This window comes from Lactuca sativa, chromosome 8, assembly GCF_002870075.4.
Source record: "Lactuca sativa cultivar Salinas chromosome 8, Lsat_Salinas_v11, whole genome shotgun sequence".
Lineage (NCBI taxonomy): Eukaryota > Viridiplantae > Streptophyta > Magnoliopsida > Asterales > Asteraceae > Lactuca > Lactuca sativa.
Genome location: NC_056630.2, coordinates 1,544,138 through 1,616,226, shown reverse-complemented (window position 1 = coordinate 1,616,226; position 72,089 = coordinate 1,544,138). Strand labels below are relative to the sequence as shown.

At 35.0% G+C, this 72,089-nt stretch overlaps 6 protein-coding genes and 2 long non-coding RNA genes across 19 annotated transcripts; 4 read left to right on the top strand and 4 right to left on the bottom strand.

The window, feature by feature from the left end:
- The first annotated feature begins 4,945 nt into the window (after positions 1–4,945).
- LOC111915131 (uncharacterized) lies at positions 4,946–6,658 on the top strand. The gene is made up of 2 exons (XR_002858060.3): positions 4,946–5,713; positions 6,313–6,658. It is a non-coding gene; the product is annotated as an uncharacterized LOC111915131 (long non-coding RNA).
- Positions 6,659–12,429: 5,771 nt separating this feature from the next.
- Positions 12,430–14,408, bottom strand: LOC111915149 (UPF0426 protein At1g28150, chloroplastic). The gene is made up of 3 exons (XM_023910829.3): positions 14,228–14,408; positions 13,906–14,034; positions 12,430–12,718 (listed from the first exon to the last, which is right to left on the bottom strand). Exons 1-3 carry the CDS (start codon positions 14,267–14,269, stop codon positions 12,530–12,532), a joined length of 360 nt encoding a protein of 119 aa, XP_023766597.1. The 5' UTR covers positions 14,270–14,408; the 3' UTR covers positions 12,430–12,529.
- A 10,744-nt stretch (positions 14,409–25,152) lies between these two features.
- Positions 25,153–25,965, bottom strand: LOC128128146 (NAD(P)H-quinone oxidoreductase subunit I, chloroplastic-like). The gene has a single exon (XM_052767001.1). The coding sequence runs from the start codon at positions 25,723–25,725 to the stop codon at positions 25,225–25,227; it is 501 nt and encodes a 166-aa protein (XP_052622961.1). The 5' UTR covers positions 25,726–25,965; the 3' UTR covers positions 25,153–25,224.
- Positions 25,966–26,826: 861 nt separating this feature from the next.
- Positions 26,827–28,077, bottom strand: LOC128128145 (NAD(P)H-quinone oxidoreductase subunit 1, chloroplastic-like). The gene has a single exon (XM_052767000.1). It carries the CDS (start codon positions 27,952–27,954, stop codon positions 27,388–27,390), a length of 567 nt encoding a protein of 188 aa, XP_052622960.1. The 5' UTR covers positions 27,955–28,077; the 3' UTR covers positions 26,827–27,387.
- A 10,009-nt stretch (positions 28,078–38,086) lies between these two features.
- On the bottom strand, positions 38,087–38,644 carry LOC128127529 (NAD(P)H-quinone oxidoreductase subunit H, chloroplastic-like). The gene is made up of 2 exons (XM_052766022.1): positions 38,539–38,644; positions 38,087–38,427 (listed from the first exon to the last, which is right to left on the bottom strand). The coding sequence occupies exons 1-2, from the start codon at positions 38,642–38,644 to the stop codon at positions 38,087–38,089; spliced, it is 447 nt and encodes a 148-aa protein (XP_052621982.1).
- Positions 38,645–44,466: 5,822 nt separating this feature from the next.
- LOC111915124 (uncharacterized) lies at positions 44,467–45,921 on the top strand. Its single transcript, XM_052766021.1, has 4 exons — positions 44,467–44,621; positions 44,732–45,061; positions 45,140–45,402; positions 45,491–45,921. Exons 1-4 carry the CDS (start codon positions 44,467–44,469, stop codon positions 45,919–45,921), a joined length of 1,179 nt encoding a protein of 392 aa, XP_052621981.1.
- A 740-nt stretch (positions 45,922–46,661) lies between these two features.
- LOC111915147 (uncharacterized) lies at positions 46,662–49,229 on the top strand. Its single transcript, XR_002858078.3, has 2 exons — positions 46,662–47,091; positions 47,201–49,229. It is a non-coding gene; the product is annotated as an uncharacterized LOC111915147 (long non-coding RNA).
- A 4,073-nt stretch (positions 49,230–53,302) lies between these two features.
- LOC111915146 (60S ribosomal protein L6, mitochondrial) lies at positions 53,303–59,149 on the top strand. Of its 12 annotated transcripts, none has more exons than XR_008225312.1 (7): positions 53,316–53,458; positions 53,658–53,840; positions 54,287–55,914; positions 56,236–56,395; positions 56,728–57,544; positions 57,632–58,534; positions 58,642–59,149. XR_008225312.1 is itself a non-coding variant. In XM_023910828.3 (3 exons), exon 3 carries the CDS (start codon positions 54,298–54,300, stop codon positions 54,604–54,606), a length of 309 nt encoding a protein of 102 aa, XP_023766596.1. In that variant the 5' UTR covers positions 53,303–53,458; positions 53,702–53,840; positions 54,287–54,297; the 3' UTR covers positions 54,607–54,850. The 12 variants fall into 12 exon arrangements, 4 of the variants coding, with proteins under 4 accessions (XP_023766596.1, XP_042752851.1, XP_023766593.1 ...); XR_008225314.1 differs by having other exon boundaries at positions 56,236–56,873; positions 57,141–57,544; XR_008225311.1 differs by having other exon boundaries at positions 56,236–56,873; positions 56,955–57,544.
- The last annotated feature ends 12,940 nt before the right edge of the window (positions 59,150–72,089 follow it).

Sequence of the window (72,089 nt, the reverse complement as noted above, 5' to 3'; positions counted from 1 at the left end):
TACTTAATGTTTACACTTTGATATTTAATTTTTGGAATGTGTCAAGGAATTGGAATCTTTCAGAAATTGTAATCCAATTCCATAGTCTGTTTGGTTGGCAGGAAACGGAACTGGAATTAAATTCCATATTTTGTTTGGTTAGTTGGAAGGAAATAAAATTGTAATGATGTAAAATGATATAATTGTTTTTTTTTTTTTAACTTTACTTTGTTTTCATCATTTTGTTTGTATTCATAGTTGTTAACTCGTGACTCGACTCGTAAGAGTCATGATATATATATATATATATATATATATATATATATATATATATATATATATATATATATATATATATATATATATATATATATATATATATATATATATATATATCACATTTTCACCTTATTATATAAAAACTCAATATTTATTTAAAATACTTAAATTTTTGTATTATGTAAGCAATTCCAAGAAACTCCAACTGTCCTGCATCCACTTTAATTACCAATTATGCCTTTTGGTTTCTCCATAAACCTATTGGTTTTCCCAAAAAACATTTTCTACCAACATTTACTCTATTTTATTCTAAGAGATATACACTGCCTCAACTCTCAATCCTTGAAAATCTTCTCATTTGCTTTTCTAGCTTTACTCCTATCTCTATTCTCACCTGTAGAAGAAATCGAGCCCTCCTCCTAACTTTGGAAGGCCATGCAGAAGAAAAAAACATAGCAAGTTAAAGAACAAAACTATATTAAAGGAGAAGTAGGAGTCAAATTCCACACTGAAACAGAAAACGTGGAACTTAAGAGAGTTTTGTTTGGTATTGATTTGATTTCCTCCAACCCAACATTCGTGCTTTCTAGAATAGCAATGGATTACATGCTCGATTATGCAATTACCAGTTGGTCATATGACTCGTCCGAGTCACGAGATGACTCGACTCGGTACGAATCAAGCCACAACTCGTTAATTTTGACCGAGTCGCACAAGAAACGAGTCAGCATACGAGTCGCCTCGTTTTGGGTGTTAAATGACTCGACTCGTACGAGTTTAACAACTAAATTGTATTTATTTCAAAATTTACTTTAAAAAATACTTAATGTTTACACTTTGATATTTAATTTTTTTAATCAACTCGTATAATACACATGTATCGCACCTACTTATTAATAAAAAGAAATAAATAAACTCAATCATTTGTTAGGCAGGCATGACTATCATTGAGATTGCCTATAATGGGTAGCGATATTATTTCCTATTTCAGTTTTGACTTAATTATATTTCTTGTATAGTATTTTATCATCTATAGCACATGATAATCTGTCTTTAGATAATTTATTACATAATTTCTCTTTTCTTTTTAAAAGCAAACATATACACTCCCTATCTTACTCTAAAATATATATATTTTTCTCCCATCCTTCTCTTAAACATTTTCTTTTCCTTTTAGAACATCAAGAATATGTAGTCCCCATCCTACTTATTAGAACAACAAACATAACCCTCGAACCTATAGCTGGCTAAGGACACCTTTGATACGAACCCTTTGATATTTATTACATAAATGTAATTTGCTCCTCAAGCTCAAGGAATGGCGTTTTGTTTTTCCCATGCGACCTGCCGAGTAAAAGAGTCGACAACGTCACAAAAAATATAATTTGAGAACATACACATACCATAGTAATTTGAGAACATACACATACCATAGTTGTCAAACTCATACGAGTCACAACTTGATTCATACTAGTTGAGTCATTTCAAACGTAAAACGAGACGACTCGGAAGTATGACTTGAAATTGACTATGACCATGTACAAAAATCATGAGTCGACGAGTCAATCCAACTCGTGACTTGAATAAGTCGGAAGAGAACAAGAGAACAGAAGCAGATGATGATGGCCACTAGAAGTAGAAGCACATGAGCGGTCTCGGAGGTGTTCTGCCTTTTCTGGTTGCTTCGTCTTCTATCTTGGATTATGTATTAAAGTTTAGTTATACAAAAATATATCTCCTTCTAACTTGTAATATATTAATAAATGTGAATTAACATCACATAAATATTATGTCTTTATATATATGTGAGATAATAACATAAAAAAACTCTTTAAGTTTTTCAGGAATTTGCAGTTTTACCCTCCGACAGAATTTATGTTCGTTTATGCCGCAAACTTGTTAAAAAACTGGGTTTCTCCTTTTTACAGGTTCAAATGGTTATCTGTATATAGGTGGCAAGCCACGTGGGCCTTTAATAGGGTAGATTTGCAGACGTGTGAGCCACATGTACGCTAACATATCATTTCCTTTTTTTTATTATAATAACCTAGCATTTATATGAAAATACAATATGCAAGAGTCCCACCTGCAACCTCCACCTCCTAAAACAACAACGATACCACTAAGCTGCAACGCTTCTTTGTATATAATATGTAATGCTGAACCATTATTATTATTATTATTATTATTATTATTATTATTATTATTATTATTATTATTATTATTATTATTTTGTGAGTGTATACATACATTTTAAATTACGTTTTTAAATGTATAAATATATTTATACATGTAAAAAACATGTGTTTAAAGTTTAAAATACATTTTTTTAAAGGTATTTATATACTTACAAGCGTATCTACGCCCTTACGGTGAAAATTGTATTTAAATTTAAAACGTTTTTTTAATATATAGATACATTTCAAAACGTATTTCTTCTTTAAAAATACAAAAAAGAAAAAGAAAAAGAAAAAATGTATTTGTATTAATAATACAAAAAAAACATATTTATATTGAAATTACAAAAAAAATAATAATAATAATAACGTTTTTAAGTCTATAAATATGATTTTGATGTGACTAAACTGTACAAATGGTCCCTGTGGTTAGCTGAAAATTGTCATTTTGGTCCAAAAAAGTTTGGACTAGCAACAGAGGCCCAAACTTTTCATTTTATTGCGAGTTTGGTCCAATTTGCTTTGAATTTTTTATAATAACTATTTTACCCTTATCTTTTGCTTTTTTAATTTTTTTATTTATTTAAACACTTCTATAATTAAAAAAGAAAAATAAAAAAGAAAATCTCTCTCTCTCCACTAACCCTATCTTCTTCCCCTAACACATAACCCATCATCTTCCTAAAAAACACACACATATACACACTGTAAAAAAGGTAGCCCCTCCCTTTTGCTTCCTCTCCATTCTCATACCTCAAAACAAAGATCAAAATCGATTTGTGTTGATCGAAAACAAAATCAGAGGATTTAAGGAGGATGATCTTGGCTCTCGGATGAACCAACCCTAAACCCATAACGAAATCCTTTTGTGTGTTCTCCAAGATTATAGTTTATGAAAAATTAACGAATCAAACATGAGATGTTGGAAAAACGAGTGGGAAAATCTGATAGTGAAGATTTTGAGGTGAGTTATTGACTTTCAGGTGGGTGTCTTGGTTCCTTCATCTTCTCGTCTTGACTGCCCTTTTCTCCTCTTTCCGTGGATCTAGTTGTTGTTATTATTCATGGAGGGTATCCCCCATATCTGAATCTCTATGTTCTTACATCGGAAGGGGAAATAAGTGCAAAATTGATTGTTGACTCAAAATTAGTTCCTGTTGACGCCTGTAATCATCCTTTTGACCCTTTGCAACCTAAATCGGTTTCATTACTTGTCAAAAAGTTTCATACAGAAGTGAAATTCCTAGAAAATTGATTTTTGAGTTTGAAGGGTAGTGCAAATTTGATAAATCTGGTTCAAGTTCTTCGATTCCTATCCCTTTAGTTGTTGATGTTCTTATAGATGAGCTTCCTGATCCTTCTCGTAACATTATTAAGCTAGAGGACTGTTCGAATATGGAATCAGGTACCCCTATGCTCGAAAAACCAGGTAGAAGATATGAACTGTGAGAGAGATATTTTCATTTTTATTTTTCTTTTAATTATAAAAGTATTTAAATAAATACAAAAAAACTGAAAAAGCAAAAGTTAAGGGTAAATTCATCATTATAAAAAAGTAAAAAGCAAATTTAGGGATGAGCAAAAGGACCGAACCGGCCGGAACCGGCCCGAACCGGACCGGACCAGGGAACCGGCTTCGGCCAAAATCAAGAACCGAACCGGCCCGGCGGTTCTACCGGTTCCCGGTTCCTACCGGTTCTTGTCGTGTCTTCAAATGTTGGAACCGCTCCTTGAAATATAGCATCATACGGTTCCGGTTTTTGCCGGTTCTACCGGTTCAGGTTAAATCGGTTCCGGTTCCTACCGGTTCTCGGTTCCAAAAATCCACAAAAATAACGTCCCGGTCCCGGCCCGATCGGTTCCATCGGGTTTCGGTTCCGGTACCGGTTCCGGCCGGTTCCCCGGTCCATATGCTCATCCCTAAGCAAATTAAACCAAACTTGCAACAAAATGAAAAGTATGGACCTCTAGTGCTAGTTCAAATCTTTTTGGAGCAAAGTGATAATTTTCAGATAACCACATAGGGATCATTTGTGCAGTTTAGTCTTTTGATGTAAAAATATGTTTTTAAAGGTCTAGATACACTTACAAAAATATAAAGACCTTTAAAATGGTTTTTAATCTTTAAAAACGTATTATATATATATATATATATATATATATATATATATATATATATATATATATATATATATATATACTAGGTGTAAGACTCATGTATTACATCGATTAATTTAAAGAAAAAAATATATAATTCTATACATATGAGAAGTTTAAAATTATAAAAAAAAATTGAAAAATATTAATTATTAAAATTAAATTGCATGTTATTCTTTTAAGTTAAACAAATAATTTAGATAAATAAACAAAGGAAAACGTTAATATATATATATATATATATATATATATATATATATATATATATATATATATATATATATATATATATATATATATATATATATATATATATATATATATATATATGGGAAAAGTGAATATGTGACTGTTATGTATCTAATATTAGGTATAGAACAATTTAAAACGATGTAGTTTTAACTAAAAATCTATTATTTTTAATTTATACTCTTTTATTTAAAAAACCACACGGTCTCAATTTAATTAAAAAACCAAATTAATTAATTACATAATCTTTTATTGATGTAAAAATCCGTAGTTTGAGAAATCCTATCATAAAACTCCTCACTTTGAAAAACTGTCAAGATCGTCTCTACTTAAATGGAGTAAGAAATATAGTTTATTATCCTTTTTATTGTATCTATTAATGAATGGGATTATCTTTTTTTATTAGTTTTATTCATCATGTTTTCCAAAAGAAAAAGTTAAAAATAAAACTAGCATTATGGAAACTGATTTTATGAATTGGGTGTTCGTTCTTTCGTTTTAGGTTTCCAAACTACAACAAAAAGATATCATGTTCGAGAGTATATGGGGAAATTATTTTATAAGATTTGATTTCGTTTTAGATATTGAATTTTAATATTATTTGATTTGATATTCTATAAAACTACATAGTTTAGGTGTAGTTTAGGTGGTTAGGTACATAACAACCACAACCTAAATCATGTTCCGAGCTTATACGGGTTTTTTCCATGCATATCCTTTGTTTCCTTCTCTAACTTTGCTAACAATCTTCTCTATTGATTGCTCATCATAAACCCTAAACCAATTGTAATCGTAACTCCCATCGTCTGCAATACAAATTCTCCAAGTCAAATCGGCAAATAGTTCTTTGTGTACAATCAAATTGATTTAAGGTAAAAATTGTTGTTTCCCAATTGTTCGTTAGTATGATATTTAGAAATACATATATTTACTTTTTGTTTTGCTTTCGTTCATTCGGCCTCAAATGCGATCATCATATAATAATAATAATAATTAGTTTTTTATCATTATCATCACGTTCTATGAATTTTGCAACATATACACAGCACATGTAGAGCCAATAATTCCAAAAGCTTCTTGAAAGTGCTTTATGAGGCAAAGCTTCATAAAACCATTAAGTTTTAAATCTTTAGCGGCTCAATGAAAAAGATTTAATTCAAATACAAAAATTAGAGCTTTGTGAGTCAAAGATGGAAGAAAGTATCGATTATAATAATATGGGCCATACGTGTTCAAGAGAAATAATTTCAAACACCAAAATTAGAGAAAAACTAAAATACCAATCCCGTGTTATGTTATTTTGTTGTTAATTTTGAATAAATTAATGAAATCTTGAATATGATGAATCTGTAACACTTTTTTCAATGAAAGAAAGACAGAAACAGAATTAACCCTTTATAATTTTCAATTTATCAATGTTTATACAGTATGAGTTTTTACTGATAGGTGATGCCTTGTGTATCTGGTACAGGACATGCAAAACACCATGATATTAGAAGCTCAAGTTGTTGATGATCCATTACAAACAGATACAACCGAAGATGTTGATGAGGATATGAACCTTGGTAGTGATGTATATGAACCTATAATTCCGGCCACTAGCCCTTTGACCTTAGGATGGACTAAATGCCAAAAAAACTGAACACATATGAACTAATAGCTTATAAAACATAAAATGGATGGACTAAGTTCCAAAATTACCAACATCGAGGGTTAGAAGCAAATAACTTTCAGTGAATTAATGTTGAATACTTATGTACTTCTACAATTATAAAAAAAATATCGAGATAACAATGTACTTTCAAGACGTCAAATATCCTCATAGTATTGTCAATGAGAGATCAGAAGTCGATTTCGTTTTTGAAAATGATGTCACTTGTTTGCTATTCCAGACTTACAAACAGCCAGAGACAAAAAAAAAGTGGAAATAATTAACCAAGTTTTATTGAAGTATTAAAACAAATTACAATAATGAATGTACCAATTCGCTAAACACTATAAACATTTCTAGGAATGCAATAGATGTCCTGCTAAAATCACAACTTAGATGGAACTTTTGATCTTATGTTTTCTCTTTCGAAGAATCTTGATGTGTATGTGGGTTTTTTCATTATAGAGACGGTGTTATACCTGCAAGAAATTTTTTATCATAAGCCCATCTACTAATTGGTTTTATAATCTCCAATTCATCAGTGCTTATTCACTCTTTATGTAGAGGATGCCAAGGACTTCAGGTTGATACATTCAATCACTAACTAGTACCAAAAAGGAAGAGGAAGAAAAAGAATAAATAGTATGTCTCATTTTAGATATACATGAGGTTATGTAAAGATACACATGAATGATAAATCTCTAACCAGGACTTGTTGAAGCGGACCCACGAAAGGTTGAACATTATAACTCATATAACGACTTGTCTCTTTGACATATCATCGAGCACCTCTAGTGCACTCGGTAGATCATCATGTTTACTAAAGATACTGAAAGCAAATAATGGAAATTCCCTGTGAAAATGTTTGCTAATATATTAGACTTAAATTTCCCAACTTTCCTGCTCAATATCTTCGAATCCAAAAAAGAACCAAGAGGCTTCAAATATTCTCTAATTTTCGTTATCAGTCAATGCCCAAACCGACCCCAATGCACGTGAATTTGGAAATAGATGCAGGTCAAAGAGAAAGGTAGAAGAAAAAAGATGATGTCAAATTCGAATTAGGTGGTTACTTTGTTGAAATCAAAAAGTAAGGGCACCGAATAGCAGGTCATATAAAACACAATAATCAACAAGTCTTGACCGAAGGTATAAGAAAAGAGGGAAAATTAGCAGGTAGGGAAGAACGAAAGAAAAAAACAACGTAATCAAATTCTCAGCAGGTAGTTTTTTATGGAAATTGAATAACATGGAATCAAATAAGGTATCTATAATTACAAAACATGTGGTTTTAAAGAAACCGTATAACAGGGGAACGAGATTCGACAGCGTCATCACAAAACGGTGTGGTTTTGAAGGGTTCTATACCCAAGCATAAATACGTTACAACCTTATATTCCCTTTTTCCCATATATATATATATATATATATATATATATATATATATATATATATATATATATATATATATATATATATATATATATATATATATATATATATATATATAGAGAGAGAGAGAGAGAGAGAGAGAGCAAAGTTCATTTGTTTAAACTAATTATTGTGTTATTGTATGCATAAATGTGGACCAATCAAAATCAAATAAAAAATTAAATAATTAAATAAATGAATAAGGTAATTTAGTAATTTGTTTAGTAACTTCCAATAATAATCCATATAATCATGGTATTTACTTTTAACCTAAATAAATAAGCTAGTCGTCGTTACTTCCGAATTCATCTCACTCAATAAATTGGGAAGCCCTAGATTCTATGGTCATCGAATTCGCCAATTCGGAGAACTTAATCGAAGATTCATCTCCTCCTGCTTCTCCTTCTTCATCATCTCCATCTTCATGTTCCTCTTCTTCTTATCAGTATCGTGTGCTGATTCTCCCAAATCAGACGTTTATTGCAATTCGATGATATCGATTCCACCATTGATCTCTTGCATCTCCATACTCCTTCCGTTATCAGTGCTTCGGTGTCATTTCCGGCGCAAGAGGTATCGTCGTCGTCATCGCAGCGCCGGCCCGATGAACTTGCAGCCTCCATTTTTCGAAGTTTTTATTTCACTCTCTCGTGTAATCAATCGTAATTAGGGTTTTGCTTCAGCTTATCAACACGTAATCAACATATGAAACAATAAAGTAAATAACTTTCTGACACCATTTTCAATGAAGCTTTAGGTTGTGATGCTTTATCTTCTAGCTAATCCTCTCTAAATTATGATTGAACAAGGATTGATAATAATTTGTAGTGTTCAGTTGTGACATCCCCATTTTCACGGCTAGAAAAGACCGATTTATTTTGTTTATGCTTTGTTTAAAAATCAGAGTAACATTTTAAATAAAAGTGTTGCGGAATTTGTCCCAAAACAAAATATGATAAAGATTTATCAAAAGCATTTCCAAAGAAATGTATTTCATTAAAAAAACTTGGGATGTCATGTTCGATACAGATCAAAAGCATAAACAATACAATATAAGCCTTACTACATTATTTCATATCTACAGGCCTATATCTGTAATCCCTCATCCAAACATCACATCTATGCTCATGCGCCACTACCTGTAATACAAGAAACTGAGTGGGTCAGGCTGGGGAGCCTGGTGAGCACATAGGGTTTTCAACCCATAATAAATAAGTTTATTAATTTCATCAATCAACAATAACCCGATTACACGTTCCCGTTATCCTCACTTTACGTCCCTAAACACCTATCATAAGGGACCTAACATAAGGATCATCATCGGGATGGACACTACTGCTAAGGGGATTCCTCAGCAATAAATGTCCTAAAGGCAACCATGTGGGGGATGGAGTACACCGGTGAACACATCGTTCACAAACACCTATAGGTTGCGAGCCTGCTAGCGTTCCACTGGATTATCTAGAAGAGTCTGTGGTCGTCATCCATACTCTGCTAGATGACAGAATCAACAACATCAACATCGAGGCCTCTCATCATTTTATCACACATCACCTATTACATCTACCCATGTTTTACCCCAACATTTTCGTAGATATAAAATACATATACAATTTAAATCATTGAAAACATGTATAAAAACGTTCATCCAACATAGATAGCAAGTATTCAAATAATATGCACACATATCACGTAATTTATATAAAATACTTCATATCTATGTGTATGCTGAAAGTAACTATGCACTCACCTGAAAGGTGGTGACTCAGCACTCGGACAACGCTTCGATACTCTCAAAACAATTTTCCTTCGATAAAACCTAGTACCAATACTACTAGGGTTTAGTCTAACGATAACCGCGACAAATTAATAGTCTGACTATTATTATTATTATATAAGCGTTAAATAACACTCAATATAACTCATAATAATAGCCCAAATAATTATTTTAAGGACCTAATAATATTACTATAATTATTTGAAAGTTATATTAAAAGTTGTGTAAGCGTAGCTCACTTATAGCGGATTTTAAAGAAAACTGGGCTTTATTTGGAGCAACGTTTCGAAACCGGAAGACTCTTTTTTCTCGGGACTCCGGGAGCCTCGGGGCTTCCTTAAGGTGCTAGGGAGGTTCCCTAGGGTTTAAGAGTGTTTAGGACACTTAGAGAGAGAAAGATTGTAGAGAGAGAATTGAAAAATGTGTGAAAAATGAGGAATTCTCGGCCCCCTTTTATAGCCTGCGAGGCCTCAGATTACGCTGGGCGTAGTCCTTGGCTACCCTGGGCGTAAGGCTCGGATAAGGTTGCCACTTGGATCCAGCTGTCTCGCAACATCGAAAGAGATAAGGGCGAGGGTACACGGGGCGTACTGACTTCGGACGCGGGGCGTATGCGAGGGGCTATGTGGCATGATCCGAAGCGAGGTCTGATCAGCGATGGACGGTCCGGATGTTGCCACGTCACCTCAGTCTCGCAATTTTCCTTCTCGACTTCTAAAAATCATAACTTTCGCATACGAGCTTCGTTTTCGACGTTCTTTATATCCACGCGAAGGTGGGAACGTACTCTACAACTTTTATTTAGACTCCGTTGGCTAATTTTGACTTTATTTTAAAAGTTATATTATTAACAGGCCGGGACATGATTGGTCCGTTAAATTCTCATAACTTCTTCCTCCGACGTCCGTTTTCGCCCATCTTTTTCTCGTTACGCTACTCTTAACGAGATCTTCGATTCTCGTTCAGGTCGTGCCAGCTAAAAACCGCTCGATCTATTATTCGAATTTCGGGTTGTACACTGCTAATTGGAAACTTCAAAAAATCATAACTTCTTCATACGAAGTCAGATTTGAGAGTTCTTTTTTATCGACGCTCTTAGTTTAACATATTCTACGACTTTCGTTTAGATCGCTAAGGCTAAATCTCGCTCTATCATAAATTCGATATTTACGTTTCCCGGTATCGTGCTGGTTCTGTCGCGAAACTTCGATGGGTCATAACTTCTTCGTTATACCTTGGATTTCGGCGTTCTTTATATCCCCGGAATCCTTGTTTCGACCACTACAACTTTATAAAAAAATATCGGGCTTATCTAACACTTTAATTTTGGCGCTTATTTTTATTCTTTATTGATTATACATTTATAATTAAATAATAAGAACATAAATACACATAATTCACATAATACTCAAATATTTCATCTTTATTACTTCAAAAAGAGTTACAAGAGTTGACCTAGAATATTACATTGTCAAAAATGCTTAGCCCTGAAACCCGGGCGTTACAATTCTCTACCCCTTAGGATGATTCTGTCCCGGAATCATGCATCATCTTTATTACTTCAATTGTTGGTTCGAGAATTTGTTATTCTACTAGAAAAATATTTTTATTATTTTATGGTCAAGAATTTTTTTATTTTTGAATATATTCAAACATATTCTGTCAGAATATCCGAATTAAAAACCTAATAATTCGTAAAATCAAATTTTTAAAATTAATAGAATCTATGATCCCTTAAAATATGCAAACTTCCTTTATTAAATTTATGTTAATTGATTAAAATACCCTTCTAGTTAAATTAGATGGTATTTTTCGATTATTTTTAATTCAATAATATGTATTAATCATTTTTTTAAAATAAGTAAACTCATTGGCCCATATTTATGAATACAATAACACAATAATTAGTTTGAATAGAATAACCTATGGTTAGGTTATTTTGTTTTCACTATCTATTGTGTGCATGTATGATTGATTTTGTACCAATCATTTTAGTTATTTTAAGAAAATAATTAATGCATATTACATGTTGAAAATATAATGGATATTAATTACATTTTTAGCATTTAATATGCATTAATTACTTTTTTTTTATAGTACATGTGTTTGATTTTCATAAGATAAAATCTGTTTTCGCAAGATAATTATATTTTCGCATGAGCCTATATATATATATATATATATATATATATATATATATATATATATATATATATATATATATATATATATATATATATATATATAGGTTCATGCGAAAATATAAATATCTTGCGAAAACACGAAAACAAATTTTATCTTATGAAAATCAAACACATGTACTATAAAAAAATAAATTTATTAGCAATAAATTAAAGATATAAAGTTTACATTAGATGGTGTTATGTTAATATAAATTTAAAGACAGTTTTAATAATTTTTTTCACGTCGTTAATCATTTTTAAATTTATGTTTTTATAATAAAAATGTTAAAAATCATACTTTGCTAATATGAAACAATTTCTCATCTATCATCGATTATCATCATGTATTTCAAAGTTTAGATGAATTATTTTCCAAAATATAATGTTGAGGTGACACAATATCATAGGTTTTTCTTGTTTTCGCATGAACCTTCCCCTATATATATATATATATATATATATATATATATATATATATATATATATATATATATATATATATATATATATATATATATATATATATATATATATATTCGAGTCACGTTTGACAAGAAAGACACATACACATACACCATTGATTTATAGTAGTTGAGATTTAAGAAGTGATTTATAATGTTTGATTTACACACCGGAATATCAATATCTATTCAATCTGTATCTGCTGGGGGGATTCTTGTGATTTTTTGATAGGATCAGATTCGTCTTCTCCTTCTTCGTCTGTAGACATCCCAGAGGCTTCCACAGTCCTGCCAATCCATTCCTTGAGCGGATCTTCATTCAAATCCAGCCTCAGAAGCCCTGCAAACATCCCACCCATGAAAGCAACAGGCTCCTGCATGTATTTGTATTTCTTCTACTTTTTTAAATCAAACAAAACCAAAACCCAACAACGATTGTGGGATTTTTTTGTTAACTTCTAGGGTTGAAAAACCACACAAACTATTTTGTAGTCTCGGTTTCTATCATTAACAATAACATCCTTGTCAATGAAGACACCATTTGCATAATATCCTTGTCAATCACCACTTAAACACAATTCAAACAACCCAAATTATGTTGTTATTTATATTATATACCACATATTCTAAATTTAAAATCTATATCTATCTAACCACCATTAATTAATTCATTGCCACCACATCCACATCATGTATAGTGTATACAGTTAACTTCTTCTGTATCTATTCAACAAACTAGAAAGTACATAGTAAAATCAGCCATCTAAAAGTTTAAAATATGGATCTTTTCCATGTTTTCTAAAGTTCAAACTGTTTTTTTTTTCAAATTTGTTTAAGGTAAAACTGCAAATAGTCAGCCTGGTCATAGTTTTTACTTTTTAGGGAGTGGCTAAGGTAATATATCCATTTTAAGAAAATATAAGGTTGTATTTGAGTAAGGATGTGTAAGGTGAATAATATTATAACTATGATCACAACTAAAGGGTTTTAGATGGACGCTTAATACTTATCACTAATAAACTATACATTTTATTTACATATTATATGAAAAATTCATTCCATTAAAAAAATTTGAAACTATGTTATACTTAACATCAACTAGTTTTTTTCCTGGATTCCTTAATCGAGTACATCCCTCACTAATTAACTAATTCTAAAATAAATAAATATATATATATATATATATATATATATATATATATATATATATATATGTGTGTGTGTGTGTGTGTGTGTGTGTGTGGTTCGGATTAGATGATTTCATGATGAATTGGTATCAAAGTTTATGAGGAATTCAAGAATAATTGTAGTAAATTGGTAGAAACATGTCATGAATACCTTCAGGAATGGAAGTAATAAATTGGTTATAAAATATAAAACGCAGTTTCCACAATGTCATAGAACGGATCAATGGGATCATTATCATTAATACACAAAAAAAAAGCAATTGCACATAACAACCAAAATCAATTATAACAGATATTAAATAATAATAGTAGTAGAAAGAAACAAGTGTTCAATCAAACAAATGTATTATGAAAATCAAAATAACAAAGATTACCTTTAAAGCTTTTTTAAGAATACGCTCATCGGAAGGATTGAGGAAAAATGCTTTGGCCCCAAAATCATTAGTACAGTTGATAGACACTCTTCTTACTTGCTTTCGACGAACAGTTCTCACCGATTTCGACTGTTAGATTTTGACACAACCACAATTTCATCAACTAGTCTAAAAGCATTATTCCGGAATACGGAATTCCAGATCAATTCTCAATTGAAACGAGTCTTTCATCCTTACAATTGCAATTTATAACCGACCAGGCTTGAAAACAAACTTACGGGAGATTTAAGGAAGATAGCAAGATATGGATAGAGAAGGTTACCGATGCGCATGATGGAAGAGGATTCAGAGATAACGACGACATCTTTCACCCTGCTGATGCTTTGATTTTCCTTTATTTAAACCTGATACCAACCGACTCTTTCTTCCTCAGCCCTAATTTTGTTTTAATCTTTAACTTTTCCCTCTTATCGTCCCCAGCAGCTTCCACGACAATGCTTTATTACTTTGCTTATCCTTACCCAATATATATGTAGGGGGTATTTGGGATTTGTTTATTAAATTCTAAAACTAAAAATAATTTTGACAAGATAATATTGCAAAAATGGTCCATGGTTTTCAAAATTCTATAGTTTTGGTCCAAAATGAAATCTTGATGGGTCCAATTTTAGAGTGGTTTTGGTCCTTATGGTTGTATTTTCTTGTGTTTTTGGTCCAAATCCCATCTAAAATGATTAATATGCCTCTTAAATAATTATATTTTAATTTCATTTATTTATTTTCTTATTTTTATAATAAAATGAAGTCATAACTTTTTTTTCCTCTTTGAAAAAAAAATCTGAAAAAAAAATTATTAAAATTTATTTCTCTAGAAAATGAGCATAATCATGAAAATTAGAATTTTTGTTTTATATTTTAAAAAATAAACTCAAGAAAAAAATCTTAAAAAATTATAAAAAATTAAAAGAATGCTTATACTCACAGCTCTAATGACTTTGTAAAAGTTTTTTTTATTAAATAAGGTGTTTTAGATACCAAACATGATTTTAAAATATTAAAAGTTTTTAAAAAAAATATTAAACGTAATATGATACAGATAGAGATGATTTCAAATATTTATGATTTAAAAAATATTATGATTCGATATGTTTCCGATCTTTAACTTGTTATGATCTAAAAATGTTATGATTCAAGTATTTTATGATCGTTAATTATTGTATCTTTTATGATTAAAAATTGAATGATTCAAAAACTATAATAAACCAAATGTTGTATTGAAAAAAAAAACTTTTTTTAATTCAATATATTATGATCCAAAATCATATGATTCAAAATAATATGATCCAAAATTTTATGTTTTTTTAAATCAATATATTATGATCCAAAATCATATGATTAATAAATTATATGATCTAAATTACTATGATTCAAAATTTTATGATTCAAAATAATATGATTCAAAATTTTATGATTCAAAAGGATATGATCCAAAAATATATGATGCATAATATCGTTATAATTCAAAAAAAAATTATAATGGTTAAACAACACAAACTTGAACCAATATTTAATTGAAAAGGTTATAAAAAATTTAAAAAGAAAAAAAATGAAAAAAATAGAAAAACTGAAAAACCAAGTATATTGATAAAAAAAAAAGTTTTTTTTTTTAAATAAACAAAATAAAAAGCAAAAAAAATATGAAAAAAAACTTAAAAACTAAATATACTATTACCTAAACAAAAAAATGTAAATATTTAAAAAAACAAAAAAAATAAAAAATGATAAAAAAAAGAGAAAAAACGAGAAGGAAAAGAAAAACTCATTTAAATGACGTTCCATGGACGTTCGTCACACAAGATTATTCTCTTGTGTACGTATTACGTTCCATGCACGTGCGTCGCGTGCGAACTCATCACGACCAAGTAAATAAGTTTGACGTTTGTGTAACACCGTAAATTTCCAAAAAAAAAAAACCATTTTAAAATCATATAAATTTCATAACGCATTTCACAAAATCTCATTTGCTTAATTTACAAAACACATCTTCATAATTGATTGATTAATAATCCATGATCCTCAAAACATAACTCCTTCTCTGGTGTGTAAAATCGAGTCAATGCCTTCCTGTGATCTTGAGAAAAACCTGAAACACATAACACATAACACGATAAGCACGAAGCTTAGTGAGTTCCCCAAAATACCACACACACAACGTACTCATTAGCCACTCGAGGCTATATCACTGTAAGACCCTCCAGGCAATGTGTCTCAGTGGGACCCTCCAGTCCCACGGTTCGTTGGACCCTCTGGTCCGGTCTATAAAACTTCGTATAGCATAAATCACAAAGACATAATGCACAACACACAACATAAGGCAGGATAACAAAATACTCAATGTAAGCACATAAGACCCTCCGATCAAACATAAGTACTACTCTAGGTAAAGTATAGTGAGAAGACTCACCTCGGATGAAGAACAGCTCCTAAAAACGCTGTTGCTACGCACCGGCCTCTAACTCTAAGTCAAAACCTACAATTAACCAAATTAGGAACTAAGTCCAGACTCTCACTCATTAGGTCTAAATGAAGACCACTAACCAGCCCATTAATAGCCTAAAACCCATTGGGCCCATCAAGGGCCAATAACAAAATGGGCTCACTCGGGGCCCACTCTCAAAACTAAATGGCAAGCACAACTCAAGGGCCCATGCAAGAATATATATATATATATATATATATATATATATATATATATATATATATATATATATATATATATATATATATATATTCCTCTGGTCCATTACCCTATTGCAACAAGTCCAAACTCCAGGCCCAAAACTCAAGGCCCAAAATGAGACTTAGCCCAAAAGTCCACAGTAAGGTTACGCGGGGCATACCTCCCTTGGTACGCTCAACGTACCCACGAATCCAGGTTGGCCAACGGGGACACTGGGGCAGTACGCGGGGCGCACAGGAATTACGCTCAGCGTACTCCCCAGATTCACTCTTCCTACTCATTTGGTCTTAATCAGTTAAGACACTAACTCAAATCCCAGATTTGTACTCCCTAATAGCTCTTACTCCATAAAGTCGGTGTCTTTAAGCCTTTGCATGGCTGGAAAGGTCACAAACACCCAAAACACTCACTCCCTTATCTCAAAAATCTCATAACACATGCATGGCTTGATTCCAACGACCAAGATTGGATTTTTATGACATTACACCACTAATATACTCAAAAGGGGTTGGTCCTAGTCTCTGGAACTCCATATCTCATAAAGTCTCCACCTTTTGGGGACAAAACCCCAAAAGTCGCGTCTATGATGCACATAACAAAAGAGTGGTAAAGTTTGAAGCTTTATACCTTTGGAAGATGCACCACCAAGAGAAGAACATAGATCCAAAAGCTAGATGCTCAAGCTATTCTCTTTCAAAGCTCCTTCTTCTTCAAAATCCAAACAGAACAAGTCATCACCCCACTAGATCCACATGAGAAAGCCACCAAGATTCAAACTTTATGCTTTCTGGAGCTAGATCTACTTGATTAGGGCTTGGATCCACAAGCTCCAAGCCAAGCAATGCTTCCTCAAGGAACTCCTTCTTCCACAATGTACACCAAAAACTCACTAAATCACCAAAATGCTCAAGAATCACTCAAATGGAGGCTTATGGTCGATTTCTAGGGTTAGAGGGATGGAGGCTGAAGATATTAGGGTTAGGTTATGAGATAAGGAGCTTAAATAAGGTCCAAGACCCTAAAATAGGGTTCAAGTCTGATCAGCGTACGCCCAACGTACATACGGTACGCCCAGCGTAGTCCGAAGAACATTCGCAACCACCCCTGGTCAGTACGCCCAGCGTACTTCCTTATTCACTAGTACGCCCAGCGTACGCTTTGTGTACACCCAGCGTACCTGACTAAGCCTAACACTACAAAACTTTTGAAGGCCATAACTTCTTCGTTATAAGTCCTTTTCCGACGATCCTTATATCCACGAAAAGGTAACGAGAAGCCCTACATTTCTATCAACTTTATTCCTCCTGAAGCCCACTCGAACTCAGATTCAAAATTCATGAAAAGTCTGAACCAACGCTTTTAACAATACATTTGGGCTCTAAAGCACAAACCGAACTCTTTTATCACACTACCTACCTTACCCGCATCCCAAAAGGGCCTAAACCTTTCTCTTTCAAATCCTCAAAACCTTCTCATACCCGGATTAAGGCCAATGGGCCTCAAATCATAAAACTATCCAGAACAGGATATTACAATTCTCCCCCACTTGAATTAGATTTCCCCCTCGAAATCGCCCTTTATCAACACATAGGTCGAGCCCAATAATCCGAGAAGCACCACCGAAAGGACCTCAAATCATACAACAATTTGTTTCAAACACTCCTAAACTCAATAGGAACTCCCGACCCCGAAGAAGGACAGACCCAATTGCCGTTGCGATACTCGATCTGACTCTCCAGAACTTGAAACTCTAGTGGTCTATCTCCCTGCCAGACCACCCTCGCAAACATCATCCTGCTAATCGCCCATCGGCTAACAGACCCTAAGAACACTCTTCCAACTCTGATTCTCTAATGGACCCCAATCGCAACTCAAAAGGAATGGAAAGGTCAAAATCCCCTAAGGACCCACTGCCTGAACAGCTATCAGGACTCATCGGAAGGAAAGATTCCCAAAACTCAAACACAAGAAAAGATCATGCTCGCTTGGAGGCATCCTCTGACATATATAGACATAAGCCCCAACTTCCTCTCAATTATCCCCTTCAACAATGAGCATCAGGTCAGCTCCCGAACCAAAAGATGAACCTCCAAAAGTTACTCATTGCAAACCAAAAACGGCTCGCCGACTTCATCTCACGATAACTATATCGGCTCATCGCGACACATAAGTCACAAAGTTCGCTTTACCCCCAGCGAATGCTACAACTCATCTGAAATCATATCACTTCCAACCTTTTCCTTCTACCACCCACTGGTTCAATGCGTCTTGCGGTTCTTCCCATACCAACAAAACTGATCCACTCCGGCCTAAGATATCAGATGAAGGACTATACCCACCTCAAATGAAACCCATACACGAATCCACAAACTCATCTCGCCTATTCAATACACGAATGGATCCAGACTCGAGCTCGAGAGTCTGATTCAACAGGAGAATTAGAACCACTCATTTCCAATCCGGTACTCAACTCATGACCCAAAATTCGCAGATTTATGCACACACCATCTCTCCAATTCCTTCTGATTACGATAATCCCTACTCAACCTGGGATATAGCAATTTCTCGACAGACAAGGAGACCCCCATCTCTCCCCTGGTTCGGCAACCAGGGCCCCAAAGACTCAAGTGGTAAGACTACCCAAGCCTAAGAACTCATATGCACCATACTCTGACCAGTGAATACTACAGATCCCGACAGGACAATATTCACCCTTATCGATTACTGAGTGCTACGGCCTCCTCCATAGTCTTGCGATACTCTCTCACTGACTTGTGAATGCTACGGCTCCCCGCAGTATCACAACACACACACACACACTCTCTCTCTCTCTAACTGGTGAATACTACGACTCCCCGCAATATCATGACACTCTCTCGCTGACTAGTGAATACCACGGCTCCCCACAGTATCACAACCCTCTCCTACTATCCAGTGAATACTACTACTCCCCGTAGTATCACAACACACACACACACACACACACTCTCTTTCTCTCTTTCTAACCAGTGAATACTACAGCTCCCCACAGCATCACGCCACTCTCTTGCTCCCCGACTCACCATGGGCTCACTCCACGGTTTCTCCTGATAATCCCAAGCGAATACTTCCACCCGGATCCACTTGCTTTCTTATCACCCATAACCTCATCATCACGCATCACCACACTGAGTTCACCAACTCATGCTCTGCAGCTCAACATAGATAAGTGCTTACACGCGCCCATCTTATGCACCACTACTCCTGATGTAAGTTCTTGCAGGAAAGGCACTAGTCTCATCACGGATACACCCTTAGACAGTCTCATCCCGATGACAATTAACTGATGGATTCCCACGGGAACAAAATCACTCGGTACTCTACCTGCCATCTCACAACTTGAGTCCTATAATGACCAAAATTAGGACATCATACTCGGGTACCTCGGTACACCATCACAACATCTCACGCAGACTAGCCTTTACCACTGATCTTTCACCTTCACAACTCGAAACCTTGAAATACTCCCATCTCCTAAGTTGAAACACCGAGGGATCGTCAACGACTAAATACACGTTGACGAAAATCCGAAGCTCCATCCTCACCCGATCACCGACCAAAGGAACTACTCCTACCGACTCTAAAATTGGTAGACAAACGAAATGCTACCCTCTTATGGGGTATAGATTACAATCTATACCTATACCTACAAATCTCAGCTATTGCACCCTAAACTCAGCGACCCATCCGCCTCAAACTCAACACTTGCAAATCCAAAAATTTCTAGCCATAATAAATCTTCTGATCAACGACCACCTGTCGTGGATTCACTCATCCTCCCTTAAGCACGTACTCATACATCGTCCTGCCTCACAGCTTGCTGCATCCACCAATATCCCAGGTTTCATGTGTTCGCACCGCGGTCCTCCATGACCATCTCTCTAACCGCACTTGAACGAATTGTTGATCTTCTCAATTGAATACCCAGTTCTCCCCCACTCAGGGTTCGAACCATCACCAATCGGCATACCAACAATTTACTCCATGGACTGTTTCACCAGGTACATCACACTTGACTCTTGGAACGTACCACGAAAATACTCAATGATCTTCCCGAAGGAAACCAGGCAACTTCAAATATCCCATAACCCACACAAAATCTCAAAATCCTACCAATGCGACTGCCTCTAGTCATCTCGAAATCTCAGACCGATATTCAGCCGGACACCTCAACTGTTCCGAAAATCCTGACCCTCAGTCCGAAAATAATGCCCTATCACACACCACGTCTCTAACTCCTCGACCAACCTCCCAACACGGGAATCATCATCAAAGCACGAAACATCATTCTCACAACCGATACTCAACATAACAACGAGGGTCACTACCCCGATATATTCCTCTTAACCACCTGAAACTGTTGCTAAAAGCATGCCACACTCATAAAGGCACCTTCCTGGGTTACTTCCATCTCAGCCTCCACTAATGACTCCTTGGTACTAGAGATAACTCACAGCAGACAACTGCCCACATACTCTGATGAAAAGGTCACCACCAATGCTACCCCACAGGGTTTTCCTCCAAACTCTGAAACTGGATACTCAATATCTCCTTCGCTTCTCCCGGAAAACATGAACAACACAACTCTTGCCACAGAAGGTGACGTCTCATCCATTAGCCGATGGCTTGACTCAGACCTCGATCCTCCAATAAGCATCATCTTTACTCATCTTTGAGCCTTACGACTCCAGCTAACATTTCACCAATAAAATTCCTGGGAAACGAACTCGACTTCCCTTTTCAGGTATACTCCATCAAAACTTGCTCGACATGGCCATGTGGCCCCGCACTCTATCACCTGATCTCAGACTAGTCAATGAACAAGGGACAACTGGTAAAACCAGAAGCACTAACCACCATGAATCATGGTACTCGAACCATGTGATCACCTCTTAATCTTCTACTTAGAACCTATGGTATTCTCATTGTTTCGAGTACGGGTCCTCTGCTTTCATTAGTACGGGCCCATACTACCTGCCACATCTACCCATACTTTCTACCTGGATCATTCCAGAATTCCTAAGTAGCTTCTCAACCCTCTCGATCACCAATCCCGATAAACCTGGTCGCTTCCCGGTGAATACTTTCCTCTATCAGCGTACTCATCTGACTAAGGCCGCTCCCTAGGCTCTTCCTAAGTCCCCTCACTTCTCTGCCATCAGCTGCTGAAGAAATCATTATGATGTTAGTCATCTACCTCCTGGATATCGTCCTATTCACTTAGTAGCTGACTCCCATCATCAAGAGTTCCACAAACCACGAAGCAAGCAACATTCAGGCATCGAATAATCTCTATAACACATAGAACCACTCTAGGTGACCACTCCACATACACTCAAAGGTATCACCAAACTCAAGCAACTCTACCATCTCGCGGATATTTAACTACTCTCTCGGTAGGTCCCTCCAATACTCATCTAGGTATCTCACCTAGATTACTCTTCTACTCAAAGTTCTCTCTAAAAGATTCTTGCTGGATACTCTTACTCAACACATACTCAAAGTTCTCTCTAAAAGATTCCTGCCGGATACTCAGTTTGAGTCGAGATATACCTGATGGTGCATCCGAATCCCTTAAACCAATACTCTGATACCAACTTGTAACATCGTAAATTTCCAAACAAATTTTACATTTTTAAATCATATAAATTTCATAACGCATTTCACAAAATCTCATTTGTTTTATTTACAAAACACATCTTCATAATTGATTGATTAATAATCCAGGATCCTCAAAACATAACTCCTTCTCTGGTGTGTACAATCGAGCCGGCGCCTTCCCATGATCCTGAGAAAAACCTGAAACACATAACCAATAACACGGTAAGCACGAAGCTTAGTGGGTTCCCCAAAATACCACACACACAACTCATTAGCCACTCGAGGCTATATCACTGTAAGACCCCTCCGGTCAATGTATCAATGTATCTCAAACCGAAATACTCGATTTGAGATCGAGCGGTTTTTAGCCGAAGCAATCTAAACGAGGATCGAAGGTCTCGTTGTTGGTATCGAAGCGATAAAAAGTTAGGCGAGAACGAACGTCAAACGAAGAAGTTATGAATTTATAATGAAGTTTTTCTGTCGCGGCCTATTAAAAATAAATAATAAAAATAAAGTCAAAATTAGCCGACGGAGTCTAAACGAAAGTTGTAGAGCGTAGTCTCACCTTCGCGTGGATATAGAGAACGTCGAAAACGGAGTTCGACCGGAAATTCCCTCTGCCCCTACCGTACTCCAGCTTGGTAGTTTCCACCGCCTGTCTAGAGTTGAGCCCTGGGATTTGACGGCGGACTTAAAAAGCCACCTACAGACGCTTTACGCCCAATCATTCCGGATAACGCTTGCATCCTTTGTATCACCGCGGCTGCTGGCACAGAGTTAGTCGATGCTTATTCCCCAGATACTGTCATTGCTTCTTCTCCGGGAAAAGAAGTTCATGACCCGTGGGCCTTCTACCTCCACGCGGCATTGCTCCGTCAGGCTTTCGCCCACTCTGGGAAAAGAAGTTCATGACCCGTGGGCCTTCTACAATTATTGTTAACCAAGAAAATTTGTTCGTGGTAAAGACAAGATACACTTGGACCAGAAAAACCTATGCCCAAAAATAAGATATTTTTGAGCACAGGTTTTGGCGGTAAAAAAAATGGGCTCAAGTAGGGTTTTATGTAACGTATTAATAAGCTATACCCATGCTGCGGGTTGTTTCATGCCATAAATAAACTCGAATACTCAAGAAATCTGTTGGGCAGGCGGATTCACACATCTTACAACCGAAACAATCCTCTGTTCTTGGAGCGGAAGCTATTTGTTTGGCTTTACATCCATCCCAAGGTATCATTTCTAATACATCCGTGGGACAGGCTCAGACACATTGCGTACACCCGATACATGTATCATAAATCTTTACTGAATGTGACATTGGATCTATCCATTTTTGAACGTGAGAAGGTTTCAATCTAGTAAATTGATAAATGAATTATATATTTAAATACTAGATGAATCGATGAGTTCCCTGAGTTTTTTTATTAATCTACTTCTGGATTGACAGCGCCAAAATACTTTGATTTCGTATATTTGTGATAACATGAGGATACCTTACGTGGCAGACATGCTAATTTGAATTAATTATTAATTTATGAAAATTCTAATTTATATGATAATATTACTTATTCAACAAATTCGATTGATTTATACGAGTTGATTTTCTGTTACGATAAATTGATGAAACAATAGTGAGTCCAATAGCAGTTTCAGCAGCTGCAATAGCTATAACAAAAATGGAGAAAATGGCTCCTTTTAATTGACGGCTATCAAAAAAAATCCGAAAATGTTACAAAATTGAGATTAACCGCATTTAATATAAGTTCAAGACACATAAGAGCCCTAACCATATTTCGACTTGTAATCAATCCATATAGACCGACAGAAAATAAATAGGCACTCAAAACAAGTACATGTTCGAGCATCATTAACCAACTCCTTATCAGTCTCAATTCATTTCAATATGAACAACAATTTAACCAATTGGATTGACTAGAATATAACGAGTAATGGAATAAAGGAATATATTATATTGGGAATAGATCAAACTACTACTAAGAACCAATTTGTATTTTATATACAAAAATAGAAAAAAGGAAATGCATGTGATAGCTCATAACAAGGTTTTTCCCAGTTCTAAAGAGTTATTATTGACGAGCTACAACAATTGCGCCGATTAACGCAACTAAAAGAATTATTGAAATGAATTCAAACGGAAGAAAAAAATCTGTTGATAAATGAATCCCAATTTGTTGACTATTACTTATCAAATCTTGTTATATAATCTGGTTTGCTTTTGTAGTCCAAATAATTCCGTACCATGACGTATTTGGAATAGTAGTAATTAGTGAAACAAAAAGACTTGTACATACCACCGAAGTTATTCCATCTCCAACGGTCCAAAGATGGAAATCTTTGGAATATTCTGAACCATTTATAAACATGAAGCAAAAATTATTAAAACATTTATGGCTCCTACGTAAATAAGGAGCCGCGCAGCAGCTACAAAATGGGAGTTTGATAGAATATAGTATAAAGATATACAAACAAAAACCAATCCCAACGAAAAGGCAGAATAAATAGGATTGGGAAGTAATACTACTCCCAGACCCCCTAATATAAGACCCAATCCCAGAAAGACTAAAAGAAAATCGTGTATTAGTCCAGGTAAATCCATTATATATAAAATCAGAGATAAATAAATCAAAATCTTTCATAACTTTATTGACCCGATCAGGAAAAAAGAAGTAACTCTACTTTTTTATAATAGTTCTTATAAAAAAATTCCATTTTCATGGATATGGATTGATGGAGATATAGTTATTGGCTTAATATCTCGAAAGAGAAATTTGAATCTATATATTTGCAAATCCTCAATATAGACTATAGAAATAGATTTTTAATATAAATTAAAACATGATTCTCGCCCCCTAATCAATATAATTGTAATTATTCACCAAATAAAAACCTTCATTCTTTTAGATCAAAATGAGTTCTTAAGTTTTTATTTCAGGCAAATTGAAAATTGTTCGAATTGTGTAATCATCAATTACTGACATTGGTAAACGACCCAAAGCAATTTGATTATAATTCAATTCGTGACGATCATAAGTAGAAAGTTCATATTCTTCAGTCATTGATAAACAATTTGTTGGACAATACTCAACGCAATTACCACAAAATATACATATTCCGAAATCAATACTGTAATTAAGCAATCGTTTCTTTCTAATATCAGTTTCCAATTTCCAATCAACAACGGGCAAATCTATAGGACATACACGAACACATACTTCACAAGCAATGCATTTATCAAATTCAAAGTGGATTCGTCCGCGGAAACGCTCTGATGTGATCAATTTTTCGTAGGGGTATTGAATAGTTACAGGTAAACGATTCGCGTGTGATAAGGTAATCATGAAACCTTGACCAATATACCTTGCGGCTCGTACTATTTGTTGGCCATAATTCATGAACTCAGTTACCATAGGGAACATATCGTGAATATCTATAAAAAATAGGATACTTGTTTCTTTCTCTTGTTTGAGACAAGTCGTGAATATGAATATAGAAGTATTTTTTTACAGTGAAATAAGTTGGGAACAAGTTGTTAATAATAGATTACCTAGAGAAATAGGTAAAAGAAATTTCCATCCAAGATTTAATAATTGGTCCATTCTCAGTCTCGGTAAAGTCCATCTTGTTGCGATAGGAATGAATAAGAACAAATAAGGTTTAGCTAATGTAATAAAGATACCAATTATTGTTCCAAATACTCTACCCCTTTTAGTAATTTCAAAAACCTCGGGAACAAATATGTACGGAATAGAAAGATTCCAACCCCCCAAGTAAAGAACTGTTACAAATAATGAAGAAACTAGTAGATTTAAATATGAAGCAAAGTAAAATAAACCAAATTTTATACCGGAATATTCGGTTTGATAACCTGCTACTAATTCTTCTTCTTCTTCTGGTAAATTAAAGGGTAATCGTTCACACTCGGCTAGGGAAGAAATTAGAAAAACTAGAAAGCCTATAGGTTGACGCCACAACTTCCATCCCCAAAAACCATATTTTGACTACGCTTCAACTATATCAACTGTACTTGAACTGTTAGATAATCATAGTGGATGATAACATCACTGTTCCCATCCCTATTCCAGAACCGTACATGAGATTTTCATCTCATACGGCTCCTCAAAAGTCACAAATAAATCTAAGGACCCGTCCATTATTATTTTTCTTGATATGTTTGTAGGATATATAGAGAGAAAATCAAATCCATTGTAAGGTCCCCATTAGACACTGGAATTCTGTTTGCTATATTTATAATAAAGTGTTTCTGAATTCATCTTATCTTTTAATAATTTAAATTCTTCTTTGTTGAGTAATAACTTAATCCTTGAATAAAATGTTTCTTGTAGCAATATCCATAAATGTTTTAACCTAACGTTTTTAATTACGAAATCAAATTAGACGTTGCATTAGTTCACGAATTATGACAAGCATTCTATCTCTATATAGAGAAAGAAAAAAGATATTTTTTTCTAGTGTAATTCCATTAAGTTTTTCGATTTTTTTCGTTCCTATTCTCGTTTCTCAAAAAGGGGGACGTTAAACAAAGTTAAAGGATTACTTCGTTCTTGATAGTTATTTACTTAATCGGAGAATAGAAGTATACTCTGGATCGGAATCGTGGGAAGTACTCCTTGATCATTTCTACCAATTTAAAGCCCCAATTAGAATTCTTTTTATCCAGAGAAAAATAGACTTACATAATCTCTATTACGAATCCTTTGTGTACCTTAGTGTTCCTAGCTATCCACTCATTTTTATCAATCTACTTTAGGGTAATACATATGGTAATAGATAGTAAAAACCCCATAAAGTTGATCTTTTGAACCCACGTCAAGTTATGATCACTAATCAATTAATCTTGGGGTAAACAGTCTCTAATACTTATGTTTACTTTTCTTAACTCTTGTACATAGGAAATGAGATTCAATCTTTTACTGCAAATTGATAAGCCATTTCTTTCACTCATATAACTATCTGGTTTTCTTCATCAACCCCCGAATAATGAATAAAAAACGAAAATAGATATTCAAATCATAAAACTTCTTTCCTAGAAAGAAAAGAAGTAGGGGGCAATTTATGTCTTAACGAATCACACGTAGAGATATTGATAACACACATAGAGTTAATGGTATTTCGTAACTAATTGATTGAGCAGCAGCTCGTAGACCACCTAAAAAAGAATATTTATTATTTGAGCCATATCCTGACATAAGAAGGCCAACAGGAGCAATGCTTGAAATAGCAATCCATAAAAAAACACCGATACTGAGATCGGATAGAACAAGGTGATAACTAAAAGGAATTACTAAATAACTTAATAAAATGGATATAACTGCTATAGATGGTCCAATACTGAATAAACGAGTATCTCCTCTAGATGGAAGAAGATTCTCTTTGAAAAGTAATTTGGTACCATCTGCTAGAGCTTGGAGAATTCCCAAAGGTCCTGCGTATTCAGGACCAATACGTTGTTGTATACCCGCAGATATTTCTCTTTCTAACCAAACAATTACTAGTACACCTATTGTGATTCCTAATACAAGAGTAAAAATAGGAATAAGCATCCATATGATCCCATAGACCTCTTTTAAGGATTCCAATATAGAAAAAGAATTGATAGCTTGTACTTCTGTTGTATCAATTATCATTTTAACGATCAACTTCTCCCATAATGATATCTATACTACCTAGTATCGTCATAATATCAGCCAATTTCATTCTTTTAACTAACTGAGGAAGAATTTGCAAATTAATAAACCCCGGTGGGTGAATTTTATAGCGCCAAGGAAAAACACCCTTATCTCCTATCAGAAAAATTCCCAATTCTCCCTTTGGTGCTTCGACTCTCGCATAAAGTGATGGGTTTTAGCCATAAGAACTTTCCTATGTGCGCATGCAAAACCCTAATGCTCGGATCTAGGCTTTCTAATTAAACATACTTTGAATCCAAGACTTCTAATGACTAATTAGGTATAAGATCAATACTAAATCATATCTAGAATCATACCTTTGAATCTCTTGTTTGATCTTGTTGTCTTGGAGCTCTAGAGTCACAATTGTAACTCCTCTAATGGCTTACAAACACCAAATAGCAAGGAGGATGATTTGAGAGAGAGGAGAGGGGAGGAATTCGGCCAGGGGTTCTCTACTTTTGATCAAGTTCCGATTTCCCTTTGCCATAGGGTCTATTTATACTTGTAGACTCCTTAAGGGTTACAACTTAAACCCTAATTGGATAATTGTAACGCCGAAAATTTCAAAACAATTTTTCATTTAAAAATAATCGTTTAATTCTTAAAATACTTTGCTTAAAATCTCATTCATAATCGAATTACAAAACATAACTCCATTTTCACTTGCATAATAAACCAGGATCCTCAAAACATGACTCTTTCTCTGGTGTGTACAATCGAGCCGGTGCCGTCCCGTGATCCTGAGAGAAACCTGAAACACATAACACAAAACACTGTAAGCACGAATCTTAGTGAGTTCCCCAAAATACCACGCATACACATATTAGTCACTCGAGGCTATAACTCTGTGGGTCCGTGGACCCTACTCTACGAACCCTCTGGTTCTAACTCTGTGAACCTTCCGGTTCTAACTCTGTAAACATGCACAACATAAATCACATAGAAATAATGCAGTACAACACATAGCATACAAATACTCTGTCAAATAACTCTGGTTACCTACTCAAGGTAAAGTATAGTGAGAAGACTCACCTCGCGTATCTCGATAACTCGCAAATCTCGGAAATCACTCGCGCTCGATCCTCCGAGCTATAATCCTCCTATAACACAATATATCTCTAATTAACACTTTCAAAACTAAGGTTGACTACCCCTATCAAGTCAACACTGGTCAACGGTCAACGGTCAACTTTGACCGGACTCGGCAGTGCACTAGAGCGACTCGGCGAGTCTATACGTGTTCACTGACTCCCTAGGATCCTCTCTTGACACGTCGAGTACTTCCCTGACTCGACGAGTTCCACCTGGCATGAATCGTGGGGCCACCACGACTCAACTCGCCGAGTCTCAAGAACAACTCGGCGAGTTCCAGCTTGACTCAGTCCACCTGTCAACCCTCTCTGACTCTCCCTGACTCACTGAGTCAACCCTTAACTCGGTAAGACCACTCACTGAGTGGTTATGGACAATCTTCATGCTACTCGCCGAGTCTGTTCTTCGGACTCGACGAGTCTAAGCCATGCATGAACTCAAACTCACTCCTGAGGTCAGATCCGTTCTAGTAACTCATAGATCCAGTCCTTCCAAGCACATTTATCACGTAAAGTTACAATCTTGGTGCTCATGCAAAGGTCCAAAGGCCTTATTTGATGATATGGTCTCTAGAATGCTATTCTAAGCTCATGGCCTCCATTAACACTCATAAAGCTTGAGGGAAAAGAGTCTCTGGACCTCTTTGGGTCCAGATCTAAAGCATCAACACAAAAAGAGGTCAATTACTCCATGAATCATTCCACAAAGAAGCCCTAACTCTAAGATTTACACCAAGGGCTGAGAAAGGAACGAATGGTTACCTCAAATTAAGTCTCTGGACTCAGGAATCATTGGATTAGCACCTCCTTTGGTCTCCTCTTTCTTTGATCCTCTTCTATATGCAAAATCACCCATAAGTAATCAAGGATCTTCCTCTTTTCTCTCACAAAACGCTCAAGGACTCTTTTAGGGTTCTCTCTGGGGTTGGTGGCCGCAAATGACGGCCATAAGCCCCTTTAAATAGGTCTCATACCCTAAAATTTATGGTTTCATTAAACAGCATGGACTCGCCGAGTCCGGACGCGAACCCTTTCCCAAGCCGCGATCATACTCGGCGAGTTTGAGCTCCAACTCGCCGAGTCTCCTCACAAAACACCAAAATTAAGAAGAATAAATAATACCTGGGAATCCGGGCTGTTATAATAATCTTCTCTTAAAGCAATCCAAATCCATTCCTTAGATAGACTTGGATGATTTTAAGCTATCTCTAGCTTCTAGAATCCGTCCACCTCTATCCAATATGGATTTACAGTCTAAAGTTTAACTATCAAACAATTAACAGTTTATACCCTCTTATTTAATTAATCTCTTTAAGTCACCAAATTAATTCTAATTAATTCTGTGACTTATATTAATCAAATAACAATATTATTATTCTTTATATTATCCCCATAATATATTAATAATATTTATTCTCTCTTAATAAATCATCCTATCAAGTTGCTATGGTGAAGGCAACCCAAAAGGACCATGCACAACCGGGTCAAATACTTGCCTAATATAGTTGCAGCCTTAGACACTATTCCAACAGTCTCCCACTTGGATAAGTCTAGTAACTATATGCACAAGTACAATTCGGTTTGCAATCGTAGCTCTCAAAGATGCTGTCAAACTCTGATCTAATCAATCTTGTCCTTTAGATAAGGGGTCGTAGAGTCCTCTGTTAGATATCACGCTGACAATTCTATGGAATGATTAGTCAAGCATTTAGGTTTCTCGATCTCTGATTTATTTGACATAGAACTTAATCAAACACATCAATTCAGTTCTGACGGGGCCTGACACATAAGTCAAATCAAATCATCGAGCGGCCGAGATATCGCTTTTACCTTCTTAGATAAAAGTTACAGATAAACTTCGACTTATATGCATTTGCTTATTCATTAACCAACTATACACAACAATGCGTTTTAAAACACCGAGTTACTGATGCGTTTTCGCATTATCAATGTACAATCAATTAACAAATAACAAACCATATATCTAGGTTTTAAGACTATATGATATTATCGTCTTGCGATCACCCTTTTATATCATATTCCATAAGATGATTCCAGCAAGCGTGGGTTTGTTCCAATGCTCAAAACTAGTTCATAAGCACTCATGAACGTTGCAGCAACCCTTTTCTATGTCTAATACCATTTAGACAATCTACACACCAATTCACGACAATCTTCATTCATATCTACTTCCAACACATGAACGATTGTGGACAATTTGAATAATTCGATTATTCCTAATAAACCTAATTATTCTGGAAGTCAAAACATACAAAGTGAAACAATAGTTAAACAATTAACATAAGACAGTAACATTACTCATAAATAAAACTCCTTTATTTAATCATCAAATGTTAATTACATTTATCTATTACACGTTTCTAATACTATCTAATCTATGCTAATATCATCCTTCAGCCCAATACTCCTAGCATGCTGCAAGTGCTTAACCCTACTTAGTCCCTTCGTAAGCGGATCTGCTGGGTTATCTTCTGATGATATCCTCTTCACTACGAGTTGTCCTTCTTCTACACGATGTCTAATGAAATGATATTTTCTGTCGATATGTCGTGATCTACCATGATCCCTTGGTTCCTTGGTCAAGGCAACCGCTCCTTCATTATCACAGAAAATCTCCATGGGCTCTTTTATGGCAGGTACAACTCCAAGATCACCGATGAAGTTCTTCAGCCATATTGCCTCCTTCGACGCTTCGCTCGCTGCAATGTACTCTGATTTGCACGTTGAACCAGCTACGGTTTCTTGCTTGGAACTTTTCCAAGTCACTGCTCCTCCATTCAGGGTAAAGACCCAGCCCGACTGCGAACGGTAGTTGTCTCTGTCGGTCTGAAAGCTGGCGTCACTATACCCTCGCACCTTCAAGTCATCACTCCCTCCGAGGACTAAGAACCATTCCTTCATCCTCCGAAGGTACTTAAGGATATTCTTCACCACAATCTAATGGGATCTGCCAGGGTTCCCTTGATATCTACTAACCATGCTCAAAGTGAAGGCTACATCAGGGCGAGTACAAGTCATAGCGTACATGATTGAGCCAACTACGGAAGCGTATGGTACTCGGCTCATTTATGCTATTTCAGCTTCGGTACTCGGACTTTGAGTCTTACTCAACTTGGCATTACTTTGTATCGGTAATTCTCCCTTCTTTGAGTTTTCCATACTAAAACGTTTTAGTACCTTCTCTAAGTAAGTGTTCTGACTAAGTCCTATTAGTCTCTTACTTCTTTCTCTTACTATCCTTATTCCCAAAATGTAAGAAGCCTCTCCGAGGTCCTTCATAGCGAAGCACTTCCCGAGCCAGGACTTAACTTCCTGCAGAGTTGGGATGTCGTTTCCTATGAGTAATATGTCATCGACATATAGAACGAGGAAGCTAACTATACTCCCACTGGCTTTGACATATACACATGATTCATCTTCGCTTCGTACAAATCCAAACTCTTTGACTTTCTCATCGAAGCAAAGATTCCATCTGCGAGACGCTTGCTTAAGTCCATAAATGGACTTCTAAAGCTTACACACTCTATTCGGATGCTTCAGATCTACAAACCCCTCTGGCTGAGCCATGTAAACATCCTCAGCCAACTTTCCGTTAAGGAAAACGGTCTTGACATCCATTTGCCAAATCTCATAATCAGGAAATGCGGCAACTGCTAGCATCACTCTAATAGATTTTATCTTCGCAACTGGTGAGAAGGTCTCATCATAGTCAACTCCGGGAGTTTGAGTAAAGCCCTTCGCGACCAATTGCGCTTTATATGTGTGTATGTTTCCATCCACGTCGGTCTTCTTCTTGAAGATCCATTTACACCCAACGGTCTTACGTCCGGGCACATTATCAACCAAATTCCAAACTTGGTTATCATAAATGGATTGGATCTCGCTATCCATTGCCTCTTTCCATTTTGCAGACTCCGGGCCTGCCATGGCTTCCTTATAGCTATTAGGTTCATCAAGATTTATTATTGTACCATCACTAATATACATGTCCCCTTCGGTAGTAATATGAAAACCATAAAACTGGGGATGAACTCTAACTCTATCGGAACGTCTAAGAGGTAAGGACTCGTCAATCGGTTCAACCGGAGTTTCCTCCTCGGGTTGAGTGCCAGCGGTAGAGGTTCCTTCATCTATTGACTCTTGAATCTCTTCAAGCTCGATTTTCCTCCCACTATCTCCTTGGACTATGAGTTCTCGCTCTCGGAAAACTCCTCTTCTCGCAACAAAGACAACATTGTCCTTCGGTCTATAGAAGAGATATCCAAAGGATTTATGCGGGTAGCCGATGAAAATACATCGCTCACTTCGAGGTTTGAGCTTGTCGTGAGTATCTCGTCCTACGAAAGCCTCGCAACCCCAAACCTTGATATGTGCTAACGAGGGAGCTTTCCCTGTCCACATCTCGTGAGGTGTTTTGGCAACCTTCTTAGTAGGGAGTCGGTTAAGGATATGGGCGGCAGTATCTAAGGCATACCCCCAAAAAGAGATTGGTAGTGAAGCACGACTCATCATAGAGCGAACCATATCTAATAAGGTTCGATTACGCCTTTCTGCCACACCATTCAACTGCGGTGTCCTAGGAGGCATCAATTGTGAAACTATTCCACACTCCTTGAGATAATCGTGGAATTCAAGACTTAGGTACTCTCCTCCTCGATCGGATCGAAGCATCTTGATTTTCCTGCCCAATTGATTCTCCACTTCATTCTTGAACTCTTTGAACTTTTCAAAGGTTTCTGACTTTTGCTTGATTAAATAGATATACCCATATCTACTATAGTCATCGGTAAAAGTCACGTAGAAGCGGTTCCCATCCTTCGTGGTTGATCTAAACGGTCCATATACATCGGTATGTATCAGGTCCAATAGACCCTCACCCCTTTCGCAAGTACTTGTGAAGGGTGATTTAGTCATCTTTCCAAGCAAACAAGACTCGCACGTGTCATCTTCCCTAAGGTCGAATGACTCTAACACTCCATCCTTTTGGAGTTGGGCTATGCGTTTCTTGTTGACATGTCCAAGACGACAATGCCACAAGGATGCTTTATCCATACTAATGGAAGAATCTATGTTTAAAACATCATTTCCTAAGTTATCAACAATCATAACAGTTTCATAAATTCCATTACATGGTATAGCTTCAAAGTAAAAGACACCATTTAGATAAGCCAAAATAGAACCATTCTCATTATTAAAAGAAAATCTAAAACCTTGTCTAAACAAACCATGAAATGAAATGATGTTTCTAGCCATTTCTGGCGAGTAGCAACAATTGTTCAAATCTAAACACAAATTATTCCTAAGCACTAAAGAATACACTCCAATCTTGGTCACAGGCGACAATCTTCTGTTCCCCATGATTAGATTGATCCTTCCTTGCTCCACATCCCTACTTCTTCTTAGTCCCTGCACATTAGAACAAATGTGATAACCACAACCGGTATCAAGAACCCAAGAAATAGCATGATTAGAATCGTTAGATTTAATTGTGTATATACCTGCGAAAGATGGCTTGATCTTTCCTTCCTTGATGGCTTGCAGGTATTCTGGGCAGCTTCTCTTTCAATGTCCTATCTTGTGGCAGTGGTGGCACTCTGCCTCCTTAGGGTTAGGGCAAGGCTTAGCGGGATCAACTTTGGTCCCACTTGAAGAGGCACCATCTCGGGCTTTAACCTTGCGATAGTTCTTAGACGAAGCCTTCTTCTTCTTTCCCTTTCCTTGACCAATAGCCAAGACAGGAGCAGCGGGTGGATTGGGAGTTGGTGCAACAGACTTGTCTTTGAAGTTGCTCTCAGCGACCCTCAAGAGACCTTGGAGTTTGCTTAGGGTGACCTCCTCTTTGTTCATGTGGTAGGTCATCCTAAATTGATTATACATCGGAGGCAAAGAGTGAAGCACCATGTCGATCGCCAAGTCTTCCCCAAAGTCAACATTTAACTTGCGAAGGCGGTCGACATACCTTTGCATCTTTTGCAGGTGCACGGTAAGAGACTCTCTATGACCCATCTTAGCGGAAATCATGTTAGTGAAAATCTCATAACGCTCTTGTCTCGCGTTTTGGTGGTATCTCTCCAATAAGTCTTGATGCATCTCGTACGGGTACATGTCCTCGTAGGACTTTTGGAATTCGGAGTTCATGGTGGTTATCATGATGCAATGTACCTTCGTTGCATCGCGCTCATGAGTTTCAAAAACGGTAATTTCGGCCGGAGTAGCGATTTCAGGGTTGATTTTCTCGAGCTTCTCATTGAGGACATACTTCTTATCCTCATAGCGAGCAATGGTGCGAATGTATCTTATCCATTCGCTAAAGTTCGTTCCATCGAAAGTGACCTTTTGGCAAAGGCTCATCAATGTGAAAGAACTAGCAGCAGCGTTGTTTGCGTTCGACATCTACAAATAGAAAGGACAAAGATAGATTAGAATATGAATCCCTAATTATCACCCAATAAGAAAAATTAGGGCTAGTATCCAAAAACAATATTTACATATTAGAAAAGGGATGCCGTAATCCAACATGCAAATAATATGAAGGTAAGTGAATGACGATTCACTAATTCTCCACCATAAAAACATAACTTTAAGTCCTAAATGTATTGAGAATTCCTAGGTTCGGGTGAGATTCATTGAAACTATTCAATGGCATGTTTAAATCTCTATATGCCCCTCTTGTTTGTGACTGGGATACCGAGGATCACAAAGCGGGTGTGAATTACCATGCAAATTCACATGGTGCCTTCATTGTAACGATCACCTATTCGATGTGCCGGTAAACCACACACGCTCCATCGAACTATGATAAACAATGAATCACCCTTTGCCACCTTTGCTTAGAACCAATTAGTGTGCCGGTAAACCACACACGCTCCACTAACTTCTTAGCAAGGGTGCGAAGTGTAATTTCATGGGATTGCATCAATTCACTTTTCCTAAAGTAACTAAGATTGGGAAATTTTAAAAATGTGTAGTTACTTTGTATTACTTATTATACTTTTAATGAGAGGATGAGGTTTCCCTATCCTACCCGTTCGGCTAACGACCCTCCACCGATCAAGCAAGCGGTGGGTGTGAGTGTACACCCATTAAGCGCCATTTTATAGGCCGCAACCTTATACCCACCTTATAGATCGGCTTCGTGAATGAGACCTACTAACGGTAAGACTAGCATTTTAGTTATATATATATATATATATATATATATATATATATATATATATATATACATATATTATTCTTGTAATATTATATTAGTATAGGGTTGTATTTTAAACCATTTAAAATCTAGGGTTTGAAATTTAAATTATCTAAATTAAAACTTTTAATCACAAAATATAAATTTCAAAACTTGAGGACAAGTTTTAAACATTTAAAACATGGAGGATCAAATAACAAATAATTTTAACTAACAATTAATTTCCTAATTATCTATATTTGATTCATTCAAGATTTCTTACAAGATAATTACCAAAATAATCAAAATAATTAATTAATTATCATATAAGGAAATTAAATATTTTATTAGTTGATAAATATCTTTAATTAGATCAAGATTATAGTCATATATATCAAAAAATCGGATTAGGATTGATCTAATATGATTAAGGTAAGTTTCCATAAGATAATCATGAAGAAATCCCGAATCTGGCCATTCCTGATGTTTGGACTCGCCGAGTACACCAAGGGACTCGCCGAGTCAGGCCAACTCGCCGAGTCCACTATGGAACTCGCCGAGTCCATGACTCAGAAACACAAAAATCGAATTTTGCAGTTAAGTTTCAAACAAATAAGCAACAATTTAATGAAAACCAAGCTAGGCTCTGATACCGCTGATGGGTTTTAGCCATAAGAACTTTCTTATGTGCGCATGCAAAACCCTAATGCTCGGATCTAGGCTTTCTAATTAAACATACTTTGAATCCAAGACTTCTAATGACTAATTAGGTATAAGATCAATACTAAATCAGATCTAGAATCATACCTTTGAATCTCTTGTTTGATCTTGTTGTCTTGGAGCTCTAGAGTCACAATTGTAACTCCTCTAATGGTTTACAAACACCAAATAGCAAGGAGGATGATTTGAGAGAGAGGAGAGAGGGGAGGAATTCATCCAGGGGTTCTCTACTTTTGATTAAGTTCCGATTTCCCTTTGTCATAGGGTCTATTTATACTTGTAGACTCCTTAAGGGTTACAACTTAAACCCTAATTGGATAATCTTCTCTTAAAGCAATCCAAATCCATTCCTTAGATAGACTTGGACGATTTTAAGCTATCTCTAGCTTCTAGAATCCGTCCACCTCTATCCAATATGGATTTACAGTCTAAAGTTTAACTATCAAACAATTGACAGTTTATACCCTCTTATTTAATTAATCTCTTTAAGTCACCAAATTAATTCTAATTAATTCTATGACTTATATTAATCAAATAACAATATTATTATTCTTTATATTATTCCCATAATATATTAATAATATTTATTCTCTCTTAATAAATCATCCTATCAAGTTGCTATGGTGAAGGCAACCCAAAAGGACCATGCACAACCGGGTCAAATACTTGCCTAATATAGTTGCAACCTTAGACACTATTCCAACATAAAGTTCTTGCTTCGACAATTCAAAAGTCGGAGAAGGTTTTTTACTAATGAATCGATAGTCAAACTCATTCCATACAGTATCTTTTACTCGATCAAAGCGGCGGATTTCTAAATTTTCATAGGGCCCTCCCGGAATTCCTTCTAGGGCCTGTTGAATAATTTTTATGGATTCTGTCATTTCACTGATTCGTACTAAATAACGAGCTAATGAATCCCCTTTGTTTTGCCATTGGACTTCCCAATCAAATTCGTCGTAACACTCATAACGATCAACTTTACGAAGATCCCATTGTATTCCGGAAGCCCGTAGCATGGGTCCCGACAAACCCCAATTTATTGCTTCCTCTCCACCAATAATGCCTACTCCTTCAAATCGTTCTAAAAAATGGGATTCCGTGTAATAAGCTTCTGATATTCAGCAATTCCTGTTAAAAAATAATCGCAAAAATCCAAACATTTATCTATCCACCCATGAGGTAAATCAGCAGCGATTCCACCAATACGAAAAAAATTGTGCATCATTCGCATACCGGTGGCAGCTTCGAATAGGTCATATATCAATTCTCTTTCTCGAAAAATATAGAAGAAAGGAGTCTGCGCCCCAATATCTTCCATAAAAGGGCCAAGCCATAACAAATGCGAAGCTATATGACTTAACTCCAACATAATGACTCTGATATAACTGGCCCTTTTAGGGACTTGAATATTGCCTAATTGCTCTGGTGCATTTACAGTTATTGCTTATGTGAACATAGTAGCTAAATAATCCCAACGTGTTACATAAGGCAAATATTGTATAATTGTTCGATTTTCTGCAATTTTTTCCATACCTCTGTGTAAATAACCCAATATTGGTTCACAGTCAATAAAATCTTCACCATCTAGAGTAACAATGAGTCGAAGAACACCATCCATTGATGGGTGGTGAGGTCCCATATTGACTATCATGAGGTATTTTCTTGTAGCTGGTCCAGTCATAGGTTTTTCCTGATTCATTCTTCCATGAATTGCTGAAAGCGAAAAGAAGTTCATCAAACTTTAAGCGATAATTCAAACTAACTCTTCAAATTAACGAGTTTTTCTCTCTCGAATATTCAACTGGCCTATTAACTCTTTATAACGCGCTCTATTTTTTTTTTGACAAATAAGCCAGCAACCGTTGACGTTTTCCCAGAATTTTCCGCAGACCTCTCTGAGATAAATAGTCTTTTTTGTGCAATTCCAAATGTGAAGTAAGTTTACGGATCTTATTGGTGAAACTTACTACTTGAAATTCAACAGATCCTCTGTTTTCTTTGTTTTCTTCTTGTTCTTGAAAAATAATTGAAATAAATGAATTTTTTACCATAAAATAATTTCACACTCCCCTTTTTACAGATATTGATTTTATTAAGCAGTAATAATAATGTCAGAAATTTTAATGTAGTATACACAATAATCAGAATTTTTTTATAGGCTCCTGATTTTATCAATTAATAAATCATATTTTGGAATTCATTTGTATAGTAAAAAGACGATACCAAATAGTTTAGTACGAAAATTCTGTTGATTAATTTCTAGCTTTAATTGATACGACATTTTTCCTACGTCATTTCCTTATTATTGCACTATCCTAGACTGGAATGTAAGATAGTGCATATGTTCATTTGGTTGCTTGCATATAACATGGATATATTTAGATCACGGACATAACTGATTGATAGAACAACAGAATATCTAGGAAACTCAAAATTGTTAATCATGGATACATATATATCCTTAACATACTCAAGCGGCTCCCATTATTGGTATCAAACCAATACCGATTCATACCAGCTAAATCTTCTAATCGATAATTAGGCCAAAAAAAGAACTTGAATTTAATTAATTCATTCTTTTATGTCAAAATCTTTATTTTCATCCAAAAATTGACTCCATTTTTTTTATCTTGTTCTCGTTGTAAACTAATGTGTTTCTATCCACACCAGTGTTATTCTTTAAATTCAAATTAAAAGAAATGAGAATTCTTAATTCTTTACGGCGCCTAGACGATAAATTTTTTTCAGGAACAAGCAAATCATAATTCTTTTTGTCTATATTTTTAGCAACATTTTCTTGTTTTTGGTATCTTTGATTACTTTGGTACTTACTTTTATAAACCAATGAAATACTTATGAGTTGATACATAAAAAACCGTCCCTCATTTTTTAGAGATAGGCGGGCAGGTTCCAGAATTAATATTCTTGTTTTCATTAATTGTGTAAGATTTAAATTCCTACTCATTATACCCAGATCCATTTCTTTCCTTTGAATATAGGATATAGTAATTTTTCTGACATTTATCAGGCTAAGTAGTAGACCATATATCTGGATATTATTCATTATTTTTTGATTCAATTGATTGACACGTCCAACCCATCTTAATTGCAAAGGAAAATCTCCTTTAAGGAATATTTTTAGTTTTTCGGTGGATTCTAAAAAGTATTCTTCAATATTGTTTTGATTATTTAATTCAAAATATAGTTTTGAATTTGATGGTCTAAATTTGAAAAAAATCCTCTTCTTGCTTGAAAAAAAATCCTCTTCTTGCGTTCCGTTGATATTTTGATTTTCACTAAAATTGGAAGTGATATTCAAATTAAAAAGAAGTAATTTGCTTGGAATAAACCAAGGTTTCTCTTTATATTTATGATAAAGTCTTACAAACTTTGGAAAGAAAAAAACTTTCGGATTCGATATGAGGCAATTTAAGATTAAGATTTTTTCATTCATTCCCATCCAATCAAAAAATACCTCTTTGTAAGTTATTTCCAAATTTGAATCAATCGGAAGATAAAAAAGATCATTATTATGAATTTTATCCTTTTTTTGGTCCTTATTTTTATCCTTTATTTGGTCCTTATTAGGTTCAACCTTAATATTTTTATTAATTTTTTACAAAAATTTTCTATCTTTATTTTTTTCCATATATATAATATCGCTTTTTCCTAAATAATTCTTGCTAGGAATATTCTTGAGTATGCTAAAAAAAATTTCTTTATTTCTGGTGGAATTTTCTTGGTTATTATTTGTTTCTAATGATGATCTATAAATATAGTAGTTATTTTTAGTTTCAGAATGAATATATTTATATGATAAAAGATCATATCTATAGTTTTTTTTAAATTATCCTCTTTATTTGGTAATAAATAGACTTTCAAATTTTGTTTTTTTTTAATCAAGTAATTGGTCTTTTTCAGAGGAATACCATTTTTTTAAATCTTTATTTTGAGACGTCTGGCATTGGTTGATTCTATTTCGCCATTTTTGGGGGATTAATCTAGACGATGTAATCTGAGATAAATCTTATTGATAATGACCTCTTAACCAGTTTTTCCATGGATTCATTCCATAATTTGGAAGTTTATTATGTCTTAATTCGGAATGAAATATGCCTTGTCTTCCAAAAAAATCTTTTATTTCAGTCTTAAGACAAAAAGACGGTCCATTATATTGAAGAATAGATCTTAACTTATTGAAGTTAATAATCTGCCTTTGTGATAATTTGAAAAATACATATTTTTGTGACAAGTAAGATAAATCAAAAAAAATATCTGACCTATACACACGTGTTTTTCAACAAAATATGTTAATCATTACCTTAATATATACAAAAACATAGTTTTTTTCGTTTATTTATTTATTTTTATTTTTTAAGAAGTTATTTTTATTGAAAAATGATTTTTATTGAATGTTGAATCTTTAACAAATCACTGGTTTTAATTTTTCATGTTTTTTTTCAAGTCGTGAGATTATTTAGGTAAAATTTCAAATATTTATTATATAAACATCAAAATATCATATTTATCTCGCCTAATGTCTATATAAGTTGCAAAATATCATATTGCCCATATATATATATATATATATATATATATATATATATATATATATATATATATATATATATATATAGAGAGAGAGAGAGAGAGAGAGAGATGTTTAATTCAGAAAATAAAAAAGGCTGAGAATGAGAGAATCATTCTCAGCCACTCATTTATTTTTACTGCAAAAACCATCATCGTACTCGCAGAAATAGGAAAGGTATACACACGTGTTTTCCAACAAAATATGTTAATGATTACTTTAATATATATAAAAACATAGTTTTTTTCGTTTTTTATTATTTTTTTTATTTTTTAAAAATTTATTTTTATCGAAAAATGATTTTAAATATATCAAAATTCATAATTTTTTATTCTCTATAAATAGACATCGATATTGATATAATTTTAAAATAAGATAATTTTTTTTATAGTTTCAGCTATCGTTATTTATAAGTGAAAATACATCAGATTTTACTATAATACATTCGTTATTCACTTTTATATATATATATATATATATATATATATATATATATATATATAAACCTTACTTTTATCGTGCCTCAAAAATCAAATTTGTTAGGTTTCTTTCACGCCACGTAGCCTGTTTTCTGAACGATGCATATATATATATATATATATATATATATATATATATATATATATATATATATATATATATATATATATATATATATATATATATATATAACCTTACTTTTATCGTGCCTCAAAAATCAAATTTGTTAGGTTTCTTTCACGCCACGTAGCCTGTTTTCTGAACGATGCAATCGTACCACAAAAACCTTCCTTCAAGCCGCGTAATCTACCGTCTAAAGGACGCGATGGACATCATTTCACACCGCCTCCTCAAAGGTCTTGTATCGATTCATCACCGACTTTTTAACCATAATAGAGTCTTTGGAAAAAATATTTACCATAATGGGGTTCATTCAAAAATATTTACCATAATGGTATTACTTCAGATTGAAAAGTAATATTTTTATTTAGAAAAAAAACACGTTTTTTGTATTACTTGGGAAAGACGAACAAAAAGAAAAAACAAAAAAACGTAAACGACAATTAGGGCTCTGGTTGTTGTCGATTGTCCCACATCCACCATCGCCGGCCACCTGCAGCCTCGTCCATCCGTCGCCGGCGAGCAGACCTGCAACCTCTTCCACGGTTCCACCCTTCCTCCATTCAAGGTATGCGATTATTTTCCGACTTTTACATAAGGTTAGTATTCATCTTTTATTGGTAGTAGTTGTTTAGGGAAAATCGTTTTGTCAGCGGAGCAATTGATAAATATCTAGAACAATCATGCTTTAATGAGTTGTACTCTTCGCCTTAAGATTGTGTAATTCTGTGAATTTAGGTGAAAATCGATTCTGACATTTTGTCTAATCTTTCAACGAAGTTTGAAAAACAAGATTGCTACTGCTTTTCATTATTTTTACATATATCGTTAAATAATTGAAATTACAATTCAAAAAAATCAATTTAAAGAAAATATATAGTAGTTTATAATTGAGCATGATGTTTGATTTTTTGCATGGTTACTTCTATTGTAGGAACTTTTGGTAACATATAAATTACAATTGAAAAGTAAGTAATAAATTTGTACGTATTATGATGTTTATGCTTTAATGAAATTGTGTGACAAATTTGTACGTAAATATGAATATTAACCTTATGTAATGGATTATTTTCCTGCTTTTATGTTTGGCAATTCTCTTAAAATTTTGACCCTTCATCAAAAGCCTTGTTAGAAACATTTTTTCATGTTTCTTCTTCATCATGTTCAAGAATAGGTTAACTGTGTTCCATTGGCCATTTATTTGTAGACGAGAATCATCAATTTTTTTTCTATAATTCTCTTAACATAGATAAAAACCTTATTATCTTTCTTCTCTACCTTTTCAAGTAACTAAGTGTGAAACCTCATAGTCAATGAACCCTGTATGCATCAAACATCACAGCACCATGCTTTTTTGCTCTTTGGTTACATTGGAAATTACATTTATGCCCTTGTTTTGGATAATTTTTAAAGTTTTGTTTCTTTTCAATTACACAAATGCTATTAAAAGATAGCCATAAATGTTTTCATTTTAACATTATTTATGTTTTGCTACCCATTGATAATCTAATTGAATATTATATGTTGGTGGTATTAAATATGTATGTATGTGTGTAAAACAATGTGAAGACACAAAATATGAAGATGACATGCAAATCAATATATATATATATATATATATATATATATATATATATATATATATTCAATTTGAACTATGTATGTAATATGATTGTTAAAAAATTAAGAGTAAAATTGTAAAATTTGTTTTTGTTTGTTTTGTAGATGAATTCTATAATAGACATGATTGACAATAAAATTTTTTCTATAATCTCTCAAGCTGCTGTTGTGACTAATGTGATGAATATAGACAATGAAATTGAGTTAAATGAAATATTGGAAGATGAAATTGGAGATAAAGATGATGAGGAAGCATCTTTTGATAATAATGTTGAAGTGCCTTCAACTTTTACTAATATGGAAGGAACAAATTTGACTATTGATGATAATTGGATTGTGACACAATCAACGAGTAATAATGATTTTACGCAAGAGTTGGGAAAGATTCTTTCAAGGATAAAGAGGAACTTGTTAGAGAAATCAAAATACATAGCATTAGGACACATAGACAATTTGAGGTCATTGAGTCACGCCCAACTATTTGGACTCTAAGATGCAAGTTGTACTTACAATCTGGTTGCAAATGGAGACTTCATGCAAGTAAACGTAAACGTAGTGGTTATTTTGAAATCACATCATATACCGGTCCACACACTTGTTTACACTATAAGCTTTCTCAAGACCATCCAAACCTAGATGCGAGCTTGATTGCTATGGAAACTAGACACCTTATAAAAGAGCAACCTTCTATCAGCATTCCGGCTTTGAGAGCTGAAATAGTTGAAACATTGGGCTATACTCCTTCATATAAGAAGCTTTGGGTTGGGAAGCAAAAAGCAATCGAACATGTGTTTGGAAACTGGGAAGAGTCTATGTCGCTTTACCAAAATATCTAGGTGCACTTCAAAAGTTCAATCCAGGAACTATAGTTGAATGGTGTGTTTCAAGATCGATTGATGTGAATGAAGTTGAATTTAGGCGTGTTTTTTGGGCTTTTGCTCCCTCTATCAAAGGGTTTCACTATTGTCGAACGGTTATTAGCATTGATGGTACACACTTGTATGGAAAATACAAGGGTAAGATGTTGATTGCAATGGGAGTTGATGGTAATAATCAAATTTTGCCACTTGCATTTGCTATTGTAGAAAATGAATCTTATGATACTTGGGATTGGTTTCTTTCTCATGTCAAGAATCATGTGGTAAAAGACCGTGAAGGCATATGTCTAATATCTGATCGTCATGGTGGAATTCTTAAGGCTGTCAATGAGCATGGATCTCCATGGTTAGAGCCACGTGGTTTTCATAGGTATTGTTATATATTTGAAGTATTCTTTTATGACATTTCAATAACTTGCTTCATTAACTTACATTATTTTTTTTGAAGGTATTGTTTACGACATTTCATCAGCAACTTTTATGACAAGTTTCGTAATTCAGAATTGAAAGCTTTAGCTTATCGTGCCGATAGTCAGAATCAAATTCGAAAGTTCAACTACATCATGGAAGAAATTGGGAAGTTAAATCCACGTGCTCGAGAATGGTTGGAGAGTCATCCACTTAATAGATGGACACTTGCACATGATGGTGGAAGGAGATATGGGTTGCTCACAACAAATTTGTCAGAGATTTTCAACAGTGTACTTAAAGGTGCTCGTTTTTTTTTTACCAATCACAGCTTGTGTGCAACTAACATTCTATAGAATGGTGCATTATTTTGATGTGAGACGTCCTTTAGGATCTAGTTCTCAAGCTAATGGAGATACACATACTCCACATGTTGTTGTAAAACAAGTAGCTTTGATGGCAAAAGCAAGTGCACATTCCTTAAGATCTTTTAACCGAGAAAAGGGTATATTTGAGTTGATAACTCAAAGAGGTCGAAATGTGCAAGTAGTTAATTTGGAACAAAAAACTTGCACATGTGGTAAATGGGAGGCATTTAAATATCCTTGTTCTCATGTCTTGAGTGCATGTGCCAAACTCTCTTTGAATAGTTGGCAATATGTTGATAAATGTTACTCGATTGAATACTATTGTGCTACTTGGGCATCTGAGTTCTCCCCGCTTCCTCATGAAGCGTATTGGCCACAATCACCATTTAATGAATTACTTCCAAATTTAGAACTATTACGAAATAAAAAGGTCGTCCTCGTTCAACAAGACTAAAAAATGGTATGGATATTAAAGAAGGAAGAAATGTCAATCTTTGTGGAATTTGTAGGCAACTGGGGCATAATCGAAAACGATGCCCGTCTATGCCAAGGTAATTTAAAAAAATATATTTTTAAGGTATTTGTTGTGATTATTCTCTTATTATTATTATTATTTTTTCTTTTTTTACAGGTAAGGATTTGTTACCAGTTCAAGTTCAAGCAAATTGTGATGTTTTTCTTTTTGTAATAAACAATGTTGGAATTGTTTTGTGTTTTTTATTTATTTTTTATTTTTTTTTGTAACAAACTATGTTGAGTTTTTTTTTACCTTAAAAACATTGTATGTGAATGTTAGAGTTTTTGTACCTTAAAATATATTTTGTTTTTAATTTATGATGGCTAAAATTTGATGGTCAAAATGTGGTATAAGAAAAACGGATATTTAAAAAAAACACAAAAAAAAGATAAAAAAAACCGTTATTTAAAAAAAACTGTAAAAAAGGTAATAAAAAAAACTAAAATAAAAGCTGTTATTTAATATATATATATATATATATATATATATATATATATATATATATATATATATATATAACATTAAAAAGAAGAAATAAAAGAAAAATAAATAAAGTATTTACAATAAAAAAAACTGAAAAGTAAAAAAAAATGAAAAAAAAATACCATTTTAGTAAATATTTTTGAAACAACCCGAATACGGTAAATATTTTTTCAAAGGACTCTGTTATGGTCAAAAACTCTTCATCACATAGCGTTTGGTGTTTCAATTCCTCATATACGTTTCATCACACATTCTTCACATATCCTGCGTTCCATCTACCAATTTAGTGGCCAAAGTGGCCACCAATTTAGTGAAAAAACATTCGGTATCACAAACATTCAGTATTCACTTACAATCTCAAACGTTGAATTTGTCCCACTTGTAGGGAAGATTAGAGACGGCGAATTTGATGACAACGCTAATTTCTTTCCTATTTCTCTCTTTACAAACACATCGTCGATGGAGGTTATCAGTGGTTTTTTGATGGATTTGCAGTTAGATTGATATTTAGGAAAAGGAAACCTAACAATGACTCCAGAAAAATCGCCTGGCATCTTCATCTTAATGCGATTTTTTGGAAATTAGGGATTTTTAATTTGAAGAACAAGGATTTTATTGCAGAAGGTAAACTTTTAATTCTTCAGTTCCAATTTCTTCCATAAGTTATCCTTAGCATTTACGGTAGTAGCAGCGCCACCTACTTCTTAACCTATGTTGTGGTTTGTTTATGCAGGATAAACGAAGAGGAATGCCCCATGATAATTCAGCCCTATTAAGATTCAGATTTTTGTAAGGACACTTAAGGCTATTAGTTTTGGGCCATTTATTTATGCTATTGAAGCGTATTAGTATGAGGTTTTGTATTTTTGTTCCACTCAAGATCCCATTCCTCTTTGTACCACCACCAATCCCTATCTTACATCAACTTCTCATGTGGATTAACGGTTCTAATTTACCCTGCATCATTCCAGACAGTAGATCACTGTCTGATGATAAAAAAAAATCACTGCTCGAGCTAGACAAAAAATTATTATTAATGGTTGTTATAACACTGATGACATTTACGTTAAATTGGAACCCCCAGTTCAGAAATAATTAAGCAAAAAGATAGATTTTTTTCCCTTAAGTTATTGTAGAAATTGGGAATATTTTACTAGCAAGACCTTCCATCTGAAGAAATTTAGTAATGTGGAGAAAAAAGATGTGACCAAGTAATTTCAATTGCCTGGAAAATTACTCAAGTTTCATGATTTTATTTCAGTAAAAAACAAGGTGAATGCTATCCGATCTTGGTGGGTTTCTTTTTGTTTTGAGTGGAAAATTACTCAAGTTTCTTGTTATTGTTTGTCGGCTATGGTTTTTTGCAGTTTATCTTTAGAAACATTCAGGGTTTGGAATATATTTCTTGCCAATATCATTCTCTTATGCATTAAAGGATGTTCTCCTAATTGCAAGAACGCTAAATGATTATGTATTTCTTGCCTATTAATTTCATGTGTTTACTGATGTAAGTTAGTGTATGTTTTTTTTACTTAATATAAAAGGAAATTGGCCCTTATATATTTAGTTGCAAAAAAGTTAATACATCTTTTGTAATCAATTGGATGTATCATGGGCTTGCCTTGTTTACATTTTAGTTAAGTCATGTTTTACTATTGAAGGAGATTGTATCATTGTTTTAATCACTATTTTTTAACAAAAACAACCCCAACCGTTTATTTATGGCACTTTGCACCCATATGTCATATGTGCTGGTATTAATCGTTGAAAAGCACTTTATGCTAAAATTTATGGCAACATCCAAAAGACATTATAAAATATGTAGGAAATTGTCATTTAAATAGGTTTTAATCAGGGGCGGTTTGACTATGGTCTCTATAGTGGCATCGGCAACCCCCGACTTTTTCGGACGTAGTGTAAAAATGTTCGAAATTTTTGTCCTCCTAGCATGACACTACTAAAATTTCCCGTGACACCCCTACCATGAAATCCTGCCCTTGGTTCTAATTACATTTTTCTCTTATGTGTTGTTATGTATTGATTTAATTATACATAACCTATGTATCATTATCACTTTTGTTTTAATAAAAAGCCATGGATTCTATCATGTCGGTCCCCGCTCTCGAAAATTATCACCGAAAGGCTCGAAGGTAAGTATGCAACTGAATTCTTGTTTTTCCTCTAAATAATGTTTTTTGATGCCTAATTTCACAGTGGTTTTGTTTCGTTTTTTTTAGTTTTTTTATTATCATTTTTTGTGATTTTCTCTAAATTTAATATATATGCATGGCAGGTGATAAATCCAAGTTGGGTATTTTGAGTGGTTTCCAATATGCAGAAGATAGGCTTTATTTGTTTGAAACTTATATATATTTACAAACAAGAACAATTTTATGAAGCAATTGAAGGTTGCATCTCTGTTTTCCATGTTGATCCCATTGTTACACACTACTGTCTATAAAGTATCACATTCTAGAATTCATGACCAATAACCAAGATTCTCAAAACCCAGAAAAATTAATCTTGTAGTCTGATTATGGTTGTTGGTAATGATAAAATGGTGCATCTTTTTAGTACAAAGACAATTTCGTGGCACCAATTAGTGCAACAAAGAGTATTTCAGATGTCTGCATATGATCAAGGATGGTGAAGTAGCTCATTTTAAATCTGTATATACAGCTGCACCATTGAAAGTTCCACTTCATTTCTTATTCATACATTGTACATAGAAAATCCACCTATTTATACCGTTGTACTTTCAATTTTTTTGGTTATTAGCACAACATATATTAGACAACGGTACAAGAAATACCCAAATTACCCTTTGTGGGCCGTGCTTAGCACGGGCCTTAAACATGCCTAGTATATATATATATATATATATATATATATATATATAGAGAGAGAGAGAGAGAGAGAGAGAGAGAGAGAGAGAGAGAGCGGTAGTTTTAAATGTTTATCACATCTATTGTGTGCTAGAATGCACCAATAAGAATTGAGTAAACATTAAATGTATATTAAATGATATTCATATTTATAATTCTTTTTTATGAAAACTAATTTAATTCGTCATTAATGTCAATAATAATATTCTTTCAGAATGAATTCATATATAAAATAATAAGAGTGTATTCTAGGAGAACGAGAGTATATTCTAGTAGAATACACCGTCACTCTTCATAATTCATACAACTTTATTGTATTTTAAGTGAGTGAGCCCTGGAATAATGTTATTGCTGACATAAAAACCTAGATACGAATTCATTCTGAAAGAATGTTATTGCTGACATTAATGACGAATTTAATTAATTTCCAAAAAGAGAAAATTATAATTATGGATATCATTTAATATACATACAATTATGGAAACCATTTAATATCTATCATTATTTAATTAAATAAAAATATAATTATTAAATTCCTATTGGAGCATTTCTAGCACACAATAAATGTAAAAAATACTTTAAACCTAGCCATATATATATATATATATATGAATAGAACGTGTATTAACTTTCCTCATAAGTTATATTGTATACGAAGAACACATTTATCATAATTTTGTTACAGTTCATTTGTTATTTATATACGAATAAGTAGTTCAAATTTCCAAAACACTTCATCTTTTATTAACATACTACTTATTCATATATGAATAACAAATTAACTTTAACAAAAACTTGATAAATGTTTTATTCATATATGAATATAACATATGAAGACAACTAATACATGTTTTATTCATATATAAATATAACATGTGACGAAAGATGATATAAAAAATATATTTTAGGTAAGAAAACTTTATTACGTGTTATATTCATATATGAATGATATTTAAACTGTAAAAAAGTTAAACATACGTTTTATTCATAAGTTAATAACGAATGTACTGTAATAAAAATCTGATGCATTTTTAGTCATTTATAAATAACGAGAGTTGAAACTTTAAAAAAAAATTATTTTATCTTGAAACTATATCAATATGGATGTCTATTTATAGAAAATAAAAATTATAAATTTTGATATATTTTAAATAGTTTTCCGATAAAAATAGTTTTATAAAAAAAAAAAAGAAACGAAAACAAAAAAAGTATGTTTTTGTGTATATTAAGGTAATGATTAACATAGTTTAAGGAAACATGTTTGGTTGAAAAACAAATGTGTATCCGTTACTCATTTCCGCCAGTACACCTAAGTGTTTTGCGGCAAAAAAAAATGAGTGGTTAAGAATGATTTTTTCATTCTCATTTTTTTTTATCAATTGAACATATTCTCTCTCCCTCTCTGTGTGTTTATATATATATATATATATATATATATATATATATATATATATATATATATATATATATATATATAAAATTATATTTTTTAGAATACCCATAATAACCCTCTTTCTATTTTTTAGGAATTCATGATGTCCGAATTCTGAAAACACTAATTGGAAAAACAAATGACACGAAAGAACGGTCGATAATAGTGATTTCATACGTTGTATGACAACGGTGGTGACTACAACGGATGAAATCACTACTATCGGTCGTTTTGTTCAAATCGTTCTCTATTGTGTCGTTTCCCCATGTCATTTGTGTTTTTGATTAGTGTTTCAGAATTCAAATAGCATGTATTTCTAGAAAATAAAAAGATGGGTATTATGGGTTGATTTTTTTTATAACTTTAATGATTTTAAATTACAACAAATGATTATAAAATATTTAAATATAAAAAATATGATTCGGGTTGATATGATAATTTGAAAACTTATTTATGGTACACATATAAATAGACAAGATAAATATAATAATTTACTGTTTATTATGGCATAGATGAATTTCTTTTGATTATTTAATCTATGGCACATGTTTGTAGTATGTCTACATAACCAAATGACTAGATTATTATATTTTTTACAATATATTGCATCGAGGAACCCTAACAAATCAAAAAAATTATAAACTCGTTTCACAATATATTGTTCTCACGTTTTGTTCAAGTTATTTGTATATTATACAACATGTATTATGTCTACATAAATGCACTTTAGATAATTGTTTTTTTACTCGTATTTTGTATCATTAAGTTTTGACTTACAGTTTGATTTTATGGTTTCATGTAGTTTAGAAGACAAAGGAAATGCGAAGGCTTGATCGTGCACATCATCTTGGATTTTATGTGTTTTTATAATTTTGGGATACTCTTATTCATGACAATGACTTTTTGATAACAGTGACTTTTTATAACTTGTTTGTAAAACTTATAGATATTTGAAATGATTTTAAAAATAAAAAATATGCCTTTATTTTTGAGATGTTACAAGTTAATATCCACTTATTAAGTGGGTGCTTGAGATTTATTTTAAAAACAACTTATTGACTTATTGACTTTTTGAAAAGTCAATAAGTTAAAAAAAATGTTTGGTGATATGAAAATGACTTTTAAAATAGCCTTTTATCACCTTTAAAAAATTAGATTTCAATAAGTTAGAGTTCTAATTTTTCAAAACATCTTATGATTTAGTAGGCCGTAAAAGACAAATACCCTTAAAACATATATAAGTTAAGACAAACATTTTTTAAATAACAACTTATTGACTTATTGATTTTTCTGACCACAAAAGTTAATCAAAATATTTTTTAAAAAACTATTTTTCTCACCATTATAAGTCAAAAAATCATTTTGCTTTTTGTCTTTCTCATATTCAAAATGAAATCCTAAACATCAAATATTACTTATTCTCCTACTCCCTGAATAATGATAAATGTCTACATAACCAAATGACTAGATTATTATATTTTTTACAATATATTGCATCGAGGAACCCTAACAAATCAAAAAAATTATAAACTCGTTTCACAATATATTGTTCTCACGTTTTGTTCAAATTATTTGTATATTATACAACATGTATTATGTCTACATAAATGCACTTTAGATAATTGTTTTTTTACTCGTATTTTGTATCATTAAGTTTTGACTTACAGTTTGATTTTATGGTTTCATGTAGTTTAGAAGACAAAGGAAATGCGAAGGCTTGATCGTGCACATCATCTTGGATTTTATGTGTTTTTATAATTTTGGGATACTCTTATTCATGACAATGACTTTTTGATAACAGTGACTTTTTATAACTTGTTTGTAAAACTTATAGATATTTGAAATGATTTTAAAAATAAAAAATATGCCTTTATTTTTGAGATGTTACAAGTTAATATCCACTTATTAAGTGGGTGCTTGAGATTTATTTTAAAAACAACTTATTGACTTATTGACTTTTTGAAAAGTCAATAAGTTAAAAAAAATGTTTGGTGATATGAAAATGACTTTTAAAATAGCCTTTTATCACCTTTAAAAAATTAGATTTCAATAAGTTAGAGTTCTAATTTTTCAAAACATCTTATGATTTAGTAGGCCGTAAAAGACAAATACCCTTAAAACATATATAAGTTAAGACAAACATTTTTTAAATAACAACTTATTGACTTATTGATTTTTCTGACCACAAAAGTTAATCAAAATATCTTTTAAAAAACTATTTTTCTCACCATTATAAGTCAAAAAATCATTTTGCTTTTTGTCTTTCTCATATTCAAAATGAAATCCTAAACATCAAATATTATTACTTATTCTCCTACTCCCTGAATAATGATAAATGTCAACTTGGGATGAAAAAAAAGGATTCATTACAAATGTCAATTATTAAAGTATGTAATAAAGAAGGATAAAATAAAAAAAATTATTATCTTTTAGTTAACAATCAATAACTCAATAGCAACTATAATCGTGTGGAGTTTGGTAAATTCCGGTTGGGTTTGGTCTCTACAAGTACCCATTCAACCCCAAGGCTATTCTAGTAATTTCCCCATTAGAAGGAGCTAGGTTCCGCTGCCTTTTAAGTTTAGGTTTTCACTCTCACCGTTTTGTGGTTTCCTGTGGAGAAGAGCAGCAGATACTCAACAGCTTGCAGGCTCCGTTTTCTCATCACCATCAGGTATCTGTAGGCGTCCTGAAATCTACGGTTAGGGTTTTGTTAGCACAGTAATTCATAGAAAATGTTGAAATCTCACTTGTTACCGTCGATTCAATCTTTTATTTTTTAGGAAAAAACATCGGTTCACCATATCCTTATAATTGTTATGATGATTTTGATATCATCGATGAAGTTTTGTGTGCTATGTTTTCGTTGTAAGCTGGATGTTTCAGGATGTTTGATGATGTGTGGGAGAAAACGCAGGTGGTGAAGTGTCTTCGCCGTCTCTCGTCATCCTCTGTAGTATTCCGGCGATATCAGACATACTGAAAGACAGAAAGATTGCTGAACATACATTCTTCAGTAATTAGGAAAAAAGACAAAGAACGGAGATAATTTTCAGGTTTCTCCTTTTCTTTATCGGGGGTTTTCATTGCTATCAGATTTCGATCGTCGTTGCTCGTGAATTTTCCGTTATGATATTGAGCTCAATTTCCTGAAAACTTCCCCAAATCAATTGATAATTTTGATGGCCGGTTTTTTGCATAGAATTTGAATTCTGATATTCCTTTGAAATTATTAATGGAATTGCAGATTGTGTTTCTTGATCTAGATTTTGAATGATGTGCAATCTTAGGGGGTATAATGAAAAATACTTGAATCAAGAAACTGGGGTTTGCTTTGGGAGTTAGTAATGGTGACTGAAGCCAAATTTTTTTTTCCGTAAAGTAATGGTGGAAAACCATCTAACAAGTTGTTTCAAATGTTTGCAACGAAAAGTGCTTAATTTTTTGGTATTTTTAATATTCTCTTCCCCATCTAAACCAATACGGTTCTTACTTTTAGCAGAAATTAGTGAAATGGAAGCTCAGTTCTTTCGGTTTCTAAAGATAGTGGGAGTTGGTTTCAAAGCAAGAGCTGAATCTGAAGGGCGTCTTTTGTTTCTGAAATTGGGTTACAGTCATGAGGTGGAGTTGACAGTTCCTCCTGCAGTTCGTGTATTTTGTTTCAAGCCCAATATCGTGTGTTGCACTGGCATCGACAAGCAAAGGGTGCACCAGTTTGCTGCTGCTGTTCGCAGTTGTAAGCCCCCTGAAGTTTACAAAGGGAAAGGTATTATGTATGTTGATGAAGTTATAAAGAAGAAACAGGGAAAGAAATCAAAATAGTTTTAATGATGGAAGTGAAACCCTGGAGATCGGCAGTGTTAGTTTCTGTGATTGAAACATTATACTTTGTCCTTAAATTGTTGAATAATTTATGATTTGATACATTCAATCGTAGTGCAGTGAGAGTTATAGCCTACATTTTGATTTTGACCATTGTATCCTGCTAAAGATTGATACCCATGGATATGGGTGGAACTTATTGTGACCATAATCGTTGCTTAGATAAAAAAATGAATTTAGTCCATTTTTTTTTTTTGTTTTTTTCTTTGACAAAATTGCAAGAATGGTCCCTATGGTTCCGTTGAAATTGTCATTTTGGGCCAAACAAGTTTTGACTAGCCTTTATGGTCCAAAACCTTTTTATTTTCTTGTCATTTTGACCCTATTTATTTTAAAATTTTTTATAACGATGATTTTCCATTGGTTTTTCTTTTTCAATTTTTATTTATTTATTTATATACTTCAATAATTAAAATAAAGGAAAAAAGAAAATACATCTCTCTCTTTCTCTCTCCCTAGATGCTAAATTTATGTTTACTACAGTAACACTGTTGAAGTTAAGTTATTCGAATTTGTTTAATTGTTTAAATCTTTTTTTTAAATGAAGAAATTGTAACATCTACAACAACAAACTGTAAAAAGCCCAAATTCTTTTATATATATATATATTAAAGGAGGATACTTTTTAGGAATAGTAAACTTATCTGATCTTTGGCAAAAATGGCCCTTGTATATATTATTTCTGTCTTTTTTGGATCTGGGTGTTTTATGGAAATATTTACTTTCTTGTGTACACGTGTTGATCATCGTTTGGTTTATCCGCTTCCAGATCCTTCCCACCGCCTCAAATATCTTTGGTCAACGTTATTTCTCTTTTCTTCCACAAATCTCCCATCGCTTTTTCGCCCCTGCTGTTTTTGCGTGGACCGATTATTAGTGGCGAGCAACTCGACATCGAGGGGATCGCGGTGCCTAAAGAAGTTGTCGTGTTCGTCGCCAGTGCAGTCGCTGGTGCCGCCGCAAAGCGCTTCAGAGAGCTGCGTTCACCCACCAGAAAAGCGCTTCAGAGAGCTGTGTTTTACTTCAAAGAACCGATTCGGTGTCTGCTCATCGGATCTACTCGGAGCTTTCACACATGTAACTCGTATGAAATTGTACAAGTGATTACAGCGTACAAGACGTCCTACATCGTCTCGCCGATTCTGGTGTTCTCCAGCTTCACCGCCAATCAGGCAATCCTTGATGCCTTCATAATGTAGATTATTCACATTCGTTTGGTGTTGGGGTATTCATATAGTAACAATATTGGTGGGTTTCTATTTATTGTTGGTTTACTTTAAGGCTGAGCGTAACAATATTTGTAGAAGCTAGATTGGACTACTTATTTGGATGAAAACTGAAATTTTTGAGTTTCAGAGTGTTTGATTTTGATATATCATGGCCCTTTATATTAGATATACTAATTTAAGAGAAAGATGCTCAAAAAACAATCCACAAACGACAAGGGTTCTCAGTTGTTTTGTGTATTGTCTTTAAGGTGTTTGTCAAAATGCCTACATTTTAATGCGTTTGTTAAAATGATCATTGCACCCTTACAAACCCTTATGTCCCTTTTTTTTTGTTTTGCAGATTTTCCTCATGAATCTGCAAATTGCACAATTAGGTGCTGACTAGCACCTATGAAAGTTACAAAAAGCTATAGAACATGAAAACGGGCACGATGATAGCGTTTTCTTTGATGGATGAACAATGGAGGAAAAGTTTTCTTATTACAAGCTTTTTTGAAATAGTATGCAGTATGCACATGATTAGATATATCGATAATCACACAATAAAAAAACACTATATGATCTACATTTAATAAATCAACCATTTTTTTGTACAAATATCACAAAATAACCACCTATTTTGCAACAGGTCAGTTGCAAAATTATTTTTTACAGACTATATTTTTTCAAAATTGCATCATATTTTTGCAAAATATTTTAAAACAAAATTATAATACTATAAGTTTGCAGATAATGCGGTTCCAAAACTATTATTTCCCTTTTTGCTAATAATGGATTGGATTGTGAATTTGCAAATATTGCTTACTTTAATGGTGAGAGAATTGCATTCCAGGTGATCCGGTTACTACAAATGCAAATGTTTTATTCTTTACAACATTTTGAGTCACTTACAAGGCACAATACCACCTGAATAGGGTTCAACACAATTACAAGTCATGTGAAATACGCACTATGTAATATCATTACTCTCACAAAGTTGTAAGTTGTTACCTGATTTTCTTTCTCCACTAAGGGCAATTTGGACATTTTACTAAACGATTAATGTATTTCAACTTATAGATTAAGGACCTCGGGAGCATACACACAGTAGACTGAATAAAACGTCTGAACGAGACTAAATGACCATTTTACTCTTGCATTTATAAAAAAACAAATTTCACATATGTCAGAGGAGTTAGGAAAAAAAAGGTCAAATATCCATCTATGAATGAAAATCACTAATTCTTTTTTCCCTAATAAATGCAGGTGAATACTAACTTGGTTTTAGTTGGCAATGCACAAAAATAAGTTTTGGCAATTCATTCATATCCTTCACTGCTTCTTTATTTCTTTAAATTAATTTATTATTATTTTTTTTTACTTTTTTTTACTGTTTCAACTGTTCAATTTTAGCAGGGAAGATTAATAAGTAAAATAGTTGTGGGATGTGAGGTTACCACTCTGTATTCAATACTTATTTTTTTTTTTTACTTTTTTTTATTATTTCAGATATTAAATTTTTTTTTACTCTTTGTCGCTCACACTAATGTTAAACTTCTAATTTTGTTTATTGGTTAATTTTACATGTCTCATAGGCTGGTCCAGCCACAATTGCAGACGCCATGATCCGAGGTCTCCCCATCATTCTAAACGATTACATTGCTGACCAGGTAATTTTCTTATTAAAGTTGATTTTAGAATGCAAGGGTAAAAATGTCATTTTTGTCTCAACACCTCAGATATCTGATATTATGCAGGAAGTTGGAAATGTACCCTATGCAGTGGAAAATGGATATGGGAAATTTACAACGTCACCAAAAGAGATTGCAGAAATTGTTGGTGAATGGTTTGGTCCTAAAGTACATGAACTCAAGACTATGATAGGGCTTGATCTGAATTTAAACTATCAAACATCAGTCACAAACATCGAATATTAAAACACAACATAAATTCAATCTGGGCACATATTCGTTTCTTTCTGAGAAATTTTTTTAAGAAGACTCAAAAAGGATAGAAGAACAAGAGGACAACATGAGCAATGGTACACAAAAATTAGCCGGAAAAAGAAATTAATAGATAAAAGCAGATGAAAAGTCAACATACCCACAGTGTGTAAAGAAGGTTAATTTTCGGTGTCGTTTTCGTGTTATGCTCTGATTTTTTCTATGTTTTCAAATGATTCCTTATTTAATCATTATACTTAAATTCTGAATACGTGTTTTTGTTTGTCCGTGTAGCTGTAAGAATCCAACATATGTGTTTTAAAAAGAGAATAGATCTCAGTTTACTTCTACTTTATTTCAATTTTAGGCATCATACTTTCATAGTCAACCAACTATAACATCCTACTTCCATCACGAACAACTGATAAACGATGATACCATCTTTTATATAATGTGTTCAGTCGGTTTTCTTTGATATTAGCGGCGAATCTGACCCCCGCAAAGCGGGGGTTCCTATCTAATTAAATTATTATATTGGGATAATGACTTGATAGGGTAAGATACTTTTTGAAATGTACATATTTAGTCCTTATTCTTTTTTTCTTGTAAAATAAACCCTTATATTTTATTTTTTGTAACAATGCAGTCCTTGTGACCGGCTATACCCGGTATACCGGTCATATACGAATTTTCTTTTAGGGAAAATGACTTGATAGGGTAAGATACTTTTTGAAATGTACACATTTAGTCCTTATTCTTTTTTTTTTTTGTAAAATAAACCCTTATACTTTATTAATATGTACACATTAGGTCTTTTTCACCAGATTCTACAGGTTTTGCTGATGTGGAAGCACAAGTGGCACTAAATAGCAATTAATTAGCTTGTCACCGGAGGTGGGTGATCCTCCAGCAACAAGAAAAGGGTGGCGACCCTTCTCTTTCTTGTCTCTCTTCCTCTCGGTCGAACAACAACAGCCAAACACCCTTTACCTGTTGTGTTTCTCCGATCTGTCTCTCTTTGCCTCCATCTTTGAGATATGTTGCCAGAAAAAGAAGAAAGAATCGACGAGGGGGCTACCAGAGCAGCTCCTCGCCGCCAACTACCGTCTCTACTGCCTCTTGCCTCACCCTTCGACCTTGTTGTTTTTGCCATCATTCCTCCTTGCTACCAGTGATGTGTAGGAACACACAAAGGAGTCGTTGGAGATCTGGGTTCTCCCTCTTTTTCATGATGAACAAAAATTGGAAAAATCTCGTTGTAAATATATGGATGCCACCTAGGTATTTCATTTCAACAAAATAAAAGAAATGGAAAATGACTTGATAGGGTAAGATACTTTTTGAAATGTACACATTTAGTCCTTTTTTTTTTTTTGTAAAATAAACCCTTCCACGTCAGCAAAACCTGTAAAATCCGGTGAAAAGGACCTAATGTGTACATATTAATAAAGTATAAGGGTTTATTTTACAAGAAAAAAAGAATAAGGACTAAATGTGTACATTTCAAAAAATATCTTACCCTATCAAGTCATTATCCCTATTATATTCAAACACATTCGAGAAATAAATATTAAAATTCATAAACTTAATTAAAATTATAAAACTATCATAATTATTCATAAACCTAAATAACACTATTCAATGTTGGGCGATATAAAACATTTAAAAGAAGATTTTTGAGAAATCAGTTAAAAGAGAAACAAAAAGTAGCAAGAAAGAAGAACTTTGGTAGTAATTATATTCAAATAAAAGAAAGTTGTATTCAATAATTCAACTACAAAGTTATAAACAACAAACTGATGGGTTTTTTATGGGGTTTAGCCCATGAGTAAGCCCAAGCCATATTTAGCCCATGTTTTTTTTTTCTCACTCTCACTCACTCTCTCTCTCTCTCTCTCTCTCTCTATATATATATATATATATATATATATATATATATATATATATATAGGTTATAATGTGAATGGACAATTATTGTGTGGACATATGGACAATGAGAATTACTAAGAGAATCACTTGTTTAGTAATGCGAATACGTTCAGTTTTACAAAAATATCGTTATTTTCATTCATCCTCACTAATTCTTATTCATTTTTGTTCTCAAATATCGTTTTTCACTCATTTTCATTCTGACAAAATACGACTCAATACATATTCTGACAACATTCTGACATAATGAGAATAATAATAATAAGTCTATAATAACCTTATAGAGATTTAATTAGTGAGAATGTTTGTTAATGACAATAGTTATATAAGATTGAACGTATTCATATTATCAAAAAACATATTTTCTTTGTCATTCTTATAAAACTGCACTGTCCATACGACCACATAATATATGTTAATCCACATTTGAACTTAGCTCTCTCTCTCTCTCTCTATATATATATATATATATATATATATATATATATATATATATATATATATATATATATATATATATATATATATATATAGGGCTAGGTTATAATGTAGATGGATAATTATTGTGCGGATGTGTGGACAATGCTATTCTATGAGAATTACTAAGAGAATAAGTTGTTTAGTAATGCGAATACGTTCAACCTTACAAAAATATCGTCATTTTCATGTATTCTCACTAATTCTTATTCATTTTTGTTTTCACACATCGTTTTTTACTCATTTTCATTCTGACAGAATACGACGCAATAAACATTCTAATAACATTCTGACAGAATGAGAATAACAATAAAAAGTTTGTAATAACCTTATAGACGATTTAATTAGTGAGAATGTGTGATAATGACAATAGTTCTGTAAGATTGAACGTATTCATATTATCAAACAAAATATTTTCTTTGTCATTCTCACAAAATAACACTGTCCACACAATAGATATCAATCCACATTTGAACTTAGCTCTCTCTCTCTCTCTCTCTCTCTATATATATATATATATATATATATATATATATATATATATATATGTTACTAGTTGTGAGACCCATCTAATAAATGAGTTAATTTAAAAAAAAGAAAAAAGCTAAATATAAATGTCAATAATATTTGAGAACTTTGAATTTATAAGAAAATAAGAAAAATAATGAATTATTATAATGAAAATATTTTTTATCTTTTAAATTTAAACAAATAATTTAAATAAATAAATAAACTAATAAACTTTAATTTTGGGAATTTTGAAATTAAAAGGTAAGTTTATTAATGAAATTGATATCAATTTATTACTACATTTATTGTAATTATTACGTTAAAATATGATGTGAAATTTAATAAAATAGATAAACTCATAAAATGACATATGGAAAAAAATAATTCAAAATAACCACAAAATAACATTTAGTAAATTGAATGAAAATGTGACAAATGACAAAAAAAACTTTCATTTATTAGAGAGGATATATTTCTGCCTAATGTTCAAGTTTATGCACTCATAAATTCACAGCCACCATAGTAAGAGCCAATAGCAAAAGAAAGGGTTTTTATTTATTTATTTATTGTTTTCCCGTTTTTGAAGACACACTTATAGTGTTTGGTATTTTTCGGAGATCCAACACTTCGTTTTCTTTGATTTTCAGACAACAATTTCCGAACATTAGGACATTAAAATCCAATAGTTGAATTGTTGAGATTTGCCTCGGAGCCCCGGGAATCGCAACATCTGTTAGCTGTTGGACAACAACCTTGATTTTGGTGATATTCTTCTTTCTCTTTGTTATTATCCATACACTTGAAGTAATCTTGTTCCAAGTGTATGATGAATATTTTATGTCTCTAGTAAATTTAAAAAAGACTTTGTAATAATATTGGTGACAGAGAATTTGAAGCGACTCTAGTAGTCTCATGGTTGTACTCTTTTTTTTTTTATTTATTTTTTTGAAATGTTTTTCACGTTAAAAATTTTGGTGTCTTTATTGGTTGATTGCTTATTGTTTTTGATCAATTATATTTATCATATAACTTGCATTGAGATTGTTTTGTTGCAAGTGAAAATACCGTATTTGTTTGCATCCTCCAAAGTTCATTCGAGACAGAAAAAATTTAGTCAAACAAAGTTTTAATTCCGTATTATTAGTTACCGTTTTGGCTGCGTTTTTTCCATCACAAACTTGTATTAAGTAGTGATTTTTTTTACTTACACTTTTACAATATCTATATAGAAAAAAATTTAAAACACACATCAAAAATCAAATATAAATGAAAATTGAGATTTTAGAAATTATAATTAAAAATCATGTTCTTCAATATGACGTGACTTTGTGTAATTAAACAATAGTCAAAATATTCAATAAACTTTAAACTTCTAAATTTAATTACACCTTTAAACTTCTAAATTTAATTACACCATTAAATATATTCTATAGGAAAAATTACTAATCTAGCCATAATTATTAATGACTTGTCAATAAATAGCCAGAAAATGCATCTTAACCAAAAATAGCCCATAAAATAGTACTCAACATATAGTTGACTGCGATCAACGGTGGTTGACTACTCTTTTGCTTGAAATCTACTATTTCGTGGTAATGGACTAATGTTTTCATGGCCCTTTTATTTTTTCGTGGCCCATTAGCCAAAAGTATATAATGTTTAATTTTTCAGATTAGGTCATTTTTCACTATGTTTTGTTGGTTTGCCTATTTTTTTCTCTCAATGTAGCACCGGAAGAACAATCAGGTTTGTCTATTTTCATCAAAATTTTACCGTATTTGTGATTAGGAGTGGTTTTTGTATATGAGGTTAAGTTTTTATTTGAAAAAAATCGAAAAAAAAAAAAACAAAATCGTAGGTTTCATATGAAACCTACGGTGTACAAGTGCCAAATACATAATTTGTGCAGTATCGACTTGTACACCTACGGTTTCGTTGAGCCGTACGCATTTTTTTTTCGTTTTTTTTTTTTTTTTTTAAATTTGATCCAACATGATCGGAATTGTATATATAGTATTATTTCATGATTTTTTTTTATAAAACTCAAAAAAAAAAAAAATAGTGAAACCGTAGGTTTTTTTTGGAAACCTACGGTGTACAACCATTTAATACAAAAAATGTTGTCAATTAATTTACTTTTGTATTTTATACAAATTAAATAGAATATATGAAATGATTAAGTTTTATATTGTGTGCTTTCTCTAATTGTTTATCGCTATTTTCCTTTTATAAAACTTTATTTAACCTTAATGTTTATTTAATTTTGTAGTTTCCAAACAAAACAATGATGGGTCACTTATCTGTCAAAGCTTCATGTCATAAGTTGCATGAAGTTTTGAGTGGCTTGAACGGACCCGTGCGCGATATTTTTTCAATAACTAGCTTCGGTTACTTGTTGGACCTACCAGCTCAGTTCGAAGACGAACTTCTTATTCATGGGCTGTTATTGCATATGTTGCGTCCTATTGCTGAAACGGGCGCAACTAAGCGTCTATATTTTAGGTTTTCTAGACGTACACTGTCATTTGGGCCCGAGGAGTTTTGTCTTGTGACCGGACTTTACATGGGCTGGTGTCCTAGATCAAGGATCAAATTTTCAACTATGTATAAACAGGGATATGGTAAAAATACATTTTGGTCCAGAGTCTTCCGATATCGCACGATTTAGACCTCCTTATCTTGAATCAATGGTTCAATGATATATCGGCTCATGACGGTGTCCGTGCCATTTTGCTATATATCCTCAATCAAGGTTTTTTGGGAAATGAGCTCAATGATAAAGTCACCAAGGAATTTTTGTAGGTGGTGGAGAACCTGGATCAATGGAATAAGTATTTGTCAATTTTATATTTATAATAAAATACTAATTTTTATACGTTTAACTAATACTTTTGCATATAATATAGGTTCTCGTGGGGGAGTTATCTATGGACTAAAACATACCCTAGATTGTCGGGTATGTTTAAGAAATTAGAGGATCATATGTCCAACCATCCAACAAAAGCGATTGAGTCCATCCATGTCTCCGTACATTCACTTTTGCATATGGCATAAGCAACAAGCATGATCTGGTTTTGACCGTCCATTGTCACTGCAAGCAACATCGTACCCTTAAATTCACCCTTTAGGTGACCACCATCAATTATTAGGGCCATCCTACAATATTTGATGAATGCTTGTACCTACAATTATTTTTTTATTGCATTAACAAATACCGATTAGGATTCATATGTTATATTTGTTATAAAAAATTATCACTACTTACCGAGCAACCTAGCGTGATATACACGAACTCAAACCGATCATCAGCGCCTGTTCTTATCTGAGTAACAGTTCCTGGATTATGCTTGACCAAGTTATGCAGATACACTGGTAGTTTGGCGAATGAATCCTATTTGGTACATCTTAACATCAACAACACATATTATTTCGCCCATCATGCCTGTTGGTATGAGATATTGATTGGAAATTTCGAATTCATGTCCCTCACAATTTCATTACCCCGATAAACTCTATTATAATCTTCGGACAATACTTCAGCGATAAAGTGTGTAACATCCGGAATTTCAAGTATTATATTTATTCGTTGAATTTCAAGTTTTGTGGAAGAACTCGACGAGTTGATGCGTAGACTCGCCGAGTAGAGATGCGAATCATTATCCGGGTGGATGGCTGGACTCGACGAGTCGCCCCAAGGACTCGGCGAGTCCACGCTGTTTAATGAAACCCTAATTCCTCGGGTTTGGGGCCTATTTAAGGGGCCTTATGGCCGTCATTTGCGGCTACCAGACCCCAGAGAGAAACCCTAAGTGAGCTAGAGCGTTTGTGAGAGGAAATAAGTCATTTCTTGATCATTGTTAGTGTTTTTGCAAATAGAAGAGGACCAAGACAAGATGAGGCTGAAGAGGGTGCTAATCCAGTGATTCCAGGGCTCAGAGACTTCATTTTGAGGTATTCATTCGACCCTTCTTCAGTTTATGGTGTAATTCTTAGAGTTAGGGCTTTTTAGCCCCTTTAGAGGATGGTTATAAGGAGTAATTGTTCCCCTCTCGTGTTGGTGCAGTAGATCTGGACCCAAAGAGGTCCAGAGACCCTTTTCCCTTGAGCTTTATGAGTGTTAATGGGGTTATGAGCTTTGGATGTCATTTTAGAGGTCATATCTTCAAATAAGGCCTTTGAGCCTTTGCATGAGCACCAAGATGTTAGCTTTACATGATTATAATGCTTTGAGAAGCTGGATCTATGGTTTAGAGGAGCGGATCTGACCTCAGGAGGTGAGTTCAGCTTGAGCATGGCATGAACTCGCCGAGTCCAATAGCCGAATCGGCGAGTAGGACGAGGGTTTTCCCGATAATCACACAGTTGGTGACTCACTGAGTTGGGTAAGTGACTCGGTGAGTCAGAGGGAATCTAGAGGACAGAGTGCACGATGGTACTCGCCGAGTCAGGAGCCGGACTCGGCGAGTTGGGTCGGGACATTTCACAGATTGTGATCTGTGATGATTTGTAGAGTTGAGGATTGACTCAGTAAGTCGAAGGAGGACTAGGAGAGTGAAGAAAACGTGTGGACTCGCCGAGTCACAGTTGTGCACTCAGCGAGTTTGGTCAAGGTTGACCGTTGACTTCGTTGACTTTTAGGGTTAGTCAATGTTTGGACCTTAGAGTCATCGGAAGGGTAGGATAGTCTTTTACCCTTCCTAGAGGATGTATATATATATATATATATATATATATATATATATATATATATATAGAGAGAGAGAGAGAGAGATTAGCCTAGCCCTTAGGGTTGTATTAATTAGAGTATTTATTTCATGTGATTAGGCAGGGGCTAGACCAGAGTTTACCGAGTCAGAGATTTACTGAGATATCCGAGGTGAGTCTTCTCACTATACTTCACCTTGAGTAGGTAATCGGAGTTATGCAATACGATGTTTGTATGCTATATATGTGTTATGTGTTGCACTGCATTATTCTATGTGATTTATGTTGTGCATGTTTATAGAGTTAGAACCTGAAGGTTCACAGAGATAGAACCTGAGGGTTCACAAAGTTTGGGTGCACAGAACCACTGAGTTATAGCCTCGAGTGGGTAATATATGTTATATATGGTATTTTGGGGAACTCGCTAAGCTTCGTGCTTACAGTGTTCGTGTTATGTGTTTCAGGTACTAGTGAGGATTGCGGAAAGGCGCCGACTTGATCAGTACACACACGGGATTTTTATGTTATGAGATCTTGGGATTGATATATGTTATGAATTGAGTTTTAAACAATGATGTTTTTACAAATAATGAGTGAATTATGTTTTTATAAAATGCGAAAAATTGTTTTGAAATTTACGGTGTTATAAGTTGGTATCAGAGCCTTGGTTTGAGGGATTCGAGTACACCTTCGGGCGTATTTGAACTCAAAATGAGGATTTGAGAAATATTTTCAAAAGAGAACCAAGTTTTCTAAAAAGAGTAAAAGTTTTTGGAAAACGCAGAGCAGAGTCGTGTGTATGATCAGTTAGCGCCCGAACGGTGATTTCCCAGAATACCCTTATGTTATATGCTTATGAGATTGATATGATGTATTCTCGTGCTAGAGTGGGCTAGGTATTCCTATTAGGACTAGAGTGGCCTAATTTGTGATGCCTTAGCCTAGGGGGAGGTGAGCTGCTATGAGATGCTTGAGAGTGAGTAGGTAGCAGTGAGGAGCTTATGAGAGATCTATTAGAAAGTGGATTATGCATAATAAAGTACTTGGGACTTGGGATCCTAGGAGGAGGACTTGGGGTGTATACTGACGCAGTGTGGACGGTAGTATTGGGCCCGTACTACTGAAAACACCAGGGTGGTGGACAGTTCAAGTAAGAATCTTCGGGATGCCAGGGATCAAGGAGGGATGAGTTATCGAGTGCGAGTATGCTCGAGTGAGTTTCTAATATATCGTATGTTGTATTTCAGAGGTAGATCATGGTGAGGACACGTCATGCGCCAGAGAGCAGCGAGACTAGTGATGAGGAGATCCGTCGGATCATCCATGAGGAGGTGGCTATGGCCATCAGGGCAGAGATAACAGAGATGTTCGGATCTATTAAGACCAAGCTGATTGAGACTTTTGACGAGCGTTATGCCGCTCTTTCTGAGGCTGCTGTTGCAGTGGCCACCGCAGCCGTCGCTGCTGCTAGGCCGCAAGGGGGTGACTCGTTGCTGTTTAGGGAGTTCAGCAACACGAAGCCACCAGAGTTTGACGGGACGCAGGATCCGATTGCAGCGATGAGATGGGTATCTGACATTGAGGGGTGTTTCTATACATGCTCGTGCCCGGAGCACTTGAGGGTTCGGTTTGTGCTGAACCAGCTTCGTCTGGGGGCGAAGGACTGGTGGAAGTTCGCGACAACACACTATTCTCCAGCAGAGCTTGCTGCGGTGACCTGGGAGAGGTTCACCTCCATGTTTCGTGATGAGTACGTTCCCTCGGTGGAATGGGATCGGTTGGCACAAGAGTTTTTGACCCTCAAGCAGGGTACGGAGTCTGTTATGGTTATTACCAGGATGTTTCATGAGAGGGCAATGTTCTGCCTTGAGCACGTGTCTACTGAGCAGGCACGTATGAGCCGTTATTTGAGTATTTTGAGGAGAGATATTCGGGAGTTCGTGGCGAACTCCTCGTACCAGACATTTGGCGAGCTTCAGGCAAATGCCCGGAAGAGGGAGATCGAGCTAGAGACTCAGGATAGGGAGGAGGCGGAGTCTCAGGGGAGGGATCGGCGGCCGGCACAGTCCCTGCCGACAGCCAAGCGGGCCAAGCCCGCTGATCCCAGAGCAGGGAGCCAGAAGGGCCGCACTTGTGGAAAGTGCGGCAAGGGTCATGATGGAGTTTGTAGAGCTGGATCTTGCTACAAGTGTGGCAAGGAGGGGAATATGGCCAAGGACTTCCCCAAGGGGTTTGCAGTGTGTTTTCACTACAACCAGACCGAACATCGGAAGGCCGCGTGTCCGCTACTGCGAGGGTCAGCACAGGGAGCTTCTCAGGGGTCTGCCCCTGCTGCTGTTAGAGCTTCTGATAGTCGGCGGGTGAAGACCGAGACGCCGAAGGCTCGGGGGAGAGCCTTCCAGTTGACTGCGGAAGAGGTCCACGCAGCGCCCAATGTCGTGGCTGGTATGTATTCTTTCATGTATTTATTTTAATGTTTGAGATTTTGTGCTTATATTATGATATGCGTAGGTACTTTTCTTGTGAGTTCTGTACCTACTTTGGTGTTATTTGACTCGGGTGCGAGTCGATCTTTTATATCATTGGCTTTTAGTCAGCACATCAGTATTAGTCGAGAGGCGTTGAGTCGACCTCTGAGAGTCTCCATCGCCGACGAGAGAGCAGTGTATGCCACGGAGGTGATTCGAGGATGTGTACTCGAGATTTTCGGTGTAGAGTTTCTTATTGATTTGGTCCCGATTGCGATGGGGGACGTCTGTGTCATCGTAGGCATGGATTGGTTGAGCAGATTTGGAGTCGTTATCGATTGCGAGCGACAGCTGGTGACTATACGAGACCCAAGTGGGGGAGTTCTTACGGTGTACGGCGAGGGTACCCGTCCCGATTCAGCGTTTTGTACGGCTGCTAGAGCGGGCAGAGTCTACAGCAGGGCTGTAATGGTTTTGTAGCGTATGTGATGGATACGAGAGTTGGTGCAGAGAGACCGAGTACGGTTGAGGAGGTTCCGATAGTGCGTGAATTCCCGGATGTCTTCCCCGAGGAGTTGCCAGGTGTGCCTCCCGAGAGGCAGGTTGAGTTTCGCATTGATTTGATTCCAGGGGCAGCACCTATTGCCAAGGCGCCCTATCGCCATGCACCACCAGAGATGCAGGAGTTATCTTCGCAGCTTCAGGAGCTGTTGGGGAAGGGGTTTATATGGCCGAGCAGCTCGCCGTGGGGAGCACCAACCCTTTTTGTGAAGAAAAAGGATGGTTCGCACCGAATGTGCATAGATTATCGAGAGCTGAACAAGTTAATGGTCAAGAACTGTTATCCTTTGCCAAGGATCGACGATTTGTTCGATCAGCTGCAGGGAGCGTCTTGGTTTTCCAAGATTGATCTGAGATCTGGATATCATCAGATGAGGGTGCGCGAGGAGGATATCCAGAAGACCGCATTCAGGACTCGTTATGGGCATTACGAGTTCGTGGTGATGCCATTCGGGCTCACCAATGCACCTGCAACGTTCATGGATCTCATGAACAGGGTATGCAAACCGATGCTGGATCGATCAGTGATTGTGTTCATTGACGACATTTTGGTGTATTCGAGATCCAGGGAGCAGCATGAGGAGCATTTGCGAGAAATCCTCAGTATGATGAGATCGGAGAGGCTTTACGCCAAATTCTCCAAGTGCGATTTTTGGTTACGGGAGGTGCAGTTCCTTGGTCACCTCGTTAACCAAAAGGGGATTTTGGTCGATCCGGCCAAGATCGAGGCGGTGATGAGTTGGGAGGTGCTGAAATCGCCTTTTGAGATCAGGAGTTTTCTAGGGTTGGCCGGCTATTATCGGAGGTTCATCAGGGATTTCTCCAAGATTGTTGTTTCTCTCACCAGGTTGACACGGAAGGGTGTGGTGTTCAACTAGGGCCCAGAGCAGCAGGCCTCATTTGAGACTCTTCGCCAGAGATTGTGCGAAGCCTCGGTGTTGGCTCTTCCAGAGGGAATGGAGGACATCGTGGTGTATTGTGACGCATCGATATCTGGATTGGGCGTGGTGTTGATGCAGAGGGGGCATGTGATCGCGTACGCATCGAGGCAGCTGAAGCCCCATGAGGCAAGGTATCCCACCCACGATATAGAGTTGGGGGATGTGGTGTTCGCCCTCAAGATCTGGCGCCATTATCTATATGGGGTTCGGTGTACGATATACACAGACCACAAGAGTTTGAAGTATTTGATGGATCAGCCAAACCTGAACATGCGTCAGAGGAGATGGTTGGATGTAGTATTGGATTATGATTGCGAGATCCTGTACCACCCGGGCAAGGCGAATGTGGTAGCCGACGCCCTGATTCGTAGGTCAGAGAGCGCCCCGATTCGGGATATTTGTATGAGATTGACAGTGATGACTCCGGTGTTGGACACCATCAGAGGGGCTCAGGCCGAGGCAGTGAGAGCGGAGAACCGTAAGAGAGAGCGAGTTATCGGACAGGTGTCAGAGTTCGTGACCGATAGCAGAGGGCTTATGACCTTCCAGGGTCGGATTTGGGTACCGTTTGTTGGAGGAACGCGTACCATCTTGATGGAGGAGGCACATAGATCGAGATTCTCGATCCATCCTGGGGCCACTAAGATGTTTCTGGATCTTAAAAGGGAGTATTGGTGGCCTTGTATGAAGAGAGATGTAGCGTGGTTTGTTGAGAGGAGCCTAACCTGTTGTAGGGTTAAAGCCGAACATCAGAGACCGCATGGTAAGTTGCAGCCACTGGAAGTCTCAGAGTGGAAATGGGAGCAGATATCCATGGATTTTATCACCAAATTGCCGAGAACGGCGAGGGGTGTCGATGCGATTTGGGTGATAGTAGACCGCTTGACAAAGAGCGCTCACTTTCTCGCCATTAGTGAGAGTTCTTTTGTGGAGAAGTTAGTAAAGATATATGTGAGAGAGGTGGTATCGCGGCATGGGGTGCCGATCTCGATTGTGTCAGATCGAGATATGCGTTTCACTTCCAGATTTTGGAAGAAGTTCCATCAGGAGTTGGGTACGAGACTGCATTTTAGTACCGCATACCACCCACAGACTGACGGTCAGAGCGAGCGGACGATTCAGACGCTCGAGGACATGCTCCGAGCATGTGTGTTGGATTTTGGCGGAAGTTGGGACACATATTTGCCCTTAGCGGAGTTTTCCTACAACAACAACCATCATTCGAGCATTGGAATGCCGTGCTTTGAGCTGTTGTATGGGAGGAGGTGTCGGACTCCCATTTTTTGGGGAGAGGTGGGGCAACGAGTGATGGGTAGCACGGAGATTGTGCTTCAGACGACAGAGCAGATACAACAGGTCAGGCAGAGATTGTTGACCGCTCAGAGTCACCAGAAGAGTTATGCGGATAGGCGACGATCCGAGTTTGAGTTCCAGGCCGGTGATTATGTTCTCCTAAAGGTATCTCCTTGGAAAGGATTGATTCGATTCAGGAAGAGGGGCAAGCTAGGGCCCCGGTATATTGGGCCGTTCAGAGTAATCACGAGGGTGGGCAGGGTAGCGTATCGCTTAGAGCTACCTGCGGAGTTGGAGCGGATTCATAATACCTTCCACGTGTCTCAGTTGAGGAAGTGTATAGCCGACGAGTCGGCGGTAGTGCCGTTAGAGGATATTCAGGTGGATGCGAGTCTGAACTACGTGGAGAGACCAGTTGCGATTGTGGATCGGAAGATCAAGGTTCTGAGGAACAAGGAGGTGCCTCAGGTGCAGGTTCAGTGGCAACATCGGAGAGGATCCGAGTTGACTTGGGAGCTAGAGCGGGAGATGTGTGAGCAGCATCCGAAGCTATTTCAGGGATGAGTCTTCGAGGGCGAAGACTGTTTCAAGTGGGGGAGAATTGTAACATCCGAAATTTCAAGTATTATATTTATTCGTTGAATTTCAAGTTTTGTGGAAGAACTCGGCGAGTTGATGCGCAGACTCGACGAGTAGAGACACGAATCATTATCCGGGTGGATGGCTGGACTCGACGAGTCGCCCCAAGGAATCGGCGAGTCCATGCTGTTTAATGAAACCCTAATTACTCGGGTTTGGGGCTTATTTAAGGGGCCTTATGGCCGTCATTTGTGGCTACCAGACCCCAGAGAGAAACCCTAAGTGAGTTAGAGCGTTTTTGAGAGGAAAGGAGTCATTTCTTGATCATTGTTAGTGTTTTTGCAAATAGAAGAGGACCAAGACAAGAGGAGGCTGAAGAGGGTGCTAATCAAGTGATTCTAGGGCTCAAAGACTTCATTTTGAGGTATTCATTTGACCCTTCTTCAGTTTATGGTGTAATTCTTAGAGTTAGGGCTTTTTAGCCCCTTTAGAGGATGGTTATATGGAGTAATTGGTCCCCTCTCGTGTTGGTGCTGTAGATCTGGACCCAAAGAGGTCCAGAGACCCTTTTCCCTTGAGCTTTATGAGTGTTAATGGGGTTATGAGCTTTGGATGTCATTTTAGAGGTCATATCTTCAAATAAGGCCTTTGAGCCTTTGCATGAGCACCAAGATGTTAGCTTTACGTGATTATAATGCTTTGGGAAGCTAGATCTACGATTTAGAGGAGCGGATCTGACCTCGGGAGGTCAGTTTAGCTTGAGCATGGCATGAACTCGCCGAGTCCAATAGCCGACTCGGCGAGTAGGAT

Coding starts and splice junctions, on each gene's coding strand:
- LOC111915149 (XM_023910829.3), bottom strand. CDS start 14,269: ATGTCGTCGTTATCTCTGAATCCTCTTCCATCATGCGCATCG. Junction 14,035..14,227: donor CTCTTCCATCATGCGCATCG/GTAACCTTCTCT, acceptor AAAATCTAACAG/TCGAAATCGGTGAGAACTGT. Junction 12,719..13,905: donor TTCTTAAAAAAGCTTTAAAG/GTAATCTTTGTT, acceptor AAATACATGCAG/GAGCCTGTTGCTTTCATGGG.
- LOC128128146 (XM_052767001.1), bottom strand. CDS start 25,725: ATGTTCCCTATGGTAACTGAGTTCATGAATTATGGCCAACAAATAGTA.
- LOC128128145 (XM_052767000.1), bottom strand. CDS start 27,954: ATGATAATTGATACAACAGAAGTACAAGCTATCAATTCTTTTTCTATA.
- LOC128127529 (XM_052766022.1), bottom strand. CDS start 38,644: ATGGGACCTCACCACCCATCAATGGATGGTGTTCTTCGACTCATTGTT. Junction 38,428..38,538: donor ATTGGGTTATTTACACAGAG/GTATGGAAAAAA, acceptor TAAATGCACCAG/AGCAATTAGGCAATATTCAA.
- LOC111915124 (XM_052766021.1), top strand. CDS start 44,467: ATGGAAACTAGACACCTTATAAAAGAGCAACCTTCTATCAGCATTCCG. Junction 44,622..44,731: donor GTGTTTGGAAACTGGGAAGA/GTCTATGTCGCT, acceptor AGTTGAATTTAG/GCGTGTTTTTTGGGCTTTTG. Junction 45,403..45,490: donor TTTCAACAGTGTACTTAAAG/GTGCTCGTTTTT, acceptor GACGTCCTTTAG/GATCTAGTTCTCAAGCTAAT.
- LOC111915146 (XM_023910828.3), top strand. CDS start 54,298: ATGGAAGCTCAGTTCTTTCGGTTTCTAAAGATAGTGGGAGTTGGTTTC.